The 65,803-nt window shown below is 40.1% G+C and overlaps 3 protein-coding genes and 1 long non-coding RNA gene across 6 annotated transcripts; 1 reads left to right on the plus strand and 3 right to left on the minus strand.

Moving 5' to 3' along the window:
- The first annotated feature begins 5,385 nt into the window (after positions 1 to 5,385).
- On the plus strand, positions 5,386 to 7,970 carry LOC146576217 (uncharacterized). Its single transcript, XR_014892340.1, has 3 exons — positions 5,386 to 5,680; positions 6,466 to 6,526; positions 7,011 to 7,970. It is a non-coding gene; the product is annotated as an uncharacterized LOC146576217 (long non-coding RNA).
- Positions 7,971 to 15,701: 7,731 nt separating this feature from the next.
- On the minus strand, positions 15,702 to 22,022 carry LOC146576218 (transmembrane protein 235). Of its 2 annotated transcripts, XM_085271302.1 has the most exons (5): positions 21,639 to 22,022; positions 21,507 to 21,554; positions 20,530 to 20,607; positions 19,933 to 20,070; positions 15,702 to 16,948 (listed from the first exon to the last, which is right to left on the minus strand). In XM_085271302.1, exons 1-5 carry the CDS (start codon positions 21,688 to 21,690, stop codon positions 16,704 to 16,706), a joined length of 561 nt encoding a protein of 186 aa, XP_085127428.1. In that variant the 5' UTR covers positions 21,691 to 22,022; the 3' UTR covers positions 15,702 to 16,703. The 2 variants fall into 2 exon arrangements, with proteins under 2 accessions (XP_085127428.1, XP_085127427.1); XM_085271301.1 differs by having other exon boundaries at positions 21,507 to 22,022.
- A 3,748-nt stretch (positions 22,023 to 25,770) lies between these two features.
- On the minus strand, positions 25,771 to 27,953 carry LOC146576219 (uncharacterized). 2 transcript variants are annotated; one of them, XM_085272644.1, is made up of 4 exons: positions 27,772 to 27,953; positions 27,277 to 27,435; positions 26,858 to 26,953; positions 25,771 to 26,447 (listed from the first exon to the last, which is right to left on the minus strand). In XM_085272644.1, the coding sequence occupies exons 2-4, from the start codon at positions 27,307 to 27,309 to the stop codon at positions 26,169 to 26,171; spliced, it is 408 nt and encodes a 135-aa protein (XP_085128770.1). In that variant the 5' UTR covers positions 27,310 to 27,435; positions 27,772 to 27,953; the 3' UTR covers positions 25,771 to 26,168. The 2 variants fall into 2 exon arrangements, with proteins under 2 accessions (XP_085128770.1, XP_085128769.1); XM_085272643.1 differs by having other exon boundaries at positions 27,740 to 27,953.
- Positions 27,954 to 36,704: 8,751 nt separating this feature from the next.
- On the minus strand, positions 36,705 to 44,798 carry fscn2a (fascin actin-bundling protein 2a, retinal). Its single transcript, XM_085271303.1, has 5 exons — positions 43,715 to 44,798; positions 40,142 to 40,298; positions 39,151 to 39,272; positions 38,903 to 39,070; positions 36,705 to 38,798 (listed from the first exon to the last, which is right to left on the minus strand). Exons 1-5 carry the CDS (start codon positions 44,535 to 44,537, stop codon positions 38,593 to 38,595), a joined length of 1,476 nt encoding a protein of 491 aa, XP_085127429.1. The 5' UTR covers positions 44,538 to 44,798; the 3' UTR covers positions 36,705 to 38,592.
- Positions 44,799 to 65,803: the final 21,005 nt, after the last annotated feature.

The following is a 65,803-nucleotide window of genomic DNA, read 5'->3' on the forward strand; positions in this document are numbered from 1 at the left end:
GACAGAGGAAACGAGGAGAGCGAAAGGTTTCCATAGAACTCTGGTGTGTATGGAGGGCTATAGGGTTGGCAGCACACTAGCAGTGAGCTCATGTTGGTCCATCCGATTTTGGCTAGCCTTTTGCTTCATCTTTGAAAACAGTACAGCAAGCTTGAGCAAGAGCTGTAATGGCTTTTTTGTGGAATTACAGTGGGACCGTCTGGTCAAAGGAACAGGCAGATTGAAAGGCATGTTTTTCAGAATGTTATTGCTGAAGCATTTCTATGGGAACAAACACACATCTCAGCTGAGCCACAGTGAACTCAGCAGACAGAGAAGTGGACAGATGTTATACATGAGTGGACAGAAATAAGTTCTTGGAAACACTGCACCATTGTTTGTTTATTTATCATAAAGTAAGTGACTCAGAGCAGTTTGCAGAGGGAGACGCTGTTCTCTCTGCACACAGCAAAGAGACCATAATGTGAGCCTTTGTTCAGCCACAACACGAAGAGATTAAAAATGGGTCAAAAAGACATTCCATGAAACACTAAACAAAGGATTTTATTTTCTCTTACAAGACACAGGAATTAACATCATCCAAATGAAAACCCCCAGTACAATTTTTTCCCCTCCAAAGAAGCCCGGGTAAAATAGACCAGGATTAACCCCAACCTTGAAGCCAACAGTTTCCAATTCAAAACAGACCCATTTCCCTGTAATTCTCCAAAAAAAGCAGGAAGAGAAAATTTATGTAGGGTCATTTGAGTGCACTAAACATTTATTGCACTTGTTACTGCCATTACACTGCTGGATCAGGTGAACCTGAACTCATCGGTCTAGTACGGTGATGTTTTTTTTCTGAATGTGCATGCAAAATGCAAGGAAGTTGTTCATGCAAAGGAGTCGGGTTAAAAATGACAAGAAGTGTTTGCATAGATTTCAGTGGAGGAAGCTTTTTCCAAAGTGCTGATACCAGACTCTGCACAGAAGTTTTACTGTAATGGAGTAGAATAGCAGGAAACACTGCCAGGGCACACACCCTGCTGGGCCTTACTGGAAGCATGGTGCTATTTGAATAACATGACAAGTGTGACAGCGTATGCCAGCATGGAGTAATTGTGTCATTGGTATGCATGCAAACAATAGTTCGTAACAGATTCCCTTTCAGCTTGTACAGCCCATGCTAGAACAGTACATTGTAGTACATTGCAACACGTGGAAAGTTTGACTTAAGGCTTTCAGTATGAAAAGAAGGCGGTCATGTGTGAATGTGGTACATCCACCCACCAAGTATGAAGGAGCTTATTGATATGTGACAAAATTACAAACTTCGCATAAAGCATCGCAAAGAAAGAAAAGTGCAAAAACACTTAATTTTTATAATGCAACTTCACAAAATTATAAGAAATGTAATAAAATCATTGACGTAAAGCAATAAATAAATAAAGTCTGTATTGCTGCTGAATTTGAGTATACTGAAGGTCTGTTTGACTCTGCTTTTGTGTGGGTAGTGTTTGTATACTGTAACAAGCACAGAGAATGGGGAAATGCTGACACCTAGTGTATAAAAGGATGCTCTTCTACGACCCGGCTCAGTGTGACTGCTGCAGACAGTTTATGGGACCATCTGGATGATTAACTACTCGCCTACAGGCTTAGTGCATGCATAATGAGTTTGTGATAAAGCTTGAGCAAACTTGTGCTCATCACATTGAAGCAACAAGAGCACATCTATTACTACTATTGGGCTTTTTTGCTTCTGTGTTTATGAGCAATCAGTTTTTTTAAACACATTTATTTTTTCATTATTGGTATTATTGTTATTGTCTAATGTGCCCCCTCCGTTCTGAAGGGGACACAGCTACACATTTGTTAATTATTAGTTTGTTGGCCAAGCATTATGATACTCCCATTCCTTAGTTATGGCGCAGTAGGCTCAGGCTGCTGTTTGGCTTCCCATGATGCACTGAGCACTTCTTCTCCACCCCCTCTGTGCTTATCCACCACTATGTCATGTTATTAAACTGCACCTCGTCTTTCCTATATTGTATGATTTGTCCTGGTTTCCTAGTGCTAAACTTTTTCATCTCCTCTTTTCTTTTAATCCATCAAATGGTCGGAGCAAATTGATGCCCCTCACAGAACTTGGTTCACCCAGCAGTTTCTTCCGGTTTAACAGGAGTTTTTCCTTCCCACTGTTGCTGAGTGCTTGCTTGGTGTTTCTTTTCATGTTGTATTTTCTTTACTTTACAATGTAAAATACCTCGAGGTAACTGCTGTTGGGAATTGCTGCTATAAAAGTAAAATAAAAAAGGCGACAAACCAGCAGAAAAGTATTTTCCATTCATCAGTTCAGCTCAGTTCTCTGAATTTAAATCTGTTTCCGCTCATTGTTTTGGTTCCGCAACCTTTGACTTTGCTGCTTTAATTCAGTTTCACCCTGGTTTAACTGTACTACAAATACAGCAGAGAGACGTGGAACAGCACAAACAAAGTGGAGACTTTAAGCAATGATGACCTTAACACTCCAAGGTGGACCTCATGGACAGGATGTGCAAGATGCGCTGTTTGTCAGTTTCACAGTATATATGCACCTGTTTTATTATTATTATTATTATCATTATTATTATTATTATTATTATTATTATTATTTATTTTTACCTTGCTGTATTTCCAGAGAGAATAACTGTTGTGTTTACAGAAATTAGAGCTGCTAAATTATTTCATTGATATTAATATTATTAACTCATTCACTGCCATTGACGTCTATAGCCGTCAATTGCAGTGAATGAGTCAATGGGTTTAACTCATTCACTGCCAATGGCTGGCAGTGAATGAGTTAATATGTGGTGATTAGTGCATTTGACAAAGGATAGATTTTCTTAAGATAAGATAAGATAAGATAACCTTTATTAGTCCCACACGTGGGAAATTTGTTTTGTCACAGCAGGAAGTGGACAGTGCAAAAGTTATGACGCAAAAATTAGAATACAATAAGAATAAATACAGTACACAGCTGTACAGAATAGAATAAAATAATATACTATATACAGTAGAATAAAATAGAATAAAAATATACAATAAGATAAAAATAGAATACGAATGCTATATACAACTGAGTAAAAATACAACGATGCCAGAAAGGATTATTGCACTTAGTGTTATTGCACATGTGTGGATGTGTGTGTTTGTTCAGTTAAAGTCTTTGTTGTGGAGTCTGACAGCAGTGGGGAGGAAAGACCTGCGAAATCTCTCCGTCCCACACCGTGGGATTGACTTGTATTTTTGCTAAAACTCTTTTCTGTTTTTTCAGTCTGGCCAAAAGCTATAATCTTCTATTCAGATTTGCTTTTATCTCTAACCTTTTGATTGCCTTGCACAGTTTTCTCTGTCACACAGTGGGATTTAATTACAGCATCTACTGGAGTGATTGCTGCTTATTCCAGTGTATATGTGGGTGTGGGTGTGTGTGTCTGTTTGTGTGTTTGCTTATTTCATTTATTTATTTAGTTAGTTACTTGCACAGACCAAAGCATTGTACATTTATATAAGCAGTGAAAGAAAATGTGGTCAGGAATCAGGTGGTGTCTAGAATCAAATTAAAGACCGCATGCATCATAGTTGATTGGGTTACCATGTCTCTGGCAGGCATGGCGCCATTACAGTGGCTGCAGCTACCCTGCATGATTTTCTAGTCAGCCATGAACATGCTGCCTGGCTCTTGCTGACAATTTACTTTTTGCCCATTTTGCATTATATGTTGGCTTCATTTAACCTTATTAGCCTCCATTGGACTGTTGTTGTTGGCAGTGTGGAACGGCAGCTCCATTGAAGGAAGCTGCACTCTGGAGATAAGACTGTACTCGGCTTTGACAGGAACGATTTGTCTTTGTCCACTGAAGTAAATACTGCACGTTGGGAAATGCTGGGGAGATAGTGGTAAAGGCTGAAGAGAAATAAAGTCATTTGTGCCATGTTCTCCTTATTCCCTCTAAACTCTATTTTTCTCGGGTTGAGGCTGATGGTACTGAGCCGCTTTTTAACCGGGCAGATGCCATCTTACAACTCACTGCAATCATTGTATTCATTGTAGAAATCATACTTTTAGAGTCTTCATCAGACAACTGCCAGTCTTATTACATGAGATTCAGGTCTCTGATGGTGGACCGTGACTTGATGTACCGTTTAAGCCTGATTCCTTTAGAGCTTTTCAACCATCTTTTATACAGCCTTTGATGACTTGTCAACGCATTTGAAGAAAACAATGCTATTAAATCAATTATATACGCTGTCCACTGTTATCATGTCATTTAACATGATGTGAACTGAGGGCTGTACACTATATGACAAATATGGAATAGGTTCAGAGCTGTTATTTAAATGAATCACAGCATGATGCTTGCTTAAATATTTCAGTCATCTCTTATTAACTTTGTACATTAACACTGTAATTAAGGTTAATCTTTCACTATAATATTTTGTCTTACATTCGTCTTCTTCTAGATCCACTAAACATACGGTCATGTGAAAAAGATGATTTTCATCAAGTGTGAGCACCTTTATGAAAGCAGAGGTTTACTGGTGCATTAAGATGTGTGTTAATACACTGCCACAGTCTTCCCAGGAGTGGATGTCCCAGCAAATGTTTATACTCTACAGGCCTCAGTTAGCATGTCAAATGTTAGCATTCATGACAGTACAAATAGAGGAACAGGGATTATTTGGAAGAATTGTCAGGAGAAAGCCTCTACTTTAGAAAAACCATAGCAGCACATCTTAGATTTGCATCTACAAGTTGCATCTGAACAAACAACAAAAGGAGATGTTGCGAAATAAGGCAAAGCACCACATGTGGTGAAAGGCAAAAGTTAGGCCTACCCAAAAGCCAAGTCTGCTTTATTGCAATCAGGATCAGCATTTACAGAAATGCAGTGGTCCAGTCAAGGCCCTCAATCCAAGTGAAATGCTGGGGTGGGGCTTTAAGAGAGCTGTGCATAAACAAATCCTCATAAGCCTCTGAAGCAACATCATAAAGAAGAGTGGGCCAAATTCCTCCACCGTGATATGAGACACTGATAAAGTTGTGCAGAAAGCAATAACTTTAATTTCTTGCTATTAAAAGTGGGTCTACAAGTGAAGCATGGGGTACGCTTAGTTTTGTTCGTGACTTAAATGTGTATGTTGCATGTAGTAAATACACAAAGATAAAGTACATTTGTTTGATTTTACTGTTGATAGTAATTACAGTTACAGAGATACACCCCCAGGTTTAATAGAATGGGTGTTACATGAAATAAAATAGATCCTCACATCACAGAGCTTGTATATAAGAATTTTATTTCAAGCGCAGTACACTGAAAAAAGTCTAACATGCAGTCATTCATTCAATCTAATAAGTGCCATTCAAAACAGAATAAAATCATTGATTTGATTGTGAAACCCTTTCTTTTTGCATTTTAAAATACCACTTTTGATTTGGATGAAACTAAATATCTGTACAAAGGACACAACGCAAAGTTTTTGATTTCTCTCAAAACATATATTTCTTTTCATGTTGAACAGATAATATCTTTAATTTGAGTCAAAGTGATTTGCACTTGAACACGCCCACCAGAAATAGACCGGGACCCATTTTTATTCTGCATGGCTGCTGGAAACATCATGTCACATCTTTGATTAATTTCATCTGAAAATAAACGTAAGTAAAGCCAAGTGTGTTACAAAAGCTTTTATAATTTGTATTGCCAAAATTGCAGAAAATAACCCCATTTAAGCTGGGTCGACAGCCACCCCTAATTTTTGCATGATTGTAGCTGCTAGCTACAAGCTAGCTAGCTATCCGGCGCGACGTTAGAACTGGTTACCAGAAACCGACCATCACAGTCAGGAATGCAAGTTAGGCAAAAAGCCGTTTTTTACCAGTATACTAACTAGCTAGTGTTACCACGATGCATCGGTGGTGGATACAGCTAGCTAGCATAAGTTCATAGTTCATAACATTCATAGTATAACTCCGTGCTCCGCTTCGTTTGAATTTTTCTGGTGAGCGCGCGGTTTCTAGACACAAGCTTGTGTTTGTGCGCGCACGTTTGTCTCTGTCTCTCTTCATATAAATATCTGTGTGTTATGTGTGTGTACACCGAGCGCAAAAGATAATTATTAATGTGCATGATTTAGAGACAGAAATAACACGCCAGCATATAAGATCAATGACATAAGACTAATTCCTTCAATTGACTTTCAGGCGCGGCTCGGAAAAATGTGCATTTTCTGAAGAAATTTTAATTTTAACAGCATTAAATTGACCCTATGCCAAACTTAGTTGCTAATGGCTGGTCTGTAGACTGTTTGGTAAACCTAAATCAAATTATAGTACTAGCTTTTTATAAGGATGTGTATGTCATGTTACGTATTTCTTGGTTTTTCTATGTTATGTGTTTTATAGAGAAGTAACATTATTCTTTTTTTTCTGTATGCTTTCAGAACCACAGATCGCTCCATCCATTCCATGGCTGAAGCATACATTTTCATTTAATCTGAACAGGTATCATTTTGCATTTACACTGCACATCCTTTTTAAACATTTCATAATAATCTAGACCCTCCATCATTATCCTCTCATTCACCTTGCTGATGTGTTGAGGACTTGATAAAAGAATACATGGTATGTCCATATCTGTTCTGTCTCTACATGAGATGCAGTCTCTTGATGTAAATTTGACAACTCTGCTATTAAATGCAATGATTAATGTAGGACAGCAACGATTAATCAACTCATCAAGTTAATATCTTAGGGTTCTGTATTGTTTTCTTTTTTTTCTTGGGCTTTGTGGAACATTTATGAAAATTTTCCACCATTGATTTAATTTAATGATTATGCAATTCACAATCTGATTAGTCAAATAATTGTTCTAATAGTCTGTGACCAAACAACTATCAAAATAGTAGTTTATTATGGTCAAAGATTTATCAGGTGTGCCAGACTTCAGTTCTTCACTTGTACATTTTGTTCCATATTTTACCTCAAGATATCCCAGAAAGATGAAGCTGAGGAAGAGCTGCAGAGTAACCACCATGGCACTCTTCATCTTCAGGGACAACTCAAGCCTCCTACATCAGCGTCGAGACATCGGGATAATCATTGATGGTGTGGAAGTCCTGAATGAGTTGCCTTCTGTGGCAGCTGGAGTGGCAATGGTCTTTGGACTCTGTTATGCTCTTAAAATGGAATATCCACGAGGATTCAGGTTCACCTTTGAGGCTCTTCAAAAGATTATGATGGAGCTTGACTTTAACAAGATGACCTCTAAGATTCGCAAACTTAATTGTGAACTTAACACTGCACAGTAGTGTGTTTGCATGCATGTGTGGATGTGTATGTGCACATGCATGTGCATGTGTGCTTGGTTATTTTCTTGGTTGGCCTGCAGTGGTATTCTACATTCAAAAATTATAAGAACACCCATTTGAAAGGGAGAATTAAGTTGATTTCATTGATACATGTGTAGATTTTTTTTTACATTGTACAGGCACAGTGCACATATAAACATTTCTGAGTACTTGCAAATTGGTTTAAAAAGAGTTTTTATAATGGTTTTATGCCAGTTTTAGACAGGTTGCAGGTTTTATACTGGTTTTCAAAAGGTTGCAGGTTTTATAAAACAAACATTTCTCTAATCATTTCTGCCGTAGCACTAAATCTGTATATTACTAATCCTCTCTATTGATTATAGTTAAAATGGTTTGGAACAATAAATAATTTTGAAATAATTGGTTGGCCAACTGTCTTGTTTTTTATAGGAAATGCAGAGCATTTTTGAACTGAAATAAAATGAAATGTAAAAAATATAGTTTGAATATATGTAAATCAATTACCTGGCTTCAACACAAACATATTAGTTCATGTTAATTTGGTTCGATGTGAATACATTAGGTTGGTTAAATTTCAATATATTAGCTTGGTTCAATAATTAAAATATGGTTCTATGTAAAAAAAAAATCAATTTGGATCAATGCAAAATTTAAAGTTTCAGTCAAGTCTAGTAATATTGTTTATATCAACATAAAAGTATCAGGTCAAATCAAGTGACTCAATTTGGATTCTCTGAAGCCAAATATTTTGGATGTGACAATTGGACATCATTTTTTTTAATTTGAATAGGGTTATTCTTTTTACAGTGTAAACTGATATACCCATACTGGCCATTATAATGCAGTGAGCAGTTTAAATGTAGTGACAAAATACTGGAACAAGGAATCTTTGGGGAAAGGCTACAATTTTAAAGTCTGCCTCGTGTTGTGTAATTTTTATTGCTGGAGTTTTTAGTGCATTAAATTGAAAAAAGTCTCAGTCTTTATGACTATAGTTTGCATCAACTTGAGTCCCCAAACCAGTTTTTCAGTAGTAGCAATTCATCGTTTTCTTCATTTTTACTCTCTTTGTGCCAATGTGCCTTTATCCTAATCCCTCAAGTTTTATCACTTACCTGAGTAGAAGACGTTTTCTTTTTTTCCTAGGGAACAAATGAAAATGAGATCCATGTTTTTTTTCAGTTTCTAAAATTATCCTATTACTTTTGGCGCTGACTGAACAAGGGACAGGTCTAATTAACTTTTCAAGTGGTTCCCTGGTAAGAGAAAACATTCCTCCAGGGATTGAGTCCCTCCTCAGTTTATGAGTCCACTCAATCCTGTGACATCTGCTACATACACCCACTCTCAGTGGCAGCATTAGAATGAAGCAATGCAATGTGGTTAAGGTGTCCAAGGAAGTTACGGATTTAAATTGCGGCCGCAGCAGATGGAGAAGAAAGATGAGGTGAATCAAAATGTGAAGAAAGAAGTGTTGGAGAATTAATCAGCCAGACCCTTTGCTGACCTGCAAACAGAATGCATAAAAAATATGAGGAAATGAGCAGAATCTGCAGCATGATTGATTTCAGCCTGGTTTCCCGGCCACATTATCAGGTACACCTGTGCAGCTCAGTGCATTTAGAACGTAAACATCGGAAAGACGACCTGTGAAGTTCAAACTGAGCATCACAATGGAGAAAAAGGGGGATTTAAGTGGCTTTGGATGCGCATGGTTGTTGATGGCAACAGAGTTTTTCAAAAAAGGTTTGATTTACTCGGATTTTCCTCTAAGATTTACAGAGAATAGTCTGAGAAAGAGAAAACGAGCAGCAGCGTTCTCGGTGAAAATGTCTTGTTGATGTCAGAAGTCAGAAGAGAAAGGCCAGGCTTTTTTGAGCTGAGTGGAAGGCAAGAGGAACTCAAATAACCACTTGTTACAATCAAGGTATGCAAAGCATTACTGAATGCACAACATATCAAACTAGTAAGCAGCTATAGCAGCACCACCAGACCATATCAGCTTTCAACTAAGAACAGGAAACTGAGGGAAGTCATTAAAACTAGACAATAGCAAATTGGAAAAAACGCTGCCTGGTCAGATGAGTCTTGATTTGTGCTTTGTACCAATTTCTTTAATCAGAATTAGAATCAAAATACTTTATTAATCCCCAAGGAAATGATATTTAAACACCACAGCCTACCTGAGTATTGTTGCTCACCATGTCCATCCCTCTTTTTTGCCACACCGTACCCATCTTCTGATGTGCTCCCAGCAGGATAACAGATCAAAAATCATGTTTCACTCTTATAAAAGCACCTCCACAGTCATGAGATCTTAAAACAACAGAGCACCTGGGATGTGGTGAAATGGGAGCTTCATATCATATATATGCGAGCTGGTGTACCTAACAAAGTGGCTGGTTTGTGTTGTATTATATAGCATAGCATACAACTAGTGCATTCCTAAGATTTGAAGGCTGGGCAGTGCCTCTCACTTGTCTCCTCTTCAGGGGTCTGCTATTTTCCCTTAAAATGCACCAAATCAGACTCCACAGTTTGGTGTCTGTGCTGGGGGCCTTTCACTTAACAGCTTGAGGCTGTATATCAAAGAGAGGTCTTTGTTTGGGCACATAAAACATTTTTCTTCCCCTTGTAATTACAGGGGACCCCTGAATGTGATCGATTGTGGTGGCTCAATATCTTTACTCCATGTGAAATGAAAAATAAATAAATAAATAAACACGGTCGTAGCTGCATAATGCCCTTCTTTTCCATCGCAACGGTCGTTTTTAATAGTATGTTATTTTATATTCTTTTTTCTTTGTTTAATGTGTTGACACTTAACAACAGCTGGCAAACCATGGAGGAACATTTACTAATAAAAACACTCTCCTCCAGTCTTGCACGTGTCACAAAAATGGCTTGATACATTTTAAATCTTCCACAGCTGGTTAATTGGACCTTTTTTCACTGTGCGGTTCTCGAATTTGCTTCGTTTCAAGGGCACTCCAGCAGTATGACAATACCCAGTGAGTAAGACTGTTGCTGTGCTTGACTCGTGATGTATTCGCTTTTCTGTAACATTAGAGTGGGTGGAAGATTCATTATAATGATAGACTACAGAAAGAAAGCAATGACTAGAGGCACAACACACTAGTTTCATACAGCATGGGAAATCGATGGATGAAACAGTTTAATTTATGTCTCACAGCTCCTGTCCCCTGTGTGCAACATGGTCTCCTATCTTTCTTTGAATTACTCTTTCTTTAAAATACAGAACTGTTATGGTTGGATTACATTATGTCTGAGTTCCATCCATCCTTTTGCTTCCACTTATCCTTTTCAGGGTCACGGGGGGCGCTGGAGCCTATCCCAGCTCTCATAGGGTGAGAGGCGGGGTACACCCTGGACAGGTCGCCAGTCTGTTGCAGGGCTAACACACAGGGACAGACAACCATTTGTGTTCGCATTTACTCCTATGGGCAACTGCACTCCCCACTAACTGCATGTCCTCCGGTGGGAGGAAGCCGGAGTACCTGGAGGGAACCCAAGCAAACACTGGGAGAACATGCAAACTCCACACAGAAAGACCCTGACCTGATGGTGGAATTGAACTCAGGACCTTCTTGTCACGGGTTGCTCTGAGGATCCACTCGCAGGACTCCGGAGTTGTGTTTTAACAGAGACGGTTTATTCACAAAATCTTCACCAAGTGTATTTACAGACAGTGCGAGGACAGTGCTATATACAAGATGTGAGAGGCGGGGTTCCAGGGCTCCAGGGAAAACAAGGGAATCACACATGCGCTCATGCCAACCTCTCTCCGCTAGTGACCAGTCACCTCTTACACACTCCACACGGAGAAACACGGGGACGGGTCCGGGGAATCTAGAACAGAGAGACAAATGTTAACTTTCTGAGACGGAAGAGTGGGAAACTAGGGCTCGACGTGTACTGACTAGGGTCTCACAACAATCCAGCGTTGAACAGCTGATCTCCTCCTTCTGATATACCAGCTGGTCTGATGAGGCCCAGGTGTGCATGATCCGGGAGGGCGTGGACCGAGGGCGTGAACCCGCCATGAGTTCCGCCCCGGCAAAACAGGGAAGGGGGAGAGAGATGCTGATCAGTGCCTTGCCGATCCCGCAGGCCGTGACACTTCTTGCTCCTTGCTGTGCAGCAACAGTGCTAACCACCGTGCCTGAGTTATCGTGCTATATTTGGGAAATATGTACTATATTATGGAAACTTCACTGTTCACAGCAACAGTAAATAAGGTGTCTTAGTAAGGTGCTGGGCTATCACCTGCTCCCCGATCTGTCTGTGTTTTGTTGACTAACACCTCAGTAGAAAACCTTCCATAGGTGTCAATTTAGGCTGAGATTTGGTGACTGTTTGTGAGGGTTGTAGCACATGATTCACATAATTTCATAAACCTCAAATCATTCAGTGATCTCTCGTGCCCTATAGACAGGTATTGTTAGACAAACCACTCTTATCTGTATAGAAGAGCCTCATTGTGAAATAAAGCTGATTATTCAGAACAATTTTGTGCAGATAGGCAGTGACCCTTACTTCTAATTGGATATGTGGACTGAAACCATCCCAGTAAAATACTTCCTGCATAAATAAGCCCCTGGATCCCCTGAGTAGTGGGTTCAGATGTTTATAATTTCTAAATAGTTGGAACTACATCATATTAGCCAGAAACGTTTGCCAAACTGTGCAGGCATAAACAAAAACACAAGCCTGATTAAACTTGGAAACATGGCCAGAACAGAACTTCAATGACAAGACAAATGTTTACAAAGACACGGCAAATCAATCTCACACAAGGACTTCTTGAATGGGATCAATTTACTGATTGATAATATATTTGAAAGTTTTAGAAAACAGCCTCGCTTTTGATCAAAGAAAGCGTTTCTGTTAGAAAAAAAATGGATTCTTAAAACTCAATGCCTAAAGGTTGTCTAAGACAAAATTATTGCACTCTGTCTAGGACAAGGCCGCAACCTGAAGAGTAATGGATTCGCACCAGCTTTGGCGTTCTTCTGCCAGTGCGGATTGAATTATTATGTTCCATAAAAGTTTAATGGAATTTCAGCAGCCCTAATATATAAAAGAGGGTTGCAAGACTGAGCCACTGTGCTTTGGTCCCCCTTTTATAGCTTTCTGCTCTCTGTATCATCTGAAACTGGTCCAGTAGCTGCTAAACAAACAGCTGAGTGGACACAATGTTTCATGGTTTGGGTTTTGATTGACTCGCCGACGCACATGAGATCATGTTGCAAATCACATTTAGGCAAACGCAAGCACACATTTTAATGCTTAAGCATCTATCTCTGTCATGAGCACCCTTAGCGAAGCCTTCTGCCCTCCTTTACCCATTAGAGTGCTGAGCTGTATAATTTTGAAGTGTGTTTAATGCAGGTCCATATCCTGGGGTTGAAAATTCCACTTACAAAACTATTAGCCAAAATTGCATTTTATGTTATGGCCATCACTTTTTTTCCTTGTGCCACAGTTTATGAAAGCAACCAGTGGAAGACCCTTATTATCAGGTACCCTATAGTTATGTTGAAGGTAGGCTGCTAAAAGCTGAGGATGTGCAGTATAATGAATAGTCTTTAGAGTTTTCTTTCAGATAGTTCAGGTTGTTTTATGCATTCGATTTTTTACTGTAAACACATTTTCTCTTTGAACAAAAATGAAGCTTTTTAACCTGTATGGTTTATATTTCTTTGCAATGTATCAATACTGGGAACGTGTCTATAAAAAAATTAGCAGAGCAGCAGAAGGTCCTTAAGGTCCTCACCAGGATCAATATCTGTTTCAGGAGCACCAGAGCCCTGCAAAACAAGCTTCAGCAGGGCACTGGTGTGAATGTCTCTGACCGGTCAATCAAAAACTGACTTCACGAGGTTGGCCTGAGCGCCTGACATCACCTTGTGGGCCCTATACGCTGCCCAGTATCCCGGAGTCTATTTGGGCTTGCAGCAGAGGTTACCAGAATTTGCAGGTCCATCACTGGTACCCTATTCTTTTCACAGATGAGAGCAGGTTCGTCCTGAGCACATGTGACAGACGTGAATGGGTCCGAAGAAGCTGTGGAGAACATTGTGATCTTCTCCATCTTCTCATTGTGATCTGTAGTCACACATCTGTCTGTTTCCCAGGTGTTGGCGGCTAATCTAAGCTTTACATCCCTTCCACTTTCCCACGTTTCGAGCTGATTGTGACATCACTGGTCTAGTCCAATCAGCTTTCTGGTGGCCTCCTTCGGGCCAATCAGCCTTCATGCCGTGTACTTTAAATCTCACTGTGCATCTGTAATTCTTCCTTGCAGATGCCTTGATGAAACCAATCTTCTCCACATCACCCCCTCTCCCGTCACTCAGGCTCAATTCAAGTCTCCATCTTTATCTCCACCAGCATCTAGACTCTGTTGGTGGGAATGTCACAACTCCCATTCTGCTGTGACGGGCTCTGGGACTTTAACCGCAAACTGAATTCTGTAAACCATGTTCAATTCCTTCTAACAATCTCTTCTTATTGAACTGCCTGTAGCATTGTTCAGTGTGACCAGTTTGGTGGTGGATCAGTGATGGTCTGGCGAGGCACCTTGACCTCTATTAGGTACCAGAATGAAATCCTTAAACGTATTATCAGGCCCTGCGTTGGTGCAGTGGGTCCTTAGTTCTTCCTGGCCTCATGCGGCAGTTCCTTAAGGATGAAGGAATTGATACCCTTGACCGGCCTCCACGCTCACCTGAACTAAATCCAATATAACAACTTTGGACATTATGCTTCAGTCCATCCGACGCTGCCAGGTGGTACCTCAAACAGTGCAGGAGCTCAGTGATGCCCTGGTCCAGATTTTGGAGGAGACCACCCCTCTCCCAGGGCACCATCCGTTGTCTCATTAGGACTCATTGTCCGGCACATGGGGGCCACACAAACTACTGAGTACCATTTTGAGTTGCGAGCTTGGTGCATCTATTTTTTCTACTTTTTTTTTTTTGGGATGTCTTTGCATTTAGCCCTGTGTAGGTTGAGAATAATCATTTTACATCAAAGTCAGTGGTATCCTTTTGTTGCTAACACAGTACTCGTGGCTCCAGATGATACATATCAGTATTGATATCCAGAATGATTTTTTTTTGTCTAGTGAGATCTGATGTGTTTGCATAATCGTCCTTTATTTCTTTTTTGAGCAGTGTATTATTTCTGCTGTTCCAGCAATTATCAAAGTAAATGTTAGTAAAGTACTAACTATCCTGAGTCTGTGTTATATAATCATAACCAATTACACAGAGATTTGACTCTGCAAGGATCCTTTGCATATGAATGAATGCATCTTTTATGGACAGCAGCGTTGCAGCATATTGTTCAGGCATCTCTGAATTCCTCTGAGGCCATCTCTATATCCAGTAGTTTTTTTTCCCTCTCCCCACACTCTTCCTTTTCTGTCTGGGGGCTTCATTTATATTCACAGACTCTACCAAAAGAAACCAGATGCCCACATTCTAGTAACTTCAAGACAAAAAAAAAAAAAAAAAAAAAGAAAGACGTAAAATGCTTGAGAAGATTTTGAACTTTTTTGGAGAGTGTGTCCTCAGCAAAGATGGACAGCATTAATTATATTTAAACTATAGTGGTGAACGATTTGGCATATATAGATGTTTATTGTGCTTTTTTTGAAGGTACACTAACAGGAAAGTCAAGATTTTAAAGCTCACCTATAATCATGTCGCCTTTATGCCACCTGACATGCCAACAATAGTTTTGATTACACTGTATTTCTTTCCTTTGAAATAACCCATTGCAAAAGAGTCTAACAAAGCAGAGTCCAGCAAGCAGTCTTGCTGGTTCTGGTTGAGCATGAGCACTCTTTAGAAACAGGCCACATTTCATTCAGGATGGAAGTTTTTTTCCAAGATCAGCTTGGCTCCACCAACTCCTGACAGATGACATACTCAGGCTGAGGGGTGCCCTTCATCCCTGCTCCAGATGAAGCCATAAGGAGCCTCTACTGTGTTACTTACAGTTTTCTTTGGCCCTACTGGTGTTCAGTTGTGATTTACTCCGCACAAGAAAGTGATCAAATTTCCTCACAACAACAGTTGCGGCTTTAAATAATCAAACTGTCACAAATCGTCACACATTTGTGAAATTTTATTCAAATCACAGGTAATATTCTCCTTTTTAATTCTGTTTGCAAGTTATATGAAACATCAATCTGGCTTTTCTGCCACAGCTGCTCAGTTATGAAAACATAAGGTCTGTTATGAATGCTTTTAAAAAAAAAAAAAAAAAAAAAAAAAAAAGACGACGACATCATAAAGTCTTACAGCAAATGCTTAATATTGTGTTTTTCACAGTGTTCACTTTATTTGAATTACAGAGAAAAGTCTTTCCAGAACAGACAGAATCTCACAATATTGAGTCATTGGCGACAGTAAAGCAGGCAGCGACACATGCACATATTCTTTACTGCTGAAAATAACTTGCAGTTGCCCCAGGAGTGCATTTATCTTTAACCTCATTTCCATGATTAATGTAAGGACTGGTGGGTTAGCTACAGAAGTGTTTCACACAGACGCACAAACTAACATTTAGATGTTGCTGTAGTCAAACTCTCAGCACCAAATGACTTGACGTCTGCATCATTTCTTTGGAGGTTTTAAAAAGCTGTGCAATGCAAATTTCCCCTGGCATTTGGAGAAACGGTGTAGCAGTAATTCTTTTATAAAGTATTAGAAAGGATAGAAACTACAGTCTGATACCGTCTAGTCTCCCGGGTGGCTTTTTAATGCCTGGTGGTTTACTTTTGCAGAATCAGCAGCGTTTCCACTTGAATGAAGTACTTAACATTACTGATGCACACATGCTTAAATACACTAAACCATATTCGAGTCCTCTCAAGTCTTATCGAGCATGCATCAAACCAATTAAACCATAAAATATAACTGGTCCTTTGCTTAAAGCTTTAACTTACCAAATTATACAGCACCGAGCCTGAAACATGTGAACACATTTAAAAAAAATAAATAAGAAAATAAAACTGCCAATCTTTACAGTAACTACTCGGAAGAGTAAGCTTAGTTTTCATGTCTGGGTTTGATTTACTCTACAACATCACGGTCTACAAGGACAGTATGTCACAGCTAGCCTCTGAAAACAATGATGAAGCAGATGTTCAAGAGCTTCTGTATCTACAGTTGCAGTTTTGTAAAGCCAGCTTGCAGAATGGTTTATCTTCTTGGCCCCTGGCCTGTGTGACCAACTGTTTTAGTCAAATAAATAAAATCAAGTCGATAAAAATTGAAGATTTCTGTAGTTTCACTCAGAAACCAGAATGTGCGACTCTATAACATGGCAATGGCTACACCAGAGTCATAATGTCCCTTCATTTGTGTTATTCTGGCAGCCAGCATGAGCAGCAGGCCTGTTGCCACCTCCAGGCTGTAGGAGAGCCAGGCTGTGGCTAATGACCAGCCAAACGACACGTTCACATAGACGAGATTCTCTGGGGGCACAGTTCGCTGGAACTCCTCCATGGCCTGATTGGAGTATTTGATGTAGACGCTAACCCCAGACAAGGTGAAAAGACCTGATGAAGCACAGACAGACAGCTCATCAACTCAAAGGCCTTATTAGACTTTAACACATTCCCTTTTTAGCTGCAACAGAGAAACAGATCTATCAGTGGGAAAGAAAATTACAAAGCGCTTGAGCACTATGATCACCTTTATGCATCACACTTAATCGGCTTTTACAGTTAGGTCATTACAGTAATGACACATTGATGAGCAAATAATACTTCCCCCCAACGCATGCTTTGCTCAGTAGACTGTTTAAGATAATATAGACATAAACGCGCTCACGTGTACCAATTTAAAGCGCCGGCCAATTCAAATCAGTCTCAGGAAACGTGCCCACAAAGGCGGCTCCAAATTTAGTCTGGCCTTAAGTGTGCTTCTAATATTTTTTGATTTCTTGTGTTCCCAAACGGACAGATGAAATGTCCCACATAACAATTGCCACAGAGGCGAGCCGACAAGAATAACATCATTAAACGTCAACCTCAAAACATTGAGCCATTAAATAAGCAATTCAGGTCGACCTTTAGTCAGACTCATAGGGAGGAAAAACCAGTCTGAGCAGTCGTCAATTGCAATTAAATCTAGTTAATTACTGATGATTTAAATGCAGAAGAAAAAACCCCAAAACAAATAAAGAGTCACAGCTGTGGTCTTCCTTTGCATGTACTGTGGTTAATTTGCACATCAGCAAAAAGAAAGTGTGTGCATTTCCCAAGTACAGTACATTATCTGTGCAACACTTTATGTGAGACTCATGCTGTTACACCGCTGATGCCACGCTAGGAATTTACTAAACATCTGTTGAGCTTACTTGACAAAGCAATACTAATTAAAATACCACCATGTGAATGAAGTGAATGTATTTTTTTTTTTTTTTTTTTTTAAACCTTGAGCTGAACAGCTAAAGAAGGACATTATTACATATTTCCCGAGATAGAAATGTCAGCTTTGCTATAGCTCATATTTATAACAGGTTGCCCCCCGCCGAAAAATCCAAAGAGATTCATCAGTGCTGCAGTATGTGGTGCGAGTGGGATTACGAAGACCTTCACCAAAATATCAAACTTAAAATACGTAGTTACTGCGAATGCACCGCATAAGGGGGGAAAGCACAATAACACAGACATCCATTATGCCCGCTTTCTTTTCTTTTATATGATCAGTAGTTTTGAAAGTGGCAGAGCTTAGTGCTTGCGGGTCTCCTGGAGTACACACGTGGAGAGGACATTCGATAGAAAGCATTAAATTATCTCTGTTTCTATGTGACACTGGAGGTTGAGCATGTCAGCAGAGATGGCACACTGTATAATAAGTCCTATGTCTGTCACAGATTTGCGCATTTACCCTCAATTTCAACCAAATAGAGATTCAATCTCATTCCACTTGAGTTCAGACCTAATCAAATGGATTCTTTGATGGATATTTATGGCAGCTGCTCAACAGCTGAACCCTTCACTAGAGGGGGAAAAAAACCCAAAAAAACCCAAAAAACCCCAAAAAACCCCATTTGTGTTACAGTATTGATGACAAAAGCAGGCCCTTCCACTGCCATTTAAAGGAGGAGGGGAAAAAAAAAAAAAAAAAAAGCAGAGCACGTGTGATTTGTGCGTGATTATGACACATTTGCACTTACATTTTTAGGAGAGCGTTTCTGATTTGACTCTTAATAAGAGCAACTTTCTGCGTAATAGAATTTATCGCAACCAATTCCTGCAAAAAAGGACAGATGGAAAATGACATCAGAAAGTGCCCACTGGTAATTCCAGGAGGAAGTCTGACTGCATCTTTCAATCAATGACAAGCTCTTCAGTAAATTTGAGCCACTTCATTGTGATCAACAATCAGCCTCCATGCTGCAATCAATTACGTCAGTCTCCATGCTGAGAATGTTTGGTGGTATGGTTTCTAAAATTATGTTCATGCTCACCAGGAACCAGCTTGCAATTCTGATTAATTTAATGCAAATGTGACAGGGAAACACTGAAGCTGTTTTCACACATCACCCCCCCCCCCCCCCCCCCCCCCCCCCCCACCTTTACAAACTGTGTTAGGAGAATCAAGTCGGTACGCCGCCCAAAGTTATAATTAATGCTCTTGCAACTGGGAGTTGTAGAGATGTGCTGTCTGGATAGAGCGGACAACAAACAGGACTCACTAGCTATCAATCCACCAAACAATTACTCGTACTATTCTCGGGTGGGTTCAATTCGACATGCCAGACTTCACTGTCAGGGATGTCGAGTTAAAGAGCATTTAGCACCCGATTAAGTTGGGTTGGACATACTAGTTTTATTCCCACCAAACACTTCAACATGGTAGAGCTCAGTGAATATGTTCTTTTAGCACGTGGCGCCTCAAATGATGCCGTCATACCACCTCTCACTGTGCCATTATGTCTGCATCTGAATGGAGATAGTCACGCTGTTTATCGTTTATTCACAAAATCTAAGGAACAGACCGAAAGGAGAGAGAAGTGCTGCTCACAGCAGTCCAAAAGTGCTCTGTGCCTTGGATCCTTATTTTCACCATTAAATCCCCATCTTCACCACTCTAATAACAGTCTGTGTGAAAAGATCATTACCTAACTCAACTCAATTAAGCTGAATGGGATTTTTAATGTCCGCACAGAGATATTTAATACGTTGCTGCCGATTCGTCTTCTTCAAGATAAAATATTTACATAACTACAATCACCGTTTTCTCATTGGCCATCGGCCAGCTCAAGCACACAGTTTATGTCTATAAAGGCTGAAATTAGATACTACTGGAGCCTCTACTCACAACCAAATCCGATGTGAGAGAGAACAGCTGAAAACGCGCTTCTCAGGGTCTCTTAGATGCACGCGCAACGTACCTGTAAGACCACGATGTGTCGCCCACGTGCGTTTTCACGTTTGCTGTGCGTCTTGCACGCCGACATAAACAAGCAAGAGCACACGGTGTGAATCCGGGCTCAGAAAAAGAAAACAAAGGGAATTCTGTGGGGACTTACTGCAGAGGAGAAAGTAGGATGCTGACGCAGCCAGCAACTTTGGACTGGAGGCCAATGAGCTGACAAGTCCAAAGATCCAGCCAAACACCAGGAGGACGAGGCTGAGAGGCAACAAAATGACCACTACTTTGTGCAAGCCTGCAAACACACACATTTGAAAAAAATATAAATATATATATTTTTTTTTTTAAATCAGCGATTTTCCAATTGACTCCCATCATCCAGGGTCCTGCTGATTTTTTGTTCCCATTGTCAGTACTGAAATCAACTAGCAGAGACTCCATTGAGTTCTTCTCCCACAGTGGACAGTTTATTACTGCATTTTATTTGTCAACGTTGCAAGCAGAAGTGTTCCTGAAAACCCTAACAAAACTGATTTTATCTAGTAAGCGCAGTTACAAAAGCACACTTGGAGGGAAAAAAACCCCAATCTCGTCATGTTAATTTGCAGGATGTGATTAATTGCATAGCATATCTTGCAAATGCAGATGTTTTGGGCTTCCAATCAGACCTCTAATCCTTACTGCCAAGAACATACTCCCGTGTGGCTACCATTATCATTTTAAAATGCATCACTTGATCAAGGAACCCACTCACCGACAAGGTGCCTTTCTGCCTCTGTCAGGTTGGACATATTTGCTGTGAAAGAGGGGGTGACTGAACTCCAGTTTGCTCCTGAAAATGTCAAATGAAAAGGTTACACATGACAGGACCAGTGGCAGAGCCCTGGGGACTTTGCAAAATTGCTCTTAGATGTGAAAAAATGTGGTATTAAGTGTGGGAATAGTAGACAATATTAGAAAATAAATAATAGTTTCCCTTTTTGCTAGGGAATCTCCAGGTGAGCACTGCCTGATTAGTTTCATGTTGGATCATTACTTGGCATTTATTGCATGAACTGTGGGTGCCGCCCGAAACAAATAGAACACATTTGGGACCTCAAGCTGGAAGCACAATATATTGCAGCTGTGCCAAAACCATCCTTCACAAGCTCTCCTTGGTCTCCTGTGTGTTCTCCTGCAGGTGGCTGCAGAAACTGGTATGTGTGGGGTAAAAGTTGCTACTGTTAAAAGCCATTTTCCTACCCAAACTGTATTCCACAATTAGAACATTTCAGGCTTCATTTCACTGCATGAGAATTGAATTTCTGTGGATTCAAGGTAATGTTGCAAGAATTTGAGTAGTCCGTCATTTAGAATATCCCCATGCTTCTCATTTCCAATATAAAGGCACTGGGATATCAGCTTCTCCGTGCATCAAGTTCACCTAAGATTAGACCAATGAGGATTAAATGAGGGACTGCTGTTGATCCATCAGAAACTAAAGACAATGTTAAACCTCTGCAGCACTGCATGTAACCAACTAGAGTGAAATCAAGGGATTTATTAGTGTGCCAATTTGAAATCTGCACAAATCAGAATAAACTTTTATAATTTTTTGAGGAGGCTTCTCAAAATTACCTCTGTGAGACGCAGGTCAAAAGTTATGCGAATATGATGGCTGATTTTTAACAAGTCGCACAGCTGTAAAGACCCCAATAACAGCTCATTAAAGATGAAGTTAAACTGACATACCTTCAATAATTCTCCACAGTCCAGAATGGGAACTCAGGTCATCTGAACCTGTGTAGTTGGGTTTGTTCACATCAATTATGTACCAATAATCAGTCCCAATCGCTACGGCGAGGAAGCAAAAACTGAGCAAACCTGTAAGCCCAGCCGATAGAACCACCGGTCCGTACTTCATCGTGCAGCCCATATAAAGCACAGTTTCTCGTCAATGGGAAGATTTTTCCTTTCTTTATTGTTGTAAAATGGGATCTTCAACGACACGCCAATATTTCAGATGCGTAAAAGCGCTCCAGCTAAATCCTTCTCCGCAAAGTGCCAGCTCCCCATCCACAAATATAGTTCTAGAGCAAAATAAACAAATTAATAAAAGAAATCCGGCTCGGCAATGTCAAACAAAAAATGCAAAGCGAGACAAATTAGACGAAAAAATATTTTTTGTCAGTGCCATCGCATAACACATCGCATAACAGGTAGGGATCCCGGGCGTGTGCATGGTGGCTGTAAGTGCTCCACGATCAATTTAAATTGTCAAAATGCGGGAATATAACAACGCACTTCCGGTGACGATCTCCAAAATAAAACTACATCCGTGGAACGTCGATCGGTAACATTTTGCAATTATATTTTGATTAATATAGATACATGTAATATAATAAAGACAGGACAAAAATATTAATAGAAATTAACGATTTAATAAACAAATAAAGGCTGTTTGAATAGCTGGAGCAACAATAGATGTGTCGAAAAAAAACCACGTGACACACACGTGAGTTTAAGTAGGAAAAAAGGTCTAGAAGGTAGGTGATTAAGCTTTTTTTCAGTGAGACAAAGAAAATGAATTAATGTAACGTCTTCACAACTTAATGACATGATACAAATTAAGCACAGCTGTAAAACAAAATTATGTAAACATGCTATTCACCACTTCAAAGTTTGAATTCACTGCAGCTAGAGGGTTTGGACAAGCATTTCACCCCATTCGTCCTTGTAAAACTGCTCTGGAGCTGTCAGCTTGCACTGGGGATGGTGAATAAAAGGCAATTTTCAAGTCCTGCCACTGTTCTTAATTGGAGTGAGGTTTGGACTCCGACTTGGCCACTGCAGGATGTTTTGAGGCAATTCCCGTGTAGTAGTGATGGCCAAATGAAGCTTTCCGAAGCACTGAAGCTTGTATTGAAAAACGGTTCATTACTCGAAGCTTTTCAACACAGTCCTCTCCGGTGACATCTGGTGGTGAAAATTTTGAAGAGCAGCTTGAATCTGCAAAATAAAACGGACTGCTCAATTATCACTGCTCACTCAAGAGTGGAGTTCTCTCTGATATTGGGCCACCGTTCCGTTGCTTTGAACATGTAATTGGTTTTGTTTTCTCGATTGGGGGGCTGAAAAAAATGTAATGCGTATCTGCGTAATACATTTTGATCAATAAACTTTCCCTATTTAAACATGCACTATGGTGTGGCCTTTCTTTGCTCATAACTCCTTGATGTTGGTAAATACAATAAGTGAGCAATATATATAATATACATATGAGAATGCACAGCACATTATGGAGTATGCCCCTGCTGTGAAGTCCTGCCTCCATCTACTTGTCGTTTAATCACTGGACAGCTGGACAGGTTCATACAAAATATTAGATGAGGCCAATTGTCCTATACATATTTTTGACCTAGGGGTGGGATTGATTGTGAACTGGAAAGGGAAAATGCTTAGGGAGCTGAGTACGGCTGCATCGTCACTGATTTGTAGAATCATTTTGATTCGATACAGGATCCGATTCAATTTGATTGGAATCTGGAAAGTTTTGCCTCAGTCAGAAATATTACAATTCTGATCATTTAACAGTATATATCCATAATTTCGTATCTATTAAAAGAAAGCTGACACATGTGAGACTTAATTAGAGATGTAAACAGAGAGTTATGAAACCTGCAGCTGCAGAAGCCAGCGGGAAAAAAAAGAGGCAAACACAGCGCGGACCCGACGACGCACCAAAATCTGACTCTGACGCGTCGGGTCCGCGCTCTGTGTTCACGTTTGTATGCAGAATCCGTAAACCTGCTCCCAGTTACTGTTTTAGCTGTATGGTGTTTGACGACATGTTGTGAGGTTTAACCTGAGATGCTGGCGTTTCAGGCATAATAACGTTAATTTACAAATCGACACGGGATTTTAATGAATCAATATCACTTTATTCAATTTAGCATGGATTGTAATCAGAAAGGCGATAATCAAAACCCACCCCTAATCAAGAACTTGCAAAGTAAAAACATGCTCTATGTCAGGTAGCCCTTTTGTTATTTACATTTAAAAAGAGGATTAGTGTTACTGTGCGCTGGCTGAGTCTGTTTCTTTTCTTAGAAATAGTTTCTCCTGCCCTGGAGAAAATCCACTTGCATGGAACAGAAGAGGCTGTGGAGTGCAGGAACTACACTGCAAGCTGGTAGATATGCAGGTATTCCTGGGTCCTGCAGACTATCACCTAAAAACAATAAACAAAATGATTTTCTAAACTGTAGCAATGTAATGTACGTATAGTGTCAAATACATTGTTGTAGTCTTCATTAGCTTTAATTCACATGGAAGTGTTCCTAAAGTCATATGCTGTAATGATATTTACATTATGAAAACATGATTTTGGACATTTCAAGTTTTTCACTTCGGCAGATAAAATGAATTGAGCAAAATCAACTCAAAATATTCCCACACGCCAGAACGTCCTCTCTTCCTCGCTGGCTCCATATCTGTCAGTGGAATGATCACCTCTTCGCTCTCTGTCACCATCAACACACTCCACGAATCCCGTGGATGATTCACTTCCTTATATCCGTTTGAATCAGGTACCGAAGCAGTTACGTGCGTAATGAAGCTTCGGACGTCACTGGTCACGTGACTTTTGCCAAACGAAGCAAGCCTCGACACAGTGCTTCTGAACCAGTGTGTTGTTTTTTTCGACACACGCTCCGGAGCGTCAGCTTCAAGCGGGCCATCACTACCGTGTAGCTTTATTGCTTTATGTTGGGCTATCTCACCGGGAAATTCTCTTGTTGTCTGCTGGATTTCCCCCGTTTTCCACCAGAAAACAAAAGAAAATCAGACTTCTTTGCTCTTGCTTTTCGTGCTCATTGCACACCCACGGCTGCAGTCTCATGTCATCCAAATAGTGGTGTAACATATACACTTTCTAATGACCCGGTCGAGTGTAATTGCACACTTCAGGGTAATAGTGTTTCATGGTTAATAAGTGATCCAAGCAAACTGCTTCTTTAAAAAAAAAAAAAAAAATCTACTCTCTAATTAAGAAGACTGAAATGTGAAGTCTGTTCTTATGGCTTAAGGGAGGCTGTGGACGGCATTTTTTTTAAAAGGCACTTTTCTAACAAGGACTTTCATCCTATTAATTCTAAGATTATTAGTCACATTGAATACTCCCTTGTCTTTAGTTAGAACAGCTAAGGAAAGGTAGAAGTACTCATATGGCATGTTTTTCTCAATTTTGGAAATTGGTTTAAAATCTTTAGTTTTTGCATTTACACCCAGGCAGTTAAGGGAAAGATAGATTTGTGTGGGCTGGGAAATAAATCTTAATCAGTGCAGTTTTCAAAGACATCGAACCTTGTCCGGCCTCTTTGTAGTTTAACTGGTTTTCAGCTGTGTCTCCTTGAATGCACCAACTCCAACACGTACACTGTAAAAAAGAAAAAGTTGAGAAAACTTAAAATTTCAAGGCAACATGATGCAAGAGATTTTTGAGTTTTCTCAACTTCTGCCAACTGTAGTTGACTTAACTAATATTTTCATGTTCTGCCAACTTGGATCTACTTGTTCACCTAATTAGGATAATCCTGTAAGTCTAACAAAGAAATTCTGGTTTCAATGCCATGTATTTCTGCCTTCACCAAACAAAGATATTCCTGTTGAATTAACATACAATCATTCCCTCCAAGGCCATGTATTCCTAAATTCACCAAACACAGATATTCTTGTTGAATAATCATACAATTCTTACTCCAGTGAGTTGAAAATTTACCAATATTAATAAAGAAAAATGTATGCTGTTATCGTACTTGAAAAAACACTCAAACAGATATAGAATAAAACAAAGCACAACTGAATGTTATGTAAAAACGTATTTATTTTTTTCAACAGTGCATTCAGTATATTTCAGAAGGTCATGGGCAGTGGGGTGAATTTCTGTAAAAAAGCAAACAAACAGAAAAAAACGTGTTGCCAGTTTCTTTAGGGTGCTTTGAGCACCCCAGCAGAGACATTAAAATTCCAGAGTCCAGACAAAAAGAAAAGTGTCCAGCAGCTTAGTCATTCACGTTCACACCCTGACTGTCCTGTAAAAGCTTAACTTAACTATTGCACACTAAATAGGGTAGTGCAACAAACAATTGCCTTTGTACCCAGACATTGACATTTTACATGGGCTCACTATGATGAACTACAGAAGTCAAAAGTTATTAGAAATGTTACCATCAATGAACAGTGAACTATCAGGTAAAATGAACGATTATATAGAGGGAAATGGGTTGAACTACTGGGTTTTGTTTTGTTTTTTTACATGACTCTACAATGCACTTGAACATGTTTAAGAACAAGTTAAACTCATGTCTGGATTCCCCGTTAACAGTCACAGCAAAAGCTTTGTTTTTAGAGACCTTATGCGCTGTGAGCATCGAGAGCCACCGAGTTCAAAAAAGATGCCCTGAATTGCTTCAAAGGTAAACTCATCTGCTTTGGATAATCAATGTTGAGGGCATACAGAAGGCCAAAGAGGTATGCCAAGGCAGTAGAGAGGTCTGGAATGTTATGTAGCACGATGTCCCCTTCCAACACAACAGCATGTTCTCGCACAGACGTATCGGCATCGTCATCTTGCAGGATGGTGAGGATGGCAACTGATGCACCGTTCAACACTGGTTCCAAAATGTCAGTGTCCTGAAGAGAAGAAAAGTAAAATATGAATTATTGAAAGCTAAGAAAAATTAAAGACAAAATACATTTCTAAAGATCTTAACTTTAACCTCTATACCATGATGCTCATTTGACTCATGGAGGTTTTAAAAAGAAAAAGCTTATTTTCCTTTAATTAACGGCACAATATCTTTCACCAACCAACCTTGTGATGAGTTTTGTACAAAAATATTTTCTGCTGTTGAACACCCGCTAACAATGCCCAGGTGCTCCTCAGCAGAAAAAAAAGCAGCGAGAGTTATGACAACTGCAATCCTCACCATAAAATTATCTGGACTGCACTGAGGAAGTGTACATTTCCATTTTGGATTAAATCATCTTTTAAAAACATCTCATAGCAACTAGTTTTTCTTGCATTACGTTTTTGTACTTACTAAGCACTTCAGGAAAACCTGTGTTGCATCCTCTCCGAGGAAAATGGGCAGGCCTCTCAGTGCTGCTGTCTTTTGGTGGGACACAATGTCAGATGTCTAAAGAGTATTCAGTGGAAAACAGACATTTAAATTAGTATAGTAACGTGGTGTACCTACACACAATGCAAAATCAGAACTCTTATAGTAATGAAAATAAAATACAGATCAGGCCCAGCAACATGTAAAACTTAAAAAAACAAAACACCATTTTAACAATTTTACTTTCTTTTTACAAATTAAATAAAATACCGCCAAATAAAAACAAAGTAATGACTGATGACATTCATTTCCATTGATGTGTTTTGGCTGAAGCCAACATTTTTTTCTGTTATGACAAAGGTATACTCTCTTCTAAAAATGTCAGGTAAAGGAGCACTTACCTGTTCATCAAGTTTATCCAAGATGTCTTCCATCTCCTCACCAAGAGCTCCCTTCTTAGACCGGTATAGTTTCAGCAGGCCAGGCACAAATTTGTCCAGGGATGCATTGAACGTCCCCAGGAGGTCTTTGCTTGTGATCCGATGAAATTCTTCAGATATCTAAACAAGACAATAACCAAAATATTGCCATTTATTCAGCACAGAAAATTTCTGGGTAGCTGCCTTGTACAGTCTGCACCATGTTATATGCCTGACTGTGTTATCAACCGCAAAACCTACTTCAAAAATCTCTCATGAATACACATTTTGCACAGGAATAGAAACACCCTCCACAAAAAACAGTATCAATATGCAAATATATATTATGTTCACACTGAAATGTGAAATTTTTGTGGATTTTTACTATTGAGTGTGACCTTGAGAGGTGTGATCGTAATGCTCCAGGTGTTTTAAATACACATACAAAGTCTGTGTGAATGCATGGCCAATGTGCACCTTGTCCGTGATGAAGGCGGAAATGTTTCAAAAGAGTCTCTTGACTGGAGCTTGTGAATTTGCAAAATCGGCACTGCATGAACTCCACCCCTGAAACACAAGAGACATAGTCAATTTTGCCAAAAGCACTTTTGCAATGGGATAAAACATCCATATCTAACACACAGAAGGAATCCATAGATGCAGGAGCTGAATACATCAACAAGCCAAAACCAGAGACATCATGAAAAAAATATGTAAGGAATCATATTAACTTACATATGACCACTTGTCTACTATATCAAGTATATGATTGATAACATACATGACATGTAACATAAATGCAAGCTTGAATTCAAACATTTTTTTGTTACTATGATAAAAAAATGCAATAACTATAGAAAAATTAATACTATCTGTAACACAGTATACATCAACAACACACAATCATTCCTTTAATATTGTCTCCTTCCCCATTATGTAAAAAGCTCTGAAAATGTAGCAATCTTATAATACAGAGCATGAAGTACAACTTTAATTTGCGTGTGACATTAACTTACAGTACATTAGGCAATCTTACACCAGCTGACAAACTGTCAAGTCAGCTTTAAACATTACTTTAAAGTAACAGTGCTGCACCGGATAAACGGTGACTATTGAAAAAGTGAAAAAACAATATTAGACAAATATTAGACAATATGCAAGTTACTTATATCACTGTCATATAATTGGCGCACATATCCTACACCGACCCATGAAAGAGTCTCCATGACAACGCGTGCTTGGCCCAGTTTGTTGTCAAGGTTAACATAACGTTTTCATGCAAAGATAACATTGAAACTGGTTACAAAACGGGTAATAAGCTAATAAGTTTTACCATGGCAGAAGTGCTGTAAAAAGCCAGTGTGAGATACCGTCATTTAGTGATGTCTGTCTGAATTTCAGAGTGTTTAACATTAAACATTACTTTTTGCGCTGGCCACTACTCTGAGCTAAAACCTTTTTTTTTTTTTTAAATATTAAACTTTATTAAGAAACAGTATACAGAACATGTATACAATCAGAACAAAATTAACATATGCCAGGGGGTGTAATACAAAGAATTACATACATTCAAATAATTTGTAATTACTACAAATGGTAATAGTTTTCATAGCCTTTTTGTTAAGTGATCCACTAATCAATTTTATGTAACATAAAACATCATTATAGTAATGTTTAAAATTAGGTTTTTTGTTACTGTATTTGCATTTGTGAAAATAAAATTTATTTAAGATAACTAATAAGTTTATTATAAAGTAAACATCTTCTTTTTTTTGCCTTCGAAAGAAACAAAATACAACATTTTCCCATTTCACAGTAAAGTCATTATAGAGATGTCCAGCAATGAATCTACTGAAGTCTTTCTCTGAGCTAAAACCTTCAGAGGCTGCTTGTAGCCCGATTACGACACAGCGGCGCGACGAAGGCTGCCCAAATTCATAGTGGACTCCTCTAAATGCGTCCGAGAAATACGTCCTCCTTATAATAAGCATCTCTTAAAATGTTTGCAATATTGAAACATTTCAATATAATGTAGAAAAAAAACGAGAGAAAAAAAGTTACGGATCGGACTCCCCGATCCTTATTGCGCATGTGCAAATTCTATCTGTGGAATTAGTTTTAATATTACTCTTTCTGGGTCACAAAATAAACTTTTAAGATATTTTCAGGCGTTAATGTAGCTGTGTAAATTGCTAATATCTGTTCAGTTTATTAAGACAACATATACTTGCAAAAGTGCTCCGACGCTTTCGGAGACGTCTGTTACCCACCAGCTCGATAGCTAGCCAAGGGGGGGGGGGGTCAATTAAGTCACTTAGATAACTTAAAAATGCTATAGTTGGCCTTTTTCAGTGTTTTACTAGTTCCATCCTCCCGGGTCCTCAGGAGGATGCAGCCTAGGCGCTTGTAGAAAATCTTAATAACACATGTAGTTAGCTTACCTGCTAGGGTAAATGGTCGGCAGCTCCAGCACCTGTCCAAAACTGCAGAAGTGAAAATCCTCAATGGTCGAAAAATTGCATTTTACATCCAAATCTAGCCACGATGGTTCAAATTTTCTTAGGAGGTTTTTAGTCTAGAACACATGGTAAACCACTATCACACAGCTCAGGGGCCTGTTCTTCGTACCTCGCTAAGTAAGTTAGCTGGATTAGATTGTTGACGATTTCGCGTGATCTTGGATCGTTCGGTTCCCCGAAGCTCATCCGGGACTTGCTGTCATAGCAACAGAGCCGTAAGCGTAAACCTGCTCGGGAGCAGGTTTACTTTATGTAAACAGGATTAGATCGCGGCCACGCAGGTATGTCCGCTTCATTTATACGAAAGCAACAGCGATAAATAAATAACATCAATGTAACTGAAGATAATGCAGCACTTGATCCTTTTATTGATGTCACACAGATACATACAGGTCATTTCCTAAAAAAGGGAAATGTACTATTAACATTCTATTACATGTATGTGATTATTACAGATGTAATTCATATTTCAGAGTAGTAATTGTAAATTACTTCGTGTAATCAAGATGAGAGACCACGGCTATAAAAGCCAAGGTGGATTTGGGAAGCCTGTCGCAGCCATGTCCTGTCCGTTTACGCGAGCAACCCATTGCGGAAGGTGCAAGATTGATAAGGAGAGTCCTCAGAATTCAGCATATATTGCGGGACAGACAGGATCCTTTAGCTCAGCGCGACAGTGTGCTCATTGAGAGATATCGATTTTCCCGTGAGGGTATTATTCACTTAACCAACTTGTTGACGAGGGGGTGCAGGACCACCACCTGTCTTTTTTTGCTCTGCCCTTTTCTTGGTTGCTGTTATGAACAAACAAACAGATTATTTCAGGGTCTCTTTCCAAGAGACGAAAAGCAATATAAGTGATAAATATTACCATTCTATAGAATATTCTTATATTTCACTTTTACTTGTTCCCATGTTCTAGTGGGTCCTGTTGTGGCTCTAATGTGAAAGAGGATATAATATAACAATATAATATAATGTAATATAATATTGGATAATATAGTGTAATATAATAAATCTACCCTACCGCCTACTGGTGTTGGCCAGAGGGGCCGATGGCGCGATATGGCAGCCTCGCTTCTGTCAGTCTGCCCCAGGGCAGCTGTGGCTACAACCGTAGCTGCCTCCACCAGTGTGTGAATGTGAGAGTGAATGAATAGTGGCATTGTAAAGCGCTTTGGGTGCCTTGAAAAGCGCTATATAAATCCAATATATTATTATTATTATTATTAAATTACTTACGAGTTTAATTTGTCAGCAACTTTCTGCCAGCCCTCTCTCCTTGCTTTTGCAGCCTTTGCAGTGTTCCCTTGCGTTCTGATTAAACTCTGAAACTCCTGAAATCCCTCACTCAGGAGTTCTTGCTCTGCTGCCGAAAAATACCGAGCCGAGCGCACTCCTTCGACATTTTCGCCGACCAATCAGAGGGTTGCCGATCAATGTTTCTACTATCGATGCGTAGCCCCTTTTACGACACCCAGTGATGTCACATTACTGCGTCCAGCTGTACTAATCGTCAACGGAAGGTGTGTTCGGAGAACCGGATTAGCGAGCTCACGGTTAGCGCGATGGTTTGATCTTGGATGTGTCATTTGATCTTGGATGTAGTGAGCGACGTACGAAGAACGGGCCCCAGGTCTGCTCAGGCTCAGTTGAAAGTCCGTTTGGTTTAGTTCAAACTTGTTCAGACCACATGTGCCAGTCATCTACGGGGTTTCCCACTGGTTCCCAACTTGACTCAGAAACTCTGCTCAAAAGTTGATAATCTTTGTTATGCTGTCTAGAAAATCTTAGTTAGGACAACAATGAAAGAAATTTGTTGGGTAGACAAGCTTTTTTAGGTTGTAAATGGAAAGTTTTATTTCTAAGTCAGTTTAATTTAAAAACTTTAGTGAAATCAACAATTGCTAGTTATCGTTTTTACAGTGTAGGGGAGTCAGAAGGGTACATCTCAATAAAAAAACACTATGCAGTGAAACAGAATTAATTTTAGTTATGCGTTTAGCCCAGAGCACACAGACAAATTTCTGCGTGAGCCACAAATAAAAATCAATGTCAGCGTCTTTATTAAAAAACTAATACATCAATTGTGTTTAAGGCAGCTGAGCTCTCTGCGACACGCCAAATCTATCTTTAATAGATTTTTCACTCATCACGATTATTATTGAGTGGGTGGACTTTAATTAGAGAAATATTGTCATTTCTGTTATAGGATGGGTTTTTGTTGGAGAACACTCCTAATGAGCTAATTTGTCTTAAATATAAATATATTTTTTAAAAGTGAAATTCCATTTAATTGACATTCCAACTAGTTTGTGTTTAACCTGATTTATTGACTTTTGTTCCCTTCTTCTTTTAACTATTGTTTTTATTTGCTGCACCACTTTTTTGCACAATGTCTGAGTCTTTACTGGGTGGAATAAAAAAAAAAAGGTTGTCCATACTTGTAGCCTAGCCTTACTCCAGAACTGATCAATAAGTCAACTTTGATCCCTGGCATCTCTTAAAACTTCCAAGTCCAGGCACGCTGCACGCACTGTTCAAGCAGGGCTGCTCTGCACATGCTTTGTACTGGGTTGAAGATATTTTGCTAAAGTACTTTACAAATGCATTTCCAAACAAACAGAACACAGAGACCTCATGTGCACCTGTAAACCTAAGATAACTTTTTTAGTTCTTTTCCTGAGAATAATGCAAATGCCATCCTGGGTGAAAAGCGGGAATGAAATGTCATGATGTGTCAGAGTTCCTGAGACTCAGTAATTATGCAATCATTTGAAGGAGTCTTGAGCAGCGGTTGACACAGTCGCGCACAGGTTGGCCTCTTATTCTGGAGACTTGTCAGTTATTTGCTCAAAACCTCTGCAAGCACTTATTTCGAGAAGCTATTAAGAGTTTTAATTTGAAAAAAAATAAACTTTTGTTTTAAAATGAACAAACATCCACCGACAGAATATTCTAGGTGAAACTCTTCATGTTTCATTTAACCCTTGTGTGGTGTTCGTATTTTTGTTACACAGCCAGTGTTCATGGGTCTGGTGGACCCGCTAGAGTTTTGGCTTTCCAAATTAACACTATCAAACAATTTTATGTTAAATTACTCAACAGATGTTTACTTCATCCCAATTACAAGACATATGAACAGCAAACATGGTTAATTTTTTCCCTTTACCTTTGTTAGATCACATTTATGAATTAATGTGCTTCTCGTTTTTCTTTTATATAAAATGTTATAAATAAATCAGTTATAATCAAGTGGAGTGAGTGGAAAGACACAACACATTTACACGTGAAAAAATAATTCATTGTTTAATTTTTCTTTTGAAAAAAACTGAACACGGGTCTCACAGACCCGAACACCATACAAGGGTTAAGTAGTACAACACCACTACTAAATGACTGAAGTATTTTCATCCAGAAGAACAAAAATTGCTCTGTGTTGAGTGCAGAGTAAGAGCAAATCATGTTTTCACTTTTATAACAACCATTTCAAATATTCTTTATGCTCTTTTCCTGATGTACTCCATTCCATTTCACAACTGTGGACAACTGTGTTTCATTTTCAACTTGCAGAAATTGTTCCTATAGCTTTTATTTTGGTATGCATGCCTTGCTATATAAGCTTTGATACAACCCAACAGAAAATCACAGATGCCCAGTCGAATGATTTTGGGCTGCTGTCGTGCATATTTTAAGCCTGCTATTGCTAATCTGTCTTTACAGATTCATAAAAACAGCGTTTGTGAAATTGACTAAACCACATGTAATCGACTGTAAAGACTTCGAGGGCAGTGTAATGTAGCAACAGAGCTTCAAAAGGTAAGCAGAAAAATTCACACCTCCTTGTTTTTAATAAGAGAAGCCCCTCTTTCTCCTGTCCAGTTTCTTCTCTCTTCACAAATAAACCAATATGCCCTCTGCCTCTTTCTCTTTCTCTGCCTTAGATCTTGTCTGTCTCTCTTGTTGTTCTGAGAACTGACCCTGCCAGGTCTTTTGTGTTTACCACTCTCAATTTAAGGTTGTTGACACTCTTATCCTTCTCAGTTCTTCAAGTTGTTTTCAGTTTCTGGTATCCTAATAATCCAATAATCTGACGCTCAGCTTTTTCTGTTTCAGGCTAAATAGCATTGATTCTGGTTTTAATGACATTTTTATTTATTTAAATGAATATCCAATAGTTTATGTGTTTGTTTCTTGTCTTTGCCTTAAATTTGCTCGGTCTAGTTTTTGTAGGGTCTGTGTTAAAACTGTCTTTTATTTAGCTTGCCTCTGTCAGCCTTTCAGCTTAAGGTCACAGGGCTCCTTTCCACCTTTTCCTCTTTGAAGCTTTTCCATTGATTGGAGTTGGGCTTACTGGCTCTAAGATGCTTATAGAATGTCTTTGTTTTATGGCTTTATAGCAAAAGTGAAATCGGTCCATTCATAATGACGGATAAACTGTGTTTTGCTTCATGGTGGATTATTATGACAAGCAACTGTTATCTCGTAACTTTGCACTGCAAGCAACAATGTTATAGAAAGTGAAACTGGTCCATTAAGAATACATTTGTACACTGTACACATTCGTATAGCCCGATCCGATGGGGAGGTGTGGGAAGCCAGATCGGGCGCCCCCCTTTCGGCTCTCCTCTCTGCTCTCTCCTATCTTATCTTACTTACTTGTCTTACTTCTCTCTATCACCTTTTCTGTCCCTTTGAAGAAATGAGGCTCCATAAATGTTAAAGAGGTAAGTATTTCTCAGTTGCAGTGAATAGATAGAATAAACTGTAGAAAACTAAACAGCAGAAAGAAGAAGAGAAATAACAATTTTAACATAAACCAGTGACACACTCCAGGGCCTGATCAACCCTGGCAGGGCCTCCTTGGATGAGGGTGTCCAGTGACAAATGGCCGAAACACACAATGAATCCAAGGTCCACTACTGACGATGTGTCCCAAATTTCAGTATAATAATTTTTATCAGATCTCTAATCCCTAAACCTAGCCAAGGAAAAATGGCAGATTAGTTTTGGTAAAAGAACAAAAGTTGAGGCACACAACGATAACGATATGTGCCGCTGGTAATGTTTCTGGGCTGCTTTTCCTCATAACAGCCATCCCTCAAGATTTTCTCCATTTAAAGCCATGCATTGTCAGGGATTGTAACATCTAGTCCTTTTACTGAATCTGTGTGTCTGAATTTGTAACCCTCACATTTAAACCCTCAACACCGGTCATCTCTGACCTCTTCCCCTCCAAGATGACATCCAATTCAAAGAAACAAAAAGACATTCAGCTGCACAGCGTGTCTGCCCTAAAGCCACTGCGTGTATTTGCGTGTTGTGTGTGTTCTACTGGAAAGCTGCTGCCAATCCAAGGAATTAGCTGAACTTTCTTTAAACTTCATTTGCATAAAGGCTTAGAGAGTCTCGACCATCTGCTTAAAACGACCACTTTGTTTTCTTGTCTAAGGTGTATACTTTTGAGATACTCTAGCAGATCTAATTAAAAAAAGAAGCAAGCCAAGCGCGTGGTAATCTAGCACAAATAAGTTTACCGTAGTGTTGCCGTTTCTTTCCTCCAGAACACCGACACGCATCTAGAACAAACACAATTGTTGTGAAAGCCTTTCTTTTAGTTTCAGTGTTACTTAAAATTTTCCTTGCAAATGCTTTCAGAGATCTTTGGCACTTTCACTGAAATGTCAGACACAGTGCACAGTTAATATGCTTTGTAGAGATGCGGCTGTATGTGTGTTTGCCTTTGTGTGTTTCTCGGTGCCGTTTCTGTCTGTGCAATTTTCTTCCTCGAGTCAGACCAGGAGAGAACTGAAATTCTCAGGAAAAAATTATTTTGCTGTGGACCATAAATATTTGAAATCGCTAAGAGATGACAGAAGGATGGCAACTAGTAACCTGAAAATGTGGCTGTGGCGAAAACACGCCTTTTTCTTGAGAATGATCTGTAAATGCCAGCTGAGCCCACTCTAAAACCCGTGTTTCTTAAAATGATTAATGAAGGTCATGTCAGAGTGCTGTTTTACTACCAGGTGTTTGTGCTTGTTGCAGCAGGATATGGTATTTTCACTGATTATTGCTGCATAGAAAGGACTAAGTGAGGTACACAGTGCCATCCAGTGTGGTGAATGGGAAAATCCTCTTCTTATTAGAAAAATGACTTATTACGGCAGGATCAAGGAGATATTGCACGTAAATTAAGTATAGCAATTAGCAAACTTAATACAACTGTATTTAAACTGTAACGCTTTTCATTTGAAAGTAATATTTGCTGAAATATTATTTAGCCCTAACAATCAGACACAGGCAGCTGGCATCACTGCAACATCTGGGCTTCCAGATGTAACAAATATTGACAGTGCCAGCGGCACTGGTTATCCCTCTACTTCATGCTACTGGAAGCAGATCTGAAATCATCACTGATGGTAAATGTTAAACTGAAGTCATTTCACGTTTTAATCACAGCTCACCACACTTCTTTGTTGGAGTTCCCCGCACAATGAATTAGTAGTCATAAAAGTCAGATGGCATAATGTTGGCTTCTGATACATTACAATGATGTGGCAGATTTTTACCATTAGGATTAGGACTCAGCTCTACGCCAACTGATGATCAGCTCACAAAAATTTCACACACGTCCTCTAAGCCTGACCCACAGCTGTAAATCTCAAAGACAACAGTGATATTATAAGTTTTTATTGTCAACATTTGTCAAAAATCATCATCATAAAGCAAAGATCGTAAAACGATGTCTATATATACATATATTAGATACATTCTAAAATATGGCCAGAGGTTCTCTATAGAGCTGTTACAGGATGTATAGGTAACCAAACTTTTTTATAACTAAAACTAATCCAGATTGCACACAACACAAAACCACTCGTTTAGACATTCTGCTGAAACTATGGTAGATTTTATTACCTTCTGGGAAATATCCAACAAAAATCTACAGAATTAATTGTTTACATTTTTTGGTTGTCCTCTTTAGTGCACAACAACATCTGTTCTAATTAACTCTGGGCAGCTTGTACCCTTAGCGATTTGTTGTAATCATTTTAGTGAGTCCTGTGAGAGATTTTAGTCATAATATGAAGAGTTTCCCAAAAAAAGAAAAGGATTTTGCAGCTAAGGGTCAACTTCAAGCCAATTATTAGTGCTTCATAAGCAGCACCGGGTAGGTAGGTTTTAGGAAGATTCTACTGATTTATTAAACGTACTAACTTGCTGTTGTATCCAAAGTTAATTAAGAAGATCAATCGGTTTCAGTGGGGTGTTGCTGGCCTTTCTATACACAATGACTGGACGCAAAGGTGGAACAACATGTTTTCCAACAACTATAAAGATTTCTGAAGGAGTTTGCAGGAGCTGGGTCTAACCAGCAACCACTAGGCAAGCAAAGTGCATGCACCTTTACTCTAGATGATTAAATATTCTCATCTAAGTTTGAGCAAATGGATGGAAAACAAGCATCCTGGAAATCAATCTTTGCAGTGTTTTTCAAAAACATCTGTTGTCAAAATCCATTATATTTTCTTATGTGGCTACCAGCCTCTCAACATGAAAACAGGACATAACTGGATATACAGTGCAGTGTAGATTAAGGCCCCTAGGCAGATCACCAGAGAAGCACTTCTGAGTTTACATCAGATACATTAGAAAGATCCATCCGATACTTTAAATCTCCTCCGACTTCTTTCTCACTATTCCCTGATGTGAATAAATCATAAATAATTTTTCTGCCGACATTCTTTATTCCTAAAGATGTCTGAACTTCTTCTTTGTGTAGCACATATTGTATATGTCTCAATGTTTGCAGTGAGCCTGGTTTTGGTGTTCTTTGCATTTCCATTTTCAGCCTGTCCACTTATTTTAAGGTCTATCATTTTTTAAAAATAAAGTCAATAAATGTTTCATTAAGACAAATGAAAGCGATAGTGGTACCAACTATGTGCTGTTTTTAAAGTCAGTGGTGCATCACCTTTCATTAGAATGATTCAATCAATGAACTATTCTTGATGAATGTGTTAAAGTCAGAGCCTAACTCGAAATCATTTAAAAGCTCTACGCAAATGCCGAGAGGTTTTACAAGTCAGGCTTTCATAAACATGGACAATGCTAGCTGTATAGCACTGTACATAAACCAAACCAAATGTGTTTCTATACATAGGTAAATGTTTTTTTTAATTAAGCCTAAGGATCCAGGGATAATGACACTGACTTGTCACTATCTGTGTTTTTTTTTTTTTAAACTTTTGGAGATGTAACCTATTAAACTTCAGCTTCAACAGAAGATGATTTTTGTTGCTATCTATTAACAAACTCTCTGGGTAGGTTAAGCAGAAAATCTGTCAAAGTAACAACAAACAGTGAGAGGTGCTTACATTCTTGGCAGTAACACCCTGTGTTGTGACCGGTTGGTATGGCTGTCCTCAAAGATATAAGTTTGCATATTGAACAAAGCCTGACTGAAAGAACCGTGATAACATCTCTTGTCTCCCCATTTGTGAAATTACAAAAAATGACACATTTTTCACACAGTATGTGTCGTTTGATGTTGGCATTTTTGAAAGACAAAACATCAAAGAAACATATCTTTCTAAAGTGTTCACTTCTTCCCAATTTCAAAAGAAAAAAATCAAGCCAAAAAAAAAAAAGGAAAACAAAACAAAACAAAAAAGGCAGGAAAATATTTTCCAGTCAGTCTGCTTCATATGACCTGGTAAAAGCACATCCTGCCCTTGCATTATAGGCCATCACTGAAGACCCACATTGAAGGGAATCAGTACTCCCAGAGAGAAGATGCATCGACAGATTTGCCATCACACATAAGTGTGCCTCCCTGGTCTCCACGAAGGTACTTGTCATTGGAGCCCTTGATGGCGACACGTCCATGCTCCAGGAACTCAAGGAAAAAATTCTCTGACTTTTCTCCATCTGAGCACACCAGGCCACTGCTAGAGACATACCAGAACTTTCCATTCACACCTACAGAAGAATACACATCCATTAATAATACAATTAATAGCTATTACATGGCAACAAAATGCAAGTGTACTCATTAAAATGTAATATGTTGTGGACACACTGACTTTTTATATTGTAGGCGCCGTCGTTGAAAATCAGTGTGAAGATGTCATAGACTGATCGATTCGCATCTAGAGTGTTGGAGTTCTTGTGGTGACACACAAAGCCATTTTCTCCACGAAGGATCAGCATAGGGCGGTTGATGAGTTTCATCAGGAGCAACTCATCATCAGCTGAAACGAAGGATAAATACGTGGTGGGAATTTCAAACAGACACAGCTGACTCTCCAGCATCTTGCTTAAAGGCACGTACCCACTGTATCGCTGACTGCGGAGAGCTGCCCGTTCTTCTTTGTACACACATACTTTCCATTGCTTGCTTTGAGCGCTACTCTTTGTCCCCTCCATTCAATATCAAACATTGTGTTGACCTCACTGGGTAAAGACATAGACAGGCAGAAGGAGAATCAGACGTGAGATATAGACTTACCAGGATTTCGACATTGATTACCTATGAAATGCCTTTTGAAAACCACAAGAAGTTCTGAAATGACACACTGGAGTGTTTTCCACAACTAGAGGCAAATCTTCCTTGGAGCAGTTAAGTTTCACCGTTAACTGTGATTTTCATGTGCTTAGATTTAAGGACAAAAACCACTTGGTCAGGATTTATAAAAGGCAACAGTTTGGATTGATAATACCAATAATAACAACTGCACTAACAACCAAACCAGTGGGAGGATAACCTGTGTCTACAACTAAGTTACAATTGTGAACAAACCCAATCTAATTAAAATAACAACTCATCAGGAATGGTAACATTTTAGAGTTAAATTCAATTCTTAAACACACAAAGTGCACACTTGAGAACTCTTGAATTTAGTAACTCGAAGAACACACTTTAGTTGTGACTTGCACAACAACTGTGTTTCTGTATCCTTTTTTCCTCCACTCAACCCCAGCCAGTTACAGCAGACTTCACACCATACTACTCAAAAAGAACAGATTGTCATTAATCAGACTTCATATGTTCTAAAATTACTGAGAGGCGTATATATCAAGTCACATGTTCCATCTTATGTATAGACTAGTTTGTTAAACTTGAAGCGATAGCACCTCACAGTGGCCTGTGAGGCTATGATTTAATTGGATGAAACAGTGTAGTTAGCATGCTAATTTCAGTAGATATGTCTGCAGCACACAGTGCAAAGACGTGTCTAGCGTAACATGGATACTGTTTATTGTTTCTTCACATTAGTATACAGGTTATACATAGCTCCTGCACAGCTTTAATAGCTACTTACACCTCTGTGGCAGTGGATTGGATCTCTCCATGAGTCACTAATGTCCAGTAGGATCCGCCATTGGTTCTGAACATAGACTTTTTGCTTTCCTTATCTATCTCCATCTGAAAGGTCTCCATGTCTGTCTCCACGTCCTGATTGGCTGAAATACTCACTCCTAGTAATAAAGGGAGGAAGAGATAACATTGATAAGTGTGTCTTGGTTAAATGGATTTTTTATTATCATTTTTTTTATTGGTTTATATGGTTTACTGGTCGGAATGCCCTTTGCTTTTTATTGAGTGATAGATACTCAAGCTACAGCATTGCCAAACAGATTGTTTGTGCATAACGGTAATCCACAATCGTTTTAGTTGCTCCAAAGGTTTTAGCAACAAAAGTGTTTCTGTTGCTGTTGACTCCAGTGCATGCTACCATCTGCTTCAAGACTCCAGCTTGCTCTAGTCTGTTATATATCAGCTCTGCTAACCAAGGTATGTGTGATAACAGGACAAGTTGAATAATATTTGCTAAAATGAATATTACATTTGCATTTACCCTATTCTAAATGTTACACTCACAACAAGTCTCAAGTATGAATCTTATGTGCCTTGTAGTCTTTTGGTTTTGAGTAATAGGTACACTGCAGAATTATTTTTTTTAATTAATTTTTTCCCTGTCCCGTTTGGATCTTTAGCCATCAGAATTGTTGTCTGCAGGCCAAGAAACATGCCAAGCGGATTCACTTTACCAATTGGATCATCATGGCCTTGCCATATTGGTCCATTTGATTGACCTTTATTATAATTATGTATTTATTTGATTTGATTTTCGGTTGTTACAGAGGGGACAGACATGACTGGGGGATAGGACAGGGAGAAAGAATGAAAGAAAGAGAGACAAAGAAAAATAGAGGGGAGAAGAGATGGTGAGAAAGGGGGGAAGAAAAAAAAAAGAAAAACAAACAAAACACCTGGATCACCTGTATGGAGATAAGAAAACACAGAAGGGAAAACAAACAAAAAAGAGCAACATAATAAATACAACACCATCACAATAAACTAGCTAACAGTAGATAACAGTACATACTAAGTATTACATGTTATTGTGCAGTATGCAAGATTGACAGCGCACAATGTGCTTTGAGGTAGCAGCCAAGAAAGATGTAGAGCCCCAAACGAGAGGTCACCCAGTAGCCACGGAGCAGAGGCCAGAGGGGGTTGCAGTGATGTGCCTGCAGGCTCTGCCGGCAGCCAGCTGTGCCAGAGAGGACCGGGCCTCAGGCCCAGAGGCCTGAGGGCACCCCACCCTCCGGAAGGGGCCCAGCTGGGCCACAGGTGCCAGGCCCCGCCAATCGGCCACCAGGAGTGAGTCGGCACATACATGAGCACCCAGCCCCAGACACCAAGAACCACCAACACACCAACGTCTGAGGGCATCAGCCACTGGCAGGGAGTGTGGTGAGGGGAGATAGGCCTCCATACCTCGGAGAGCCTGAGATGTTCCCAGAGAGGTAGAGTCTAAGACCCAAGCTGACATATAGACACAGACGAACAGGCGCACGCAGACGCAAACGTGCATGCCCACCCCCATATACATAAATAAATACTCAGCACTCACCCGACATGGAGACAGACACAAATAGACACTGTACACACATTCACACTCCCCAAACATACTCTATATCCCAGGTCCGGGTACCCCTGCCACTGCAGAATTTTTAAGATTTGCATTTGTTGAATTTCTAAGGTAAGTTGCATGCTTTTGCCTTTCTTCCCTACCAGTAAACCATATAATCCATCTATCAGTCTTTCAGACCCTAAGGTCTCAATACGGTTTGACTAAGAAATCAGTTTCCCGGCACTGCAGCTATTCAGCCAATATCCAGCATTTGCTTTCTTAAACAAATTTCATGACCTCATCTCACGTGACCTGTTTTTCTCCTGTTCTCTAACCACAGGCGCCTCACTTGCAGTGAGTCTATTGTTTCAGCCCCTAATCCGCATGTCACATAAACTCTGGTGGTAACACAGACAGGTATAACTGAACTGTGTCTGCTGTAGTTCAAATTAGATGCCACAGAAATATCCTTTAACCTCTCTCTTAATCCCGTTACAACCCTAATCCCCCTCAGTCACCCCTCCACCCTTCCTGTTCATTCGCTTGCTGTAATTCCCTGAGTGGTGAAATGCAAATCTGCACGGCAGGGTCCAGTAAGCAGCTTTCAGAGCCTTGTTCCTTAAAGAAACGTGGAGCTGCCACAAGGCAAACCAGTACTGGCGAAAATTAGTCTTAACCTTCTGTTATGTAGATGAACTGTCAGATTGCTGAAAGATTTCCCTCATAGTAATCTCTTTTAATGCAGAATATTATTCTTGCATAATGTCTGCAGCCCAACATTAGTCTGAGAATCCCCTTCCCACTTTTCACTATAGAGGTAATTTAACAACAGAGTTGTCCTACAGTGATAGTTGTTTGAATTATTGTTTTAATTGACTCTTAAAGCTTGAGAAAAACTTGGAAGAAGAAAAAACTATCTTCTCCTTGTCCTGCTTCATCTGCATAATATTACTGGGCAGAGCAGATCACATCAACCAACCTGAAAGAAGATCATGTGCTTGAGCTGTCTGCTAAGGCCTGGCTATAGCTGCTAACACCTCACTGTCACAGTAGTTAACTATAGATCCACATAATGTGGAGAAAGGTAAAAGGTAAAGAGCGTGTAGCTGTAAGGCTTAAAGTCCATTGATGGTAATTGACACCACTGGGGCACAGATCTCTCCTGGAGTCATTTGCACACTACTTAATCTTCAATGGACACAGTGGAAATGACAAAGCCCATTACTGCAACTGCCTTCACAGTTGCCATCAACCATTCCAACATCCAGGCAAAAGTGGCAGAGCTTTATATTCCTAACTGATAAAAGATAACTCATTGCTTTTTTTCTGGTTACTACAATATAGCTATAAAGATGTATTTTTGTAAACCTAGACCATGTGAAGTTCATTATCATAGACAGAGGCAATGTTCTACTCAGAAGACAAGTCATGACCTCAATTCTGCTGGTTTGAACTGTTTTGCTTTGGCTGAACTCTCAGATAACCCCAATAGCTACACCTAGAAAACAATCAACGTAGCCATTATAGCTCAGTTCTTGAATTACTTTGCAAAGTCCCTGCTGATTTAAAGAGAGGCATAATGCTGCAAAGAGACTACTTATCAGAAATCAAATGTACTTGGATAAAAATATTATTGCATATAATCAGAAATAGAACTTGTTCTTTCCTTTGGCGTGTAGTTATTCTAGCTGTTTATCTCACATGTTTATGCTCTTTTTGGTGTCTGCTTGTTACAATTAATGCATGAATGTTTACCTAAAGATTTTATGTCTTTGCAAATGCTTAAATCGAATTGTTTACCCTCTCAGACTGTCGCTCATTAAAGCTATCCCCTCTTTAATGATTTTGAATCTGATACTCAGTTAAGAATAGTATACTGTAAGTATAGCCTTCCGTTCATCATTTAAAAAAGCAGAGCTGTAATGACACGAAGAACATACTTATTTGTATTACACTGCATTGGATCCAAATTACCTTGCTTGACTGAAACAAATCTTTTATTTGCAGCTTGAAAAACTACTTGTGGATGACTCTCTTCCAGATCGAACAGCTCGTCTTTTCCAGGCTTGGAGCATCGGCCTGACCGCAACGTTCCTGTGGGTCCCACCGGGGCCAGGTATTTCCCGTCACAGTCCTTAAAGGCCAGCTTGCCAGATTTTAGCTCTAGAGTGAAGCTAGTTGCATTGGTATTCTCCTTCACAAGTTTGCCGTCGTTGCTGAGGAAACGGCTGTCACAGGTCTTCAGGCTGTACTTGCCATCGAGGTATACCAAGGTGACGAGGGAGTCCACTCCCCAGGGAATGTTGCTGTCCACAGATATCTCTCCATCTGAAGCAGAGAGATGAGCATAGCGCTTACGTGCCACACTGAGAAGGCTGGCCTGTGGATGTAAAGCCAAATGGACGGCCCACAGCTCTTGTTCCCCAATGATTTGGGCAAAGCAGGACAAATAGTCTGCCGAGCCTCCAAAGTAACGTTGAAAAGGTTCTGATTGCAGAGCCCAGCGTCCGTCAGCTTGGGGCACGATAAGAAAACGGCATTCAGGATCACGCATCTCTGCCCCACATATGATCTTACCATCTTTATCAGAGGCCAGATAGCGTCCCAGGTGGCTGCGGAGGAAGACTACTTGCCCATCTTGCTCATCCTGCTCTAAGGTCCAGATCTGTTTCTTCTTCATGCTAGTAGCCGAGGCGTTTACCTTGAATCCAAAAGCCTCAGCCGTCAGGTAGCGGTTCTCATAGTTGATGAGGCCAAACTGCAGCTTCAAAGCTTTGTTAATTCCGTTTGTAGACATGCTTGGACAGGACGCACGTTACAGATTGCGTGTGGAGAAGGTTAGGACAGACAGAGTAATGAGAAATGAAGAAACTCAGGCATGAGACTGAGCAGTAACAAGTAAAATACTTGATTTCTCTCCTCTTCTGTCTCTCAAGCTGTGAAGTAGCTCCACTTATCTCCCTTGATGGAAGTCCTTGCTTCTCTTGTCACTTTCTCTGTTTCCCCAGAGGGCTTGCTCAGGCACTTGCTCTTGGTTCCCTAATGAGTTAGGATTAAAATCAGCAGGACACAGCTCCTCAATCCAACAAGCTGCTGACGTCACAAACCAGTGCACCAACCACAAGCCACCCCTCCTCCCTATTCTTCTCCAGCATGTTGTCTGCGCAGCTTCGTTCCCCCTCTCTTCTGTATCTCCTGTTCTGCCATCTCCTCCTTCTTTTCCTTCTTGTCTTGCTTCCCTGTAACTCACATTGACACACTCATTTGTCAGCCTGACTCCTATTGGTTCTTACCTCTCCTTGTTTAGGTCCATATACTAGTAGCCACGCTATCCAGTCCCAGGATTATCCTAGCGTTGATCTGCTGGCGAACCTCAGTCTAATTGCAAAATGTCCAGAGAGTAAAGGTGCTTTTGGATGTTCCCCACTTTTTCCTTCTCCTTTGAGTCCCCTTACAAATATATTTTTTTCAATGATTAAGCAGGTTTTAAAAGTGCAACTTTTGCATTGACAGTTTTAAAAACACTACTTATCTATGAGGAGCATTCTCCTCATGAAGCGTCTCTTTTCCATTGCAATGGGCCAGCATTTATGTATATGGCTAATTTAGAATCCCAATGCCTAGAGAACTATAATGAAAGTAAAGTTGTAAATGTTATCGTTATAGCAACAGTTTGCTACACACAGGTCCCTAGAGACTTTCTTGGAACCTTTGTTTCCTTCACAAATTCAAATATCTGAGTCAAAGTCTGTAAGCTCACCCAAGAGGGATTTGAATAGCACACATTTGAATGCACATTTGCCTTTTTCTTCACTCTCATATTGGCTGTGTTTTAACCTTCTTCTTTTTGATCCTGCTGAACCCTTCGCTGTTATCCCGCCAGACAATTAATAATAGAGGACGCAGCTCAATATACTGGCACGCACTGTGACCTTTGTAACAGTGCGTGCTAATATCTACTTTAGTAAGAGCATTACCGCCCTCTTTTACCCTCTTTTAAGGATGTTGTGGGTAATACCAAAAAGAACTGTAATATTGCAAATCCACAAAACTATGTGATTAGGATTGTTTTGCAAAGCTAAATTCTGAGGGTATTATTTCGACTTAATAACCTTTAATGGTAATTGCTCTCATCTATTATTAAGAGTGATTAGCATGGTGATCCCAGACCACCTTAGGGAGTTACCAGTATAATGTTAATCTAGGACAAAGGTTGGCAATAGCCCAAACCTAGACAGAAACTGCACCTAGAGAGCAAACAAATATGCTACGGTGATTCCAGTAATAATTTTTTATTGCTGGAGCTAAATTCTCGGCAATTAAATCAGTGTCACACAGGGTTACAGTAATTGAATCACTGAGAAGATGAGTGGTAGGAATGATCCTGAGTGCAACACTATGAAAACATTCTCAGAAACAGAGTGTAAAAAATGTACACATTATCCATATGTAAATCATACTGTCTTTCCCCTCTCTGCCTTTTTACTCTCCCTTCCAGTGTAGGCATTTTGGAAAAATATATAAACTATGTAGAATTTGTGAAAGGTTGTCTTTAAAACATTTAGGTTTACAGTCATGTGAAAATGATTGATTTACAGGGCTCTATGCTGTCCTGTCAAAACATGCTGAGAATCAAACATCTTGGTTAACTGATCATCAACAATTGTAATCATCTCTATAAAAGCAAAGGTTTTGGTAGTTCGCTCCTTTGGACGGTTCGGTGTGTGTTAACACAATGACACAATCTTCCCAGGAGCGGATGTCTCAGCAAATACATGCCAGGAGAAATCCTCTTCCCTCGGTAAAAAACATGGCAGCATGGCTTAGGTTTTCCAAATTGCGCCTGAGCTAACCACAAAGCCTCTGAACAAAGTGCCGTGGACAGATGTGACCAAAGTAAGGATATTTGGTTATAATGCACAGCACAAACGGCGTATACCAACTGTCAAGCGGTGGTGGAGCGGGTGATGATTTGGGTTTGTTTTACAGCCAGACAAACAAGGCACCTTGCAGTCATTGAGTCTGCCATGAACTCATCTGGTAGACTCTAATGTGAGACCACTTGTCCGACAGTTAAAGCTTGGCCAAAACTGGGTCATGCCACAAGACGATGACCCAAACACAGCAGGAAATTGATAACAGAATGACTGAAAAACAAAACAATCAAGGTATTGCATTGACCTCAGTCAAAGTCCAGGCCTCAACCTGCCTTAAATGCTGCAGTGGGACCTTAAAAGACTTGTGAAAAAAAAAAAGTGTCCACAAACTTTAATAAACTGAAGCAGTATTGTAAAGAAGAGTGGGACAGAATGTCTTCACAATGACGTGAGAGACTGGCAGAGTCATACAGAGGCTGCATTTCAGTTTTTGGGGTGCACACTTGCACATTGCCAATGGTATGCTAAGACCAGACAGTCTACAGCTAACCATGTTAGAGTCGTGTCAAATGCATGGATTCTGAGCCACTCCATGCTCACTGCATGCTCACATGGTCATTGTCAAAAGGTACGTACACCCAAAAATAAAGCCTTTCCTATTATTTGTCTTGGATTGTGATCAGGATCACAATTTCCAAATAAACTAGTGATTGAGACTGTAAACTTATCAGGAAATTGCTTTCCCGTAGACAACTGGACTTAATTTTTACCTCCTGGTGGCTGTTAGAAGCAAGGCTATGCTTTCACTGAATGTTACGCCTATTTGTTGAAAGGACAATATTCCCTGTGGAACCACAAAGGAGCAATTATTACTGATTGATAATTAATTATTTTAATTATTTGATGAGTTTTCTGGAAAAGTCCTATCTCTCCACACACACACACACACACACACACACACACACACACACACACACACACACACACACACACACACAGAACAACAACCAAACAGTTGTCTGTATTGAGAATTTCATTCTTCAGACTTGACAAAATATTGACTGCTCTGCTCTCAGTTGCCTTGAACTGTGCAGTCACACATTCACACTCAGTCTATCCCCATATTCACACACATGTATTCACTGTACATAATTTTCCATGTGTTTTTGCCCTCTGGTCACTGGGTGGCAGCATAACCTCACCCGGCACATAGTTGTTTACTTTTTAACAATAGATTACATATTAATAGCATCAGAGGAGATGCAATTGCAGAGTTTATTTTAAAGGAGAGACGCAGACAAAGCACAAATTTCTCATGTCAAAATCTGTTTACTGGTCGTGGAGTAAAGATGCTAGAAAGTGAAAACAGCTGTTTAATTCAGTGACTCTACAGCTTTACATTTAGGAAAATCCCCACAGTCATGTCGCTTGAGTAAACGTCTTTTAAATTAATGGGGTTTTTTTGTTTGTTACTTTGTTTTTAATTTACATTGTACATGTCATTGTTTTGTTTTTTCCTTTTCGTTAAGTTAACAGACACCACAATGTAGCCTCTTGTGTGTATTTCATTGATGTTTAATATTTATGAAACAATAAATGATTCAAATGAAAATAGGCTAAAATTTTTCAAACTTCATAAAAGGCCGGCGAGGGTCAAAAGCACACCGGTTTGTTGATATTGATTTTATTTATTTATATCAACCTGCATTGTCCCATTTGTGTGATGATATGATATCAAATGTAAATGAATGCAGTAACACAACAAACTCAGTCTGGCTATTAGGAAAAAATATTTTAACACTAAACCTTTGATTTTAGATAATCTGAAAAATATGGTTGAAAAATATGCTTAAAAATAGGTATATTATCTTCACACGCTGGCTAGAGAAGTTCAATTGATCGATGCCCAGTAGATGGCAGTGTTGGCTAGATGTTTCCCATGCCTTCCAAATTTGGATTCTAGTGCTCACTTGGTTATACTGTGAAATAGAAATGAGTCGCTTGGCTGGTTGAACACAAAGCAGAAGCTGAATTAATTCATGGCAAAGTGCCTCAAATTGATTTTAGGTATAAGAAGTGATGAACTGAGGTTTTTAAGCTGTCCGCTCCTGTTTCCGCTTGCACACAAGAATCCAGAAAAGCAGTGTGCTATGAAGCAATGCTGTCAGTGATGTGCCGTGAGTCTCTGATGATAGGAATAATGTTTAACTAATGAGGACTGTCTGTCTCCTGCCCTTCAGATGCCCCTACCCCCTGGCAAGTCGTGGTTGCCTGGTATTCAAGGAAACTTATGAGCCATAACTGTACATCATTTAAATTGTGGTGGACATCCCCAATAAGAGACAAAAATGTCTCTTTTAGTTGTCTTTGACTTCTCCTTTAACCATAACATGTGTTCGAATTTGCAATTAAACGTTAGTGAGAAAGAAATATTAATCAAACAAGGGGGTGAATGAAAGCAGCTGGCTAGTGCAAACATCCACAAATATACATATATGCAGCTCACACACATCAAATGAGGAGTTGAGGTCTGGCCCTGGGGCATGAACATGGATTAATGTGGCCAGCATGATTATTTAATTTATAACTGTCCTGGACCTTTTCAGATAAGACCATTTTTCAGGTTGCCATCCATTAGCACCTTAAGACTGCATCTATTAGCCTGCCAAGCACTCAGAGCTCCATTTAAAGGGCCAGAACCCTGCCTGTTTAGCTTGCACTGTAAAGCGCTATGAGTCGAGCTTTCCTTGTGGCAAATTTAGACATGTCACATCCCAAAATACTAAAGTGCAAAATGTTTCAAATTATCTGAAAAACTACACTTTGGATGTTAAGACAGGATATAACTTTAAAGTTAAATGTCACGAGGAAGGTTCTTTCACCAATTCATCTGAATCAGCTGGTGATCGTCAAATCTATCACTGGTAATTTCCTTTACAGTGTAGTCGTTGAAGTGGCTGAGAGTTCATAAAATCATAACCGTATAACTTGTAGCCCCACTTTTTATGTCCTATATACAAGCAGTCAAAAATGTCCTCTCTTTTTTCTCCCGCGCTCCCTTTGGACCCTCCTCCGGCCTTCTGTAAAACCAGCAGAGGAAAATGGTCCACATGCAGTAAAAGTAAAATGTAAAATGGCTGCCTTGGCTGGGATTCTCCTTTCTCAGCAGCTTGGTACTCACTGACCCCATTAATCCATTCATTCATCTACAGGAAGATCCTTCCAAAGGCCGTTACGGCTCACCCTACTGCGTTTGCCCAGCCCAAACCAGCCCTGTCATGGGCTTCTCACTCACACTGCTGCCCGCTGTAAGAGGTTCTGGTCCTAGATCAGTGTAATTGGGACTGCCTTTTAAATTTAATACGAACAGCCATATAAATGAGACTTGAATTTAAAGCCTTTTACTACTTAGCTGTAACTCCGCACTTGTTTTGAAAGCTGTCATTTTCTTTTATGGTGACACCTCCCCATCCCCCAAACACACGCACCCAATCTCCTACCCCTTACCGCAAATCTCAAAGTAGAAGCCTAAAGACAGAGAAGCAGCCTATAGCTTTAAGAATAGGTGGTAAAATGAAAACTTGAGCTTACTTTACTGTCAGCGTGTACCATCATTGGCAAAGATGGCTCATCTTTCAGCCAGAGCAGCCTGTAAATAGGTAAACAATAAATGAAGTTTCTGATTAATTAAACTGTTGGACTTTGTTCAGCTGTGCGCAGACTTGGCTCTCGCTGCGACGCAGGCTGGGTGCGCTTTAAGGGACAGGAGTGGGCTCGTGTTAATGTTATCCTTGGCTCACTGGCTTTGACATCAGGTCGAATATGAGGCCACAGCTGCTGCCATTCTGACAATTCAATGTGTCTTTCATAGAACGTGAGTGATCGTGTGAATTAGAAAGGCAGGTATGCGTGTCTGTCTGTAAAAACATGCCTGTGTGTGTGAATCAGTCTAGGTGGATGTGAGCTTGCATGCGTAGTGAATGCTGTTCATTTTGCTTGTGTGCATTTTTTGTTTATGCCTGCATATGCATGCTCATGCATACGCTGTAATTTATGTGCAAACACATATGTTTCAGCGTCCCCACATGCTGGTCGGTTCACTCGCACGTTTATAAACAAGCTCTGCCTTTCACAAGACCCAGACATACATTGTACTTGTCATTTTCCCTCATTTTTTTTTTTTTTTACTGCATTCTCGCATGCATAGACTGTAAAAGAGAGGGTTTTATACAAGAGTGAATGCCATGACTTGGTGATACCATGCGCTATACCCCTCCTGTGCTGATTTGAAAGCTTTAGTTAGTCCTACGTTAAGCAGGTCAGAGGAGCCCGTTTGTTTAGATTCCCAGCATACACCAGTGTGCATACAAATTACAGGTGTAGATTTAAAAAAATGCTGCAATGGCTAGTCATGGTGACATGTGACGTGAGTATTGGCCCTAGTAGCCAGTCAAACTGGCTAAAATATAGCAGTTTAGGTCAGCAGTGGGAATAGATGTGACAACGTGGGAGGAGAGAGGTTGATAAAGAAAGGAGAGAGAGCCCTTATTATGTAGCGTGAACTCAGCCAAGCTGTATATCCAACGTCTGTCTCCGTAAGCCCTGAGCACTTGCTATGTGTTCATCTGCACACAGCGATGCCATTTGTCCCTAGCAGACACACACGCAAACACACACGTTCCCCCTCAAACAGACTTCCGTAGCTTGTCTGACAAATTGAGCACATTTGTTCACTGGAGAAATTTTCATTGAGCAACTGGGTCTTCTCTGTGTCTCCTGTTGTTTCTCATTCAGAGGTTTCCTCCCCTCTTTCTCAGTCTGCGGGTAGATTGTTTACAGCAGGAAGTGCCTGGCATCCTCTCACTTGGCATTGGGAGACAGCGACTTGGCTGCTGCTGGTAACCCAACATCATTCACAGCCCCAAAGCCTGCTTCAGTGTAATTCATGTGCTTTTGGGAGACATCTTTACCGGAATAGAGAGCATTTTTGTTGATTATTCCGTCTGTTTTTGATTACATCCTGGCCTTCCTCTGACAGCTACTGGACAATTTAGCTATCATTCCTAGATGGGTTAATGGCTGAAGGCTTATGTTGTGGTTCAAAACAGTAGGTTGGCACAGATTTTCACTTGTTACAGCGATGCGGTTAGTGTGTGAAAGTGTTAGTTTGTGTGGCAGTACACATGTGTATCTAGCTAAGCTAGCAACATGGCTTAAGAATGGGAATGTCAGCTAGTCAGTCCACTGATTTCCTCCAAATTTTCCAACGTTTTGTAAAGACATTAAGTCTGTTGATCCCTGGACTTAAGGGGCATTTGGCTTTAACTTTAAATTTGCTTTTTGACAATTTCACTAACAAAGACTTCTAGCAGTGAATCTGCTGAAATCCAGCTTGGGGAGGGACCAAGAAAACATTCTACTTCGTGATATGAGGTCTCTACTACAAAGAAGGCTTTGAACTTATCCAGGTTAACCCTCAGTTTTCTGTGCTATGAAGGTGCTTCACTTCTTACCCAAGTGTATCAACATGATGACTTCTGCTGGAATCCTAACCTGCTTCAGATTAGAGATCAACAGGGATGAAATGACCGCCTGCTGACCAATCAATTCTCCAGAAAATAGTGTAACTATTGCTGGAAGAGCCTTCAGGCATCTGTGCGCAGTTTGTTGGAGGGTTTGAAGGATAAAAAGAATAAAAACTATAACGTTCTGAGTCAAACTTAAGCATTAATGTTGCTATTCGCCCAGATGTGTTAATGGAATACTTTAATTCATCTGATTCTCATGTGTCTTAATGATAGAACTGTGATATTAATGAGTCTTACACTTACACTGTTGGCTTTTTTGCTGGTTTTCCTTCACACTATTAAATAAGCAATACCTACTACATTTACTGTATAAATATAGTAGCTTTTTTCCAGTCTTACTGACACAAAAGCTTTAAAGCACACACATATTCATGCTGACTTTCAACAGCAGAACTACTGTACAGAGTTTTTCCTCTCTCAGGGCTGATTTATTTAAATGTGTGTAACCTTTTTCAAAATTTTCTGATATTCCGTCTTTTATCTTCCTTTGTAAAATCAAACCCTCTGCTGCCAGTAGACTTATCTAAGTGTGTGATTGGTCATTGCCACAAATGCTGTGCAGAGGAAACCCCGAGTTAACTTGCAGAGTTGATAGCTCCATGTGATTGCTTAACCTGATTGTGGATGTTAGGATGAGTGAATCCAGGTAATGAAAAGATGGTATGCTGAACTTGCTTTGTGGTACAAGGCCATGGTCTGTCCCTCTCGGCTACAAAACATGATGTAAAGTATTTTGGCTCAGATTGTGAGAGCAGTGTGGCACAAAAGCAAAATTTCCCTTCATGTTTCTTCTTTTTTTAATTTTGTAAAAAAAAACAAACCCCAGCATAATTGATGTGCAGAAATTCTACTTCAGTATATTGCACAATCAATTAACCTGGCAGTACAGATCACATGTTTCACGTGGTGTCCAAAGAGTCGCAGTGATGCTCAGTACTATATGTTAGCAGTTTTTATATTAACAAATATTTGCTCAAACATCAGTAAATTATTTGCCAATAGATATAATACAATTTAAAAAATTTTTTTATTTAAATTGACAAACTTCTTTTTGCACTTGTGATGTCATTACTTTAAAATATGAGAAGGTGTGTGGACAGTTAAGTCTCCCCTGTGAGGCAGTCATAAGTCTTACTTGCCAACGACATAGCTATTGATTGTGCCGCTTGTGACATTTGCATTTTAAGTTCATTCTCAGAGAACTAAAAAGCATTACTTCAGGCTCTTGGCTATAAGTCACCAGATGTTTAATCCATCTCATGACTGTTTGACAAGCCCAGTCCCTGTTGTTTATCCAGCTGTGATATTAAACACTATAAAAGAGAGGATATTGGTGTCTTGGAGGTGTAAACAGAATTTGTGCCGTTTGACCCTTGAGATGGATGTGCATGCTCTGAATAGCACGAGCTTCTGCGTAAGTCCTTTAGCTGCTCTCTGTCGGAGCTGTGTGTGCTGGGTAAGCTTGAATTTCCTCAAGTGTGGACCACCTATAAGCAAGCACCACCATCGTATCTGTTTGGTTTGGTTTTTTCTGTGCATTTATATGTTCATAAACCATTTAGCGCGCCCAAACTGGTAGCACAAGTTTAATTCATGTGTTGTTTTAACTTTTCAGAAGGAATAAGCTACTAACAGTGAGAGGTTAGCAGTCTCTTATTAGGGAGCTTTTAGACGGTGTAATTATATTCCTAAAGCGTTTTCTGCTAGTGCATTCTTATGTCAGTGCAAGAGTGTACATGCAACTTTCCCAGGGGGGGCTACCTGATCCAACTACATTATCCACCGCACATCAAAGGGTTAAGAGCTGTCTGCCTCTATAGTCATTAAGCCCTCTCTTAGCCACAGTAAATCAACGCTGTGCCAGCAACAGCTGCGCTGATCACCTATTAAAACTTCCATAATGTGCGGTGTGTACAGAGTGGGGCCTGTAAGCTGACACTGGCCAACAGACCCAAGATAAAGGCCATATTGAACCTCTGATCTGCTTCGCATCTCGATGGCAAACGAAGGAAAGCTGGGTGGGGATGACAGAAAAAGCTTTGTTATTAAAGCTCCAGTTGGCAGAAAAATAAAGGGCGTAGCCTGAAAAGAGACTGACAGACCTCCACCTGGATTCAGATCCCACTTTTACAAGTTACAGTGCTCCGCTTAACCGATTGTGCCACTGCAGCTTACTTCCTAGGAGGATTTTTTTGCTCATTATTCAATACACCTGATATGCTCTTAAAGGATCATGTGATTGGCCAAAGTCTCCCAACAGGGGTTTGGATTCTCTAAGGTCTGAAAGCAGAGCCCAGAGGAGGTACAGGAGTCTAGCTCCCTCTCAACTAAATTGAAATATGCTGAAAGGTTTTTGTGGCATTTTTGTCCAGTGCTTTATGACCTCTTAGAGCCTGTAACTATACAGGAGAAGAAATGGATATGTCATATATTATAAATGGATTTATATCTTAAGGCACCAGAATATAAGATGATAAAGGACTTTGAACCCTATATCCAAAGCTGTAGATTTCACAGGCCAGAAAAAATAGTGCTTTGTTTGTTTGTTTTTATGTAGTGGCACTGGAGGAAATCTTTATATTTGATTTTTCAATTAAGAATCCTACATTAAAAAATGTTATGAAGTAAAAATATGCAAACTTTAGGTAAGGTTTCTTTGAGTTTCCTTGGTTCAACGCAGACGGTGATCTTCAAAGAATACTCTCAAATGACTGCCTAGGTATGGAGCATATGACGCATGCTAGCTTTAGCTGGTACAGTTTGCTCTGGATCTTTTAATCTTTTAAATAGAGCGACTCAGATGCTCTGACCTCTGGTAGCAAGTGGCGCTTCTTCTTCTATGGTTGTTTATTAGTAGTTGGCAAACCCTAACCCTTGTCGTTGCGTTACCGCCTCCTTCTTCCTTCTTTAAGTATTTGCATTCTACCAGTGAGTGGTTTATTACACAAAAAAGAAAAATCTGTGTTTCACACCAATAACTTCATCCACATTTTTATGACTTAATGACTACTAAAATGTTGTAATCGCACCGTCATGCTTAACAGTTGGTCTGAGGCGTTTGTGCTGTGTTTGGTTTTCGCCAAACATGGTATTGTGCACTGTGGCCAATCATCTCCTCTTCGGTCTTTGTTCTCCGTCATGTAGCACTTAGCATGCTAACTTAGGCCTAACTGAGGTTACGTCCACACATACATGGGTATTTTTGTAAATGGAGATTTTCCATTTTTGTTTAAAGAAAAATCCCGTCCACATGTAACCGCAAAAACGAAGTAAAACGCTGTCAAGAACATGCCAAAGTAACAGGTGGCGATATAATCCTAACCGTGTAGAAATGTCGGCCAATCAGAAGTCTAGAAGCCTGGGAGGGAAAGAGTAAACAAAATAACTGCGTGTGTATATGTAAGACTGCAGAGAGCAAGATTAACAGCAACAGTATTTTGTCTATATGTGCCATTGTAGAAATTCATCTCATGTAAACAATAATGCGTGAGGTCAAAAAAGGCGCACACCTTTGATGTTTTTGAACATCTCCACCTTGGCAGGAGTTTTTAAAAATCTCACTACTCAAAACTGAGTTTACGTGTGGACGAAAGGCCCAAACGCATAGAAAAAGCTGCGTTTTCAAAAATACCCATGTACGTGTGGATGTAACCTGAGTCTGAAATCAAGCTGATGGTTTTTGCTTTACTTGTTTGATTTTTGCAGTTTCTCTGAGCAATGCTTGGTTTGACATTCGGACGAATTTGCTGGGACGTCCATTCCTGGGAAAATTGGCAGCTGTCTTCAGTGTTTTCCACTTGCGAATAATCTTTCTTACTATAGAATGATGGACTTAAAACTGTTTGGAAATGGCCTCATAACCCTTCGCAGATTGATAGGCAGCAAGAATTGCTTCTTTTACATCATTGCTCTGGGTTTCCTTGTTGACAGCGCGTTAACACACATGATTGCTCCAAGCCAGCGACTGCCAAAACTTCTACTTTTATAGTCGTGCTTATTCGTTGAGTTCATCATAAAGTTTTAATTAATAAATCACTTAGACCTGAAAAGTTCAAATCAATATAAATAAGTAAATATTTCCCTCTTAGATGGTGTAGAACAGAAGTAGAAAGTGACATGGAGAAAAGACTCAGTGCAAGTACCTCACAAGTGCACATAGTTACATTTCACCACTGTTTATATGATCAGAGCTACCCACACCCATATATAATGGCTCTTACAAAACACACACAGACACAAACAAAGAAAAAAAGCAAGTTTGCTTCTAATGATCAATGCAAAATACATAAAGAAATTAATCTCAACATTGAAGCAAACTCACAGCTGTTCTCCGCAGTTATCAAAACCAGCCCCACGTGCAGAAGACTTGAAGATAGGCTAGCTTTTTTTTGTCACTGATTTTAATGAGGAAATTGTGTGGAAATACTGTCAGTCTGTACAGAAGCACACACTCAGGAGGGCTGTCTCCATGGAGACACAAACAGGGCATGAGACTACCCTCAGGTGAATTCTCTGTGTGGCTCCGCCAGCTGAATTGGTCCATTTAGGTTTCATTTCCTTTCTTGTCCACATCTTTCTTTTTCTCCCTTTCTTTCACCTTCACTCCCACCGTTCAGCCGCGGACCCTAACCCGACTTCACTGCCGTCTTCTTTCATTCACCCACTTTCTGTGTCTCTCCCACTGACATGCAGCGTGGCTAAAATTCAAGAAAAAAGATAAAATTGAGTCTTTATACATAACAACTGTCTCAGGTCATTCAGGTGATAGATGCTGATTTGCCCCTGCTAAGGTTGCAGAGATGTTTGTCAGCTGATCTCATATTGCGGTCCATGCATGCTGTGTTCTTCTCTCTTTTCTTTCTGACAGAATTTCTTTTCACCCTTTTTTTTGTTCTTACCTCTCTTTGACACATTTTCTTTTCCTGATTTTCATTCCTCACTCACGCATGTGCATACTGATTGTTTTTGCTCTTCATTAAACAGACCATATATGGCTTATGTCTCTGTTTCCTCCATCGCAAGGTACATTTAGTGCTTAGGGTTTGTTTCGAATTTAGCACATCAACCCCGCTGGATTTGTTTGAAGAAAACGAGAGATGTCTCCAAAATGTCTGATCAAAGCCTGGCTTAGTTGCCCAGGGGCTTCAACTCATGTTGAGAAGATGTCCAAGTGCCAGTCATGGAGCTTATGAGTGCGTAGTATCTAAGCAGATTGTATATTTTTAAAGTGCTAGATATAAACGAGGAGGAGAGAGGAGCAGAGCCATCCAGTGAAGGACATGGATGTGTTTAAGGGCTCTGGCAATCGGCACTGGAGGCCTGGCAGCTGGGCAGAATTCTTTTATATCCTGCTATGACAGGCATTTTTATACATACACATAGGCATGCATGCAAGGCTCTCTTTCTCTTTAATATGCTCACTCACCACTTGTGCTATTATACACACTGATATCCCTTTTCATCGTAGTAGAGGCTATTATCGAGCTGGACTAGGTGGGAGAAAAGGGGAGTGTGTGTTCAGCAGCTTAAACTGATGCACCCATGTGTCATCGTCACCCTGAGAAATCTGTGGTGAATGTGGAGGAGGGTAACAGTTGCCGTGACCACCTGCATCCCAGTATAGGGGAGGTTTTCCTTTCTGTTTTGCCTTCTTTCCTATTTCGTCTCCATTTTTTTTTGTACCCCCAGAAAACATAAACGCAACATGAGAAGATGAGATCAACACACCCACTGCCTTACTGTACATGTGATGGTATATACTAGACTTGCTAGACTAGGTAAGCTCGTATTCCCCTGGACAGATGCTATTGTATTGTGATGAATGGAGTGTCTCCTGTCGCTGCAGCCACGGGGCACTGCAGTGGTCCACTGGGATCCTGTGGGTGCTTGGTGGCCTTTCTCCTAGGTTTCCTGTCTCCTGATTCAGCACCAGCTGTGCACATCAGCAGGAAAACGAACATGCGAAGGGTAAAAATAATTCACTTGAGATTCCTGTTATAATGACCCTAAGGCAGTCAGATAGACAATGGTCTTCCTTTTTACCTGATAGCAAGCCAGGCAAAGTGTACAGAGGGAAGGATTGTTGTCCACTATATGGGAGAATGGTCACTATAGATAATGTGGATCATGTAGGAATATGCTATATTTAGGTTATCTGAAGAAAATGTGCCAAAATTATGAAAATGCAGAGGAGTTATCTTATTGTAATGTCACGCTAATAAAACCCCCTGTTTCACTTTGGAGGTGCCTGTGCCAGTTTATTCTAGATCATCTGGATATGATTTCTGCTTGTTTGAACCACCACAGAACTGCATCCATACGGAGACACTTAATCAAGAGCTGAACTTGGCAAATTTTGTCTTGCGGTTTGAAGACAATCTCTGACAGTTGCCCCGCCTGACTCTATGCCCAGAAGCCACTCTGGCATTGAGGGAGACTGAGCTTTATGGCAACAATGGCGGGCGTGCCAGCGGAACCAGGCAGTCATCGTGGTAGCGACCAGGGTGGGCTGTCAAAGAGAGCTGTGTGGCAGCACTGTGCGGTTGAAGCGCCTGCTCTCTCCATAATGGAACAGCTGTTTGGAGCGCGGTGCGCCAGGGCGCTGGAGCACAGAGTAAATAGAGGAGAAGAGCAAAGTAAACAGAGGAGGGATGGTGGGAGCTGCTTCTCTGCTACCGTGAAAGAGGGTAAACACCCAAGAGAACTAGATGGAGGGGTTGTCATCACAGGAATGCACAAACACCACTACACAAGAAGGTGTGGAAAGAGAGGAGGCGTGTATTGTGAAAGAAGTAAACCATAATGCTCTATTGTGGCCTCAGGTCCCATACCATTTCTGACCTGTATGTTTTCATTTTGATGGAAAGGATTAATTATAAGAGTTTAAGGCAAGACATACATTCACCAACCACTTATTTAGGGACACCGTGACCATTTGCCTTAAAACTGCTTTGTTTCTTCATGGCACAGATTCAGCGACGTGCTGGAAACATTCCTGGTTCATATTGACATGATAGCATCACACAGTTGCTGCAGATTTGTCGGCTGCACAACTGTGATATGAATCTCCTGTTCCACCGCATTCCAAAGGTGCTCTTTTGGATTGAGCTCTGATGACTGTGAAAGGTAGGTAGGTGTGGTCTTTTGCTGTTGTAGCTCATCTGCTTCAAGGTTTGATGTATCTGTGTTCAGAGATGCTCTTCTACATACCTTGGTTGTAACAAGTGGTTATTTGACTTACCGTTACCTTTCTAACATCTCAAAGTAATTTGTTCATTCACTCCAAACCTCTGGCATTTTCACCCAGACAACTGCTGCTCACTGGATATTTTCTCAATTTAGGACCATTCTTTGTAAATCCAAAAGAGGGTTGCGTGGGAAAATCCCAGCAGATCAGCAGTTTCGGAAATACTTGGACCGGCCTATCTGGCACCAACAACCATGTCATCTTCAAAGTCATTTAAATCACCTTTCACCCCCGTTCTGAGGCTTGGTTTGAACTTCAGCAGGTCATCTTGACCATGTCTGCATACCTAAATGCATTCAGTTGCTGGTCTGTGATCTTCCCAAATCTGAACTCTAAACACTAACAACCTGTGGGCTGAATATGCAGCTCATTAAATGTATATCTCTTTTCCCTCTTAAGGTGGTCAAAGGCCTTCCTTTGTTATTTATGGGATATAGAGCTTTTCCAGCTGTCCTGCATTTGCAAGTAGGATAGCACAAGAAGGCGCCTGGCCCCTTTTTTCATGACAGGCTGTAATTTTTCCTGCTATTGTTAGGTCAGCAGAGCACTGCGGACAGTGAGAGAACAACTGCGGCTCTTGGCGCAGTATTGTTTCATAATGTGACAAAAGGGACACTCTAAGGCAATCTATACATGTGAGAGAGCTGATTCTGGTGCGGAGGTTGACTTAGGGGTGACAAGTGACCACTGTTGTAGTTCCTGTGACTATGCAGGGGAGCTCAGCCGAAAGCAGAATTACTGACATATTTTTTTACATCTTTTTTTCATAGCTCGGTCATGTGCAAAAAAACAGAGTCAGAAAAAGATTTGGTATTTTAGATTCAGACACACATTTAAAATCCGCAACAATTGCTGCCACGCTGGGTTACTGCACTATGATTGAGCAGTTTGAAACACATGATGGTGTTTCGTACCATGTAGTTAAGCATTTGCTTTTTTTTCTTAACCCCGTGAGACAGCCATCATATACTTATACAAATCCCCCTTTTCCTGAGATTTGTTCTCTTTTCATTACCATCGTTCACTTCGTTATGAACACGCAAACGTATGCTGCAGAAGAAAAGAAAAGGAAGAGAGAGATGAATGTGAGATAAAACACAGCCCAAATCAGAAACGAAAAGAGGGGGAGACCCTGGGAATGAGTCAAGCAGTTATTTTGTCTCTACCATGTAAACATGTTGGTAATATTACAGCAGAGTTTGTACACAACATATTTGGTGAGGAGACACAGTAATCCCATGTAATACTGTGAAAAGCTCTTTTAGCATAGCTGATACAGAATCTTTACAAGCCACTAATAATGAGCAACAGAGAAATGGATTAGGGGCGGCGAGGCTGGAACTGAGCCACAGGAGGCAATACACAGCACAGCTAGTGAGTTTACTGCATGTTGGCATACAGACAGGTGACAAAATAAAGGAAAAACTCTGAACTCTTGACCCTTCCAGGAGGAGCCCCTGGATCTCCTCCAGGATACCTACTTGCATTTTGCATGGTTGCATGACCTGGATTGAGTTCATTTGCCCCTTTTTTAGATGAAAGGAAATCAATACAAAGGTGTTCTTTGTGATCACCTTTATCCCATGATGAAATATTTTTCTGCTCGTGGGAGGGAGTCTTTTCAAGGATGACAAATTCCCCACGTGTAGGGACAGAGAGGTCACTGAGTGGTTTGATGGATTTTGAAATTATATGAATCACGTTCTTTGGCCTTCACATGCAATTACTGAACAACAACTGAGGGGAAAGCTTTAGAAGAAATGGGGTTCTTCCCTCCTTTAGACTTTTATAAAAGACTTTTATAATCAATGCAAAGGTGCTCTGAAGGTGTTGTGATAGCACATAGTGACGTAGTCGCTTATTTGGAAACTTTTTACTGTTCTTTTCTTTAGTTTGTCACTCGTCTGTATATGCTAATATCTTTATTCCAGCATATCCCTTTGAAGAACTATGGGCATTTGCTAAAAGCATTCAGATCCCCACTGATATTTAAACTTTAGCTGCTAACATATTAACAGTCTCTTTGCGATTAGACACCAAAACACTCATTTTATTGAGCATTTACATTTTTATATATCCGGCACCCTGCAACATGAATCATTTGATATCAAATATGTTTTTTATTTCTCACACTGTGGCTGGACTTTTGCTTCTCACCATTGACGAATGTAATTTATGGTAATTCCCCAGTACAATATGGTCGAGGTTTTTCCACGATGGCTTTAGCTGCTCCATAACCGATTTGCTCTAGAAGAATGATCAGGGTGTCGTTTAAAAATAAGCAGTTAGAGCCCGAGTGATCTGTTTGCCCTGCTCTCTTCTCCCAGCACCTCGTTAAGACCCGAGACCTCACCTCAACCCTTCTCTCGCATGCGCGCACAGAAAACCAGGCTGTCTGTCCCCTGTTCAACCTCGTCACAGTCAGAGGCCAGACAGGGTCAAGCAGAAGGCGAGACATTTATGAGGTGTAGATATTTGTGCAGGAAAGCATTCCTCCTGTTGACACTGAGCAACATGGTCTGGATGCTCACCAAGCTGAACCAGACAGGCACTGAAATGTAAGGCAGGCAGACCAGTCTGAGTGAGATCTCACACTTAGGTTGGGGTGCAGCTGAAGAGTTGAGGCAGTCTTTGAGGAATGCGGTCCGATGTACCAAAGTGTTTTAGTGGTATTTATCTTCCTCATAGAAACAAGTTGTTTAGTTGGCTTAATTCAGAGAGTATAATTTGTCAAAAGTATTTTAATTAAACCCCAAATTATCCTATTAGATCTCTAATGAGTCTTATGTGTACTAAGAAGTAATGAAGCAAAACTATCTCGAAACATAATAATGACCTTAACATGTGCGCACACCCACTCTTAACCCTCTGCTTCAGTTGAGTCCTGCTGACGCAGGAAAGGCAACGGCTTGGACACGGGGCAGTGGCCATAGTCAACACAAAAGGTTGTGGTGGTAAATAGAACTGTTTGTGTTCACTGGGACGCTCTTGGAGATGACTGATGTACCCATTAGTCCCTGCCCGGGCATTAGGGGGCGGGGTTGCGGCGCCCAGGCTCCATGCAGGACAAAAAGACCCCTGGGCCTGCAGAGAAAGGTCACTGACCCATATTGTGTCTCCTTCAGGCCTCGTCAGTAGTTGTTTCCCGGGTTTCAGGTTACAGAAATTGGCTTTGTCAAAGCCGCTATGCATATATGCAAATGGACAGATGCTGTAGGTTACGGATTGTGTGGGTGTACAGAGGAATGTACCTGCTGCTTCAGGCACTGAATGAGCATGGGTTTATATTGCTGCAGGCATTTCATGCTCTATTTAAAATTCATGATACTAGACTGTGTTTTGAGATTAAATCTTGTGAAGAAAAAAGTATTTTTAAACTTATTTTATATGCAGCGTGCTTTGTGTTCCACTAGAGAGCACTCTTCTTTACTTATATCCTTTATTTGACATGTCCTATATGGAAAAATGTTTGAAGAAATCCCTTTATTTTGATAAAAAAAATAACCAAATATGAATATCAGTTGTACATTTCTGTTATTTCTCTTATTTTGAGAATCTATATCACTGAATTATATATAAACATCACAGGACTTACACATTGAATTTACACATTCAGACATTTTGATGTGATTAGCACTCTAGACTTGGATCTTTTGGGAGGAGGGTGGAGAAAATTGTAGTTTTGTTCACCTTTCGGGGTGATCATATGCCTGTCCACCACCCCCACCAAACACACACCGTCAAAGAACCGTTTCATTTTTAAAAGAAAATAGACAAATACAGTGGGGCAAAAAAGTATTTAGTCAGCCACCGATTGTGCAAGTTCCCCCACTTAAAATGATGACAGAGGTCAGTAATTTGCACCAGAGGTACACTTCAACTGTGAGAGACAGAATGTGAAAAAAAAATCCATGAATTCACATGGTAGGATTTGTAAAGAATTTATCCGTAAATCAGGGTGGAAAATAAGTATTTGGTCACCTCAAACAAGGAAAATCTCTGGCTCTCACAGACCTGTAACGTCTTCTGTAAGAAGCTTTTCTGTCCCCCACTCGTTACCTGTATGAATGGCACCTGTTTGAACTCATCATCTGTATAAAAGACACCTGTCCACAGCCTCAAACAGTCAGACTCCAAACTCCGCCATGGCCAAGACCAAAGAGCTTTCGAAGGACATCAGGAAAAGTATTGTAGACCTGCACCAGACTGGGAAGAGTGAATCTACAATAGGCAAGCAGCTTGGTGTGAAAAAAATCAACTGTGGGAGCAATCATCAGAAAATGGAAGACATACAGGACCACTGATAATCTCCCACGATCTGGGGCTCCACGCAAGATCTCATCCCGTGGGGTCAAAATGATCATGAGAACGGTGAGCAAAGATCCCAGAACCACACGGGGGGACCTGGTGAATGACCTGCAGAGAGCTGGGACCAAAGTAACAAAGGTCACCATCAGTAACACACTACAACGGCAGGGAATCAAATCCCGCAGTGCCAGACGTGTTCCGCTGCTGAAGCCAGTGCATGTCCAGGCCCGTCTGAAGTTTGCCAGAGAGCACATGGATGATACAGCAGAGGATTGGGAGAATGTCATGTGGTCAGATGAAACCAAAGTAGAACTTTTTGGTATAAACTCAACTCGTCGTGTTTGGAGGAAGAAGAATACTGAGTTGCATCCCAAGAACACCATACCTACTGTGAAGCATGGGGGTGGAAACATCATGCTGCGGGGCTGTTTTTCTGCCAAGGGGACAGGACGACTGATCCGTGTTAAGGACAGAATGAATGGGGCCATGTATCGTGAGATTTTGAGCCAAAACCTCCTTCCATCAGTGAGAACTTTGAAGATGAAATGCGGCTGGGTCAAATGGGCCAAAATACCAGCTACTGTGTGTGCAAACCTGGTAAAGACCTATAGTAAACGTTTGACCTCTGTTATTGCCAACAAAGGTTATGTTACAAAGTATTGAGTTGTATTTTTGTTATTGACCAAATACTTATTTTCCACCCTGATTTACGAATAAATTCTTTACAAATCCTACCATGTGAATTCATGGATTTTTTTTTTCACATTCTGTCTCTCACAGTTGAAGTGTACCTCTGGTGCAAATTACTGACCTCTGTCATCATTTTAGGTGGGGGAACTTGCACAATCGGTGGCTGACTAAATACTTTTTTGCCCCACTGTATACTCTATCTTGAATCACAGAAATTCAAATTCACATCTATCTCTGAATCAGTCAACATCATATTTACAGAGCTTGGCAGCTAAACCCACTAGGCTTTATTTGATGCTGTGACAGATCTGTCTCTATTTACTAAGGAACACAAAGCTCACATAAACTTAGTTCAGCCAGAGACACTTACATCAAAGGATTTATTGGAACAAATAAAAGAATTTGGCAGAAAAGGGGGCTTTGTGCTTGATGGTGCTTTGCAAATGAATCCAAGTAGCCTCAGTATTCTAAGGGGAGCATGTTAAAGCTCCCTAAGGGGTATAAAGAAAAGAGCCAACACAGACATGTAAATGGTGCATGTGATATACATAATGTGCAACATGACAAGAGGTCCCTCCAACATCTAGAAGTGGTGGAGGCTGGGGAATTTGTAATTAGAAGGTAGATAAGTAGAAATAAGTCATGTGAGTTGAGTAAAAAGTAAAGAGTGTAATGTGCAGCAAGCACGAGCTTGCCGTGACGATAGTGTGCCGACTTCACGAATTTCTGTTTTGGTGACTGTTAAGTTCAAACGATACAGAGTGTGCTGTGCTTTGCCTGAACTAGTTACTCCATTTGCATTAACAGCCTTACTTTTTATTATTTCTTTTTCTGCCTTCAATTTTGTGTCCATTTGACACACTCATTTTTCTAGAATTATATCACTCTGTCTTGCTGATATTCAGTGCTTGATAAATTTATTAGACCACCACCCAGTGTAAGGTTTGTGTGACAGCTGCCCTAAATTAACAGTATTGGTAATTACCAGAGACATTTTTATGTTTCTGTAATGACTGTTAATTCACCATCTCTTTAATCAAAATTATATTTTTAATGATAAAATATTATTGCTGTTTTCTGTGAATTTTCAAATTTACTGTTTTAAAAAAAAGCATGTTATGTTTTAAAACATTTTTTTTTAATAAAGATGACAAATCACAGGTAATGTACTTGCATTCATGAACAGAAAAAGGTAGCTTTAGTGACTGAGTGTTATCCTTGATTAATGAATTTCTGACTTGTTAGAGAAGTCCAGTGTGCCGGCTCAAATTTGGGTATAAAAACATGAATTTGGTTATTATTTGCCTAATAAAATGCCTAATAAATAACTATATAAATTTGTTTTTTAACCATT

The sequence above is a fragment of the Mchenga conophoros genome, linkage group LG4 (assembly GCF_057382185.1).
Source record: "Mchenga conophoros isolate Kocher_MC1m ecotype Shallow Benthic linkage group LG4, M_conophoros_male_GT1.1, whole genome shotgun sequence".
Taxonomy (NCBI): Eukaryota; Metazoa; Chordata; class Actinopteri; order Cichliformes; family Cichlidae; genus Mchenga; species Mchenga conophoros.

Coding starts and splice junctions, on each gene's coding strand:
- fscn2a (XM_085271303.1), bottom strand. CDS start 44,537: ATGTCTACAAACGGAATTAACAAAGCTTTGAAGCTGCAGTTTGGCCTC. Junction 40,299..43,714: donor ATTTGTTTCAGTCAAGCAAG/GTAATTTGGATC, acceptor CTTTATTACTAG/GAGTGAGTATTTCAGCCAAT. Junction 39,273..40,141: donor CAATCCACTGCCACAGAGGT/GTAAGTAGCTAT, acceptor GTCTTTACCCAG/TGAGGTCAACACAATGTTTG.
- LOC146576218 (XM_085271301.1), bottom strand. CDS start 21,690: ATGGGCTGCACGATGAAGTACGGACCGGTGGTTCTATCGGCTGGGCTT. Junction 20,608..21,506: donor ACTGTGGAGAATTATTGAAG/GTATGTCAGTTT, acceptor TGACATTTTCAG/GAGCAAACTGGAGTTCAGTC. Junction 20,071..20,529: donor GGCAGAAAGGCACCTTGTCG/GTGAGTGGGTTC, acceptor GTGTGTTTGCAG/GCTTGCACAAAGTAGTGGTC.
- LOC146576219 (XM_085272643.1), bottom strand. CDS start 27,949: ATGGATTCCTTCTGTGTGTTAGATATGGATGTTTTATCCCATTGCAAA. Junction 27,436..27,739: donor CATGCATTCACACAGACTTT/GTATGTGTATTT, acceptor TGTCTTGTTTAG/ATATCTGAAGAATTTCATCG. Junction 26,954..27,276: donor TGGATAAACTTGATGAACAG/GTAAGTGCTCCT, acceptor AATACTCTTTAG/ACATCTGACATTGTGTCCCA.